Below are 63,853 nucleotides of genomic sequence, written 5' to 3' on the forward strand. Positions count from 1 at the left end.
AAGAATACAATCTGCTAACAATCTGCCCAAATGGGGTTTGTGACAGGCACTGAAGTCAAAGTTAGCCACGAGTGCTGCACATCGGGCTAGATTTGCTCTAGAGTTTGACGTAATTTTTCATAAACCTCTTCATACATCATTACCTCATTCTGTATCTTTTGAGCCACATTTCGTATCTGTTTAGCAATTTCTGTCTCGGCTCCTTTGCTAAGGTCAATGGAATTCACTGTAATAGTGTAGATATCCCACACAACAAAGAGTCCTGACAGAACGCCAGAAACCGCCTTGAATGATTGTAATGAGGTTTTGGTTACGGCTGAAACCACTGTAGCAATAACACCTGTGCTTTTTGAAAAGACCTCAGTCACACCAATGAAAGTATCCTTTACTAATTTGTCACTGTGATTTTCATAGAAATCAACTGCATTGCGGAATTTATTGAAGCAATCTGCCATTTCCTCACTGTCCTTTTTATACTCTTCCATGATTTCATTAACTCTTTTTTGTTTATTGGATTGTGAAGCAGAATCCACTGCACTAGCTGTGATGTTAGTGACACCACCAGCTACACCCACCCCAACTCCCACACCCGTGAGTATCAATGATGTACCCAAAGTGAAAGGGGCAGCAATTAGTCCCGCAATAGTTAGAGCTCCTCCAATAACACCTACAGAAGACCCTGTAATATTGGCAATGGAGGCACCTTTGTGACAGTGGTCAATGTTATTTGCGATCTCTTGGAGTAATGTCACGTATCGATTCATCCTTGCTTTCCAGTCAGGGAACTTCTTTGGAAAACATTGTAAGTCCTCGGCTATATTGTCCAATTCGTATGAGTCCCTGTTATAAATACAATTTTATCTCAGGAGCGTTCACACATCATTGGCCTGAAACATTGCCTAATCCTCATTGTGAGTATAATGCGCATCTTATGTCAATCACAATTCAAACAATTCAACCTTCAATTCAAACATAACTCCCTGAGAATTCAAGACAAGTAGCCCAGGTGGCAAACAGAGTGACACCCAGTGAGGAAAAGAGAGTGTCAAAGTGCGGGGTTAATGTAGGGGGCCCAGGGCGGGGAATGGAGGGGCACAGTTGGGGGGATGGATGTGGCACAGAGTGTCCAACGGATAGGGCACTGGGTGGGGAATGGATAGGCCACAGGGCATGGAATGGAAGAGGGCATGAAGGGGATGGAATGGAGGAGCACATGGCCAGGAATGGAGGTGGCACTGGGCAGGAAATGGAGGGTGACACAGCGCAGGGAATGGAGGGGGGCACAGGGCAGGGAATGGAGGGGGACATAGGGTAGAGATGGCGGGGGGCACAGGGTAGGGAAGGGAGGGGGGCACATGGCAGGGAATAGAGTGGGGGCACGGGGCAAGCAATGGAAGGGGCACAGGTTGGGGAAAGGAAAGCGGCATAGGGCAAGGAATCGAAGAGGGCACAGGAGTGGTGGTGGTGGGGTGCACAGGGCTAAGAAGTTGAATAGTATTTTGGAATTGCAGATCAGTCACTGGGTACAGGGAATCGTCGCGCTCAGCCATTTAAGTGAAAGGCCTAACAGGTAGAGTGATCTTTGCTGGGCAAGCAGCAAGAAAGCTTGCCAGACAGTACTGTACTTGTTAAACTCCAGCACACTTTAGGGTCCCCAAGTCTCTTGCCAACTAGCACCTAATACTTCCCAGAATTAGGCAAACAGGATGCATCCCTCCAAGAAGAGATTGTGCATTTCCATTCCAACAACCTTTCTCTGGCATTTCCATATGTAGGTGGCTGCATGGAAATCTCAACTTGGTTTTGTTGCTCTTAAGCATGGTGATGGGTATCTCCATGTGTCACACATGTGACTAAACCAAAAACAAAGTGGCTGAGGAGATGGAAGCAAGTGTGGCTTCCTGAACTCTGAATGTTACGAGATCACAAGGTGGGTTTGGAAGAAGAAAGCACTTTGGTGCATCTGATTTCATTCCTCCAGAACACCTACCCTATCCCTCCATTACAGCATCAAGCTGCTTTTTAAATTAGTCCATTATCCGGGCATCAACCACCCTTTCTGGCCATTCTATTTCAGTCATTAATTACCCTCTGGGTAAAGAAAAATTCCTGGTGTCTATCCTGAAATTGCCCTTTACACCTGTGTCCTCTTGTTCTTCTGTATTGGTAATCTGGGTTTTCTGTTTTAATTCTATTTAAAATGTTAGACTCCTCTTTGTCTTTTTCAAGACTGAAGAACTCGAGCTTGTCTAATCGTTGCTCATGGCTCTTTTCTCTAACACTAGGGATCAGCCTCATTGCTCTCTACACTGTGTCTCGGGTCTGGGGAGCCCCTTATGTCACAGTGACTAGAACTGTCTGTAAATTCAAAGTGGAGATGATTGGAAAAATTTAAGAATGAAACAAAGTAAGTTCAGAATCATGAAGATAGAGAAGAATAGAGAGAATAAGTGGTGGAGAAGAATAGAATAGTCAATAGTGTCAAAGGTGTCAGAGAAATCAAGAAGGATGAGAAGGCAAAGAGAGCCCTGGTCACAGATGGATACAATGTCAATTGTAACATTGATCAGGCAGTCTTGGTACCATGATAGTGCCTTGGGACATCCTCCCGATGTGAAAGACGCAAGTGTAATTTTGGTTGTTGAGCAGCACAGAAACCAGATTAGTGGGGTTCGTGCAGGGAGTGCCATGAGAGGAAAGAGCAAAGCTGGGAAGCAGTGACTCATTCTAGGCCCTTGCAAAGGAAATGGAGATTGGAAACGGGATGGTAGTAGGGAACAGAGATGGGTCAAGTGACGTTTTTTCGCGATGGGGGTAATGATGGCTGTTTTTAAGGGGTTGGGAATTGTGCCGGGAGACAGAAAGAGGTTGACAATCTGCTAGTCAGAAGATAAGCCAGAAAAGGCAGCAGTAGAAAGGGCGGAGGCAGCCAAGTAGATTCCCTCAATTTTGGACTTGAGTAAGTCTCTCATCTCCTAACATTTGAAGAAGGAGGAGAGGAATGGATGAGGATTGGGAAGGTGGGCAGAAAAGCTAGTTTATAATAATAATAATCCTTGCATTTGATATAGCGCTTTTCACGTCAGGAGGACGTCCCAAAGCGCTTCACAGAACACACTGTAAAGTGAATTGACTGTATATTTGTGGGCGAACGCGGCAGCCACTTGCGCACAGCAATGTCCCACAAACAGTCGTAGATTGAAAATGACCAATTTATTATTGTTTTTGGTTTTGGAGGGATTAATATTAGGCTCTGTGTGGAGTAAGGAAACTTGCCCAAGTTTTCGCCCTCTGCCTGGAATTGAACTCAGGTCTCTCACTTGCAAAGTGAGTGCTCTAACCACTGAGCTACAGGACTCCACACTGAGCTACAGGACTCCACGTTTGTGGGGAAGAAGGAGTCCAGGGGTTGCCTTTGGCCTCCTGGATGATTCATGGAGTAGGTGGACAATTTGGCTGACAAAAGGCAGAGCAATAGGTTTAATGCAAGTTGTAGAGGACAGAGGTAACTTCAGGACAGCCACCAGGAAGTTATTCTTGATGCAGAGGGGAATGAATGACAGGAACAGGTTACCAGAAATGGAGTTTGTGGCCAGGGCCCTGGACCCATTTAAAAAGCAGCTCAATTCTATAACGATGGATGTTTTTGCGAGACGAGATCGGATGGACCAAAAGATATTCTTCAGCCAGACAAAATTTTGTGAACTTGTGATAGTGGGTTGGTCTGTGAATGCACACAGCCCTGACCGACTCTTCCTCTTTCCCGCACTGAAACAAAGCCGACTTACAATCATAGAATTATACAGCACACAAGGAGGCTATCAGGCCCATCATGTTCATGCCGGCTCTTTGGAAGACCTGACCAAATTAATCCCACTCCCCCCACGCTCCCAATAACCCTGCAAATTGTCCTCCCCAAATATCTATCTACTTCTCTCTGGAAAGTTGTTATCAAATTGATTTCCACCACCCTTACAGGCAGTGCATTCCAGGTCCAAACAACTTGCTGTGTTCTTTTGGCAACTATTTTAGATCAGTGTCTTCTGGTCACCAACACACCCACCAATGCGAAACAGTATCTCCCTGTTCACTCTATCGCATTTCCTCATAAATTTGAACACCTCTAATTAATGTGGGGTAGAAAGGACAGTTAAGAGTCAAACAAGATGTCAAGGTTCCAAACTGGATCAGTAAGGTGGATGGTACATGTTTGGATGGTGAACAAGCATGGGTCCAGGGAAGGTGTTTTTGAGAATAGGGGTGATGATGGCTGTTTTCCAGAGAGTGGGAACAGTGCCAGTGGACAGAGAGAGGTTGATGATATTTATGAATAGAGGGGCAAGGAGGTGGAACTCGGACATAAAGAGAGGGGCAGGGATGGGGTTGAGGGACAGGTGGTGGACTTCATTTTAGTCATGATGGAGCTGAGAAAAAAGGGGCTACCAGGGTTGATAGTGTGGCAAGAAGGATGGGTAGGGGCCAAAGTGTGAGGAGGAGGTGGAGGGACGGTGGCAGTAGAGAGGGAAGAGGCAGCCGAGTGGATCCCAAAGGTGGTTTGGGACGCAAGGCTTTTGCATCTTCTCACATTTGGAGTTGGAATAATGAACTAATCAGATTGAGCCAGACAATTCATTCACAATATCAGACAGTTTATTCAGCTGTTGTCTCACATCTGTACATACCTGTCCATGACATCGCTGACTGTACCTGTTAAACCAGGGAGAAACAGGAGGCATTATTAGTATCTGGTACTACCTGAATGAACAGACACAATCTTGGCTGATACAATGACCACACAGGAAGGAATGTCTTAACAAATTACATTTACACAGCGCCTTTCATGTCGGAAGGACGTCCCAAGGAGCTGGACAGTCAGGGATATGGACCCAAGCTGGGGAGGGTGGGATAGGAGGGTGACTGAAGATTCAGTTGAAGCAGAGGGTGGAGACATGCCAGTTGCGAGTCAGTGAACGGTTGGGCCTCCGGAAATTGGGAGACGATAAACCTGAGCGGGAGTCGATCGCAAGGGTGGCAGGCGGGCGAGCGGATCAGCAGAGAAACGAACCAGGAAGCAGGCCAGCATTAAGAGCAGGATCTGAGCAGGAGAACTGAGGTTGAAAATCACCTGGCAGGTGAGATAATCTACCCAGTGAATCCCAGTGCGAGAGTCGAGATCGGTGGGTGAACGGAACCAGCGCAAGACTCAAGTCTGTTGGCTGGACTGCTGTCTAACCAACAAATAACGTTACAAGAGTCACCCACTCTCTATTCCCTCTGTGCTGTCTCTAGCCAGTGGAGGGCAGGGAGGTTTGGGGTAGGAGTGTGACCAAAGACATTGTCGAAGAGGAGAGTCTTGAGATATACCTTGAGGGAGACAAGGGAGGGGGCAAGGCTAAGGACTGTCAGATGAAGTTCCAGAGGGTGGGGGCAGAGAGGCTGAAAGCCTGACCGCCGATGGTGGGGTGGGCCATGGGAGAACATGTAGCAGGTCGGAGCCTGCTGAGCAGAGGAAGCGGACAGGTCTATTTGGATTCATCAGATCACAGTGGTAGGGAGGAGCGAGGCCATGGAGGGCTTTGAAGGTGAGGATGAGAATTTAGAGCCCTCCTCTGGCGATTGGGAGCTAGTGGTGCCAAGTGAGGAAGAGGCGATAGGGTCACAGAGCCTGGTGCAGGAGAAGACATGAGCTGCAGAATTTTGATTGATCTGCTGGATAGTGGAGGGAAGAGTTGGAAAGCCGGCAAGACAGGCATATAAAAAAAAGAGGCTTGAGATTTGGGGATAAGGCAGGACAGTGGGATTGATTGAATAGCTTGCTCTGAGAGCCAGTATATGGCCTCCTTCTGTGCTGTAAATTCTATGATTCTGTGATTCCTAAACACACTGACTGTATATAAATGTAAGTAGTTGTTCTCTCTGGGATGGAGGAACTGAAGGGAGAGTTTGAGAGTGTTAATGAAAGTTACAATGAAGAGACAGGATTTTAAGCGAGTGTGAAGGTGGGGAAAGAAGCTCAAGGTGATGGGTTTCAGACAGTGGGGTTGTGTTTGACAGCTCCAGGCTGTCCCTGATTCAGAGGGATTGCGGGAGGTTGTTATCTTACTTGGTGCAGTAAGAACAGAATTGGAATAGAAAGTTAATATTTCCATCAATTCTAATAGATAAATTACCTGGTTTGTAAATCCCTGCCATTGTGTGACCTCTTTCCTGTTGTCAATGATGTTTCTGAACAATCTTTGGAAATGAAGAAACCAATGTGAATCCAATCTCACCTGATCATCAGTGACACTAACCACAGTCATTCTGATCATGATATCATTCACATCCTATACTTAGTTTTTAAAACAATTTGTAATGTTTAATGTGTATGTATCTGAGCTGTGTTGCCTACCAAGAAGTTTGCAAGACGTTCCTGGTTCCTATCACCCACTCAAAGAGCTCAAACCCACATTTGTCAAAAATTAAAATTAAATGGAGTCCTGTAGCTCAGTGGTTAGAGCACTCGCTTTGCAAGCGAGAGACCTGAGTTCAATTCCAGGCGAAACTTTGGGCAAGTTTCCTTACTCCACACAGAGCCTAATAATAATCCCTCCAAAACCAAAAACAATAATAAATTGGTCATTTTCAATCTATGACTGTTTGTGGGACATTGCTGTGCGCAATTGGCTGCCACGTTCGCCCACAAATATACAGTCAATTCACTTTACAGTGTGTTCTGTGAAGTGCTTTGGGACGTCCTCCCGACGTGAAAAGCGCTGGACCACTGCTGTCAAATGAAATGATTATTATTATTATAAAATGATTAAATGTTAAATGTTACACTATCTACACTATCAAAAACCCCTTATAAATTTGAACACTACTATTAAATCTCCTCTTATTATTCTCTGCTCTAAGGAGAACAATCCCAGCTTCGCTTGTCTCTCCACATAATTAAAGTCCCTCATCCCTGGTACCATTCTGGTAAATCTCCCCTGTACCCCTTCCAAGGCCCTGATATCCTAATGCCAAATCTTCTACTTTATCCAGAATGTCTATTCCAGCTCCAACATTCAAGTCAGGTTTGACAGTGGACTTGCAGAACCCATCCCTCTGGAAAGGGTTTAAGGCAAGGCTGCCCATTGTCACCCATCCTGTTCGATGTTGTTCATCAACGATGTGTTGGATGGCATCGAGGAGGAAGGATTTGATGTATCTGCTCCAGGCCTCTCTGACAGGATTTTGGGCTTCTGTTTGCGATGATATTGTGCTGCTGTCGGACTCACCTGGGGACATTTTGTGCTGCACCTGCATGACCAATCTTGCAGCAAATAAGATCTGTGTGTGAACAATTCCTCTTTATATATCTGAGCTCCTGCGGATACAGTGGAGATGTTTCCTCTGGTCCAATTGTGAAGTCCAGGTCAAGCAGTGAGGTGGATTTGTGCAAACATGAAATTTGTGGCAAACATTGTGGTCGACACTGACCTGTCACTAATCAGCCTGGAGGTGGAGGCAGCTTTACAACAAGGCATGTCTATTTGCCAAGGCCCCTCAACTGAGGAACTGGATTAAGCATCTAGTGTTTGGACATCTAATACATAGCATTGGACTTGGATCTCGAGAACATGAAGGTGGCTAGCAATTCAACCAGTTGTCCTGTAAAGGTTCTCCCACCACACTGAAGGCAGATGCCTGCCAGATAGCTGATGAGGAAACTGTGAGGCTTGGAGTGACAGCTGCTGAAAGGCGTTATCTGGAATCCAATTTCCTGACATACACGTTTGTAAATCCAGTACCTGGAATCCATTTTGACTGGCCTGCAGAGAGGTAAACAGCTGCTGCTTAAACTCCACAACTCCAACTGGTGGAACTATCACTCAATGGGAAGGGACGTGGCCTGAACTGTGGGCAGGAAGATGGTGGCAATGCTCTCACACATTTCATGCTGAGCTATGTTGCCCTCCAGGAAGCTTGCAGGGAGATCCTGGTACCTGCCACCCCCCTAGTGAGGCTCAAACCCATGCTTGTCGGGTGTCAAAAGGCCAACTATCCTCGTGGAAGGATGACTATCCTCTTGGAGGAGTAGGTGGGTGGCCTTGGTCTACTTGAATCTGAACGGTCTCCGAGGTTAGATGTTTGGTAACAGAATGCAGAATCGAGTCAGTGTAACGGTCTCTGGTCCAGTTCCTGAGCGAGGCAGGTCTGCAGTTCTCCAGAGCACTGGTGATGACAGCACAGCACAGCCTGGCTCATCGGCAGGACCTGGAATGGCCGATTAGACACTGGGGGCAGGTAGTCATTCCACTCAACACCTGTTATCCTTGCAAGCCAAAGCCTGAATGGGTAAGGAGGTCCTAGATGGACAAGCAGAAGGAAAGCTTACCAGGCAGTGCTGTCAATGGCTCCAGCAACTACTCCACTCTGGAGTCCCCAAGCCTACGCCTTGCTCCCTGTCCCTAATACTTTCCAGAATTAAATAAGCAGAATATGTCCCTCCAGGGACAGAGTACGTATTCCATTCCAATTCATGGGAATTTTCAAGTGTAGGTGGTATGCATGGAACTCTCAGTTGGTTTGAGGGTACATGTATTCAAGTATCCAAGAGAATCCAAGAGTATTGGATTCTTCTAATGCTCTTTTTGCTGGTCTTCATCACTCCAATACCCATAACTTTCAATTCATCCAAAACTGTACTCGTTGTCTGGTCCGGGTTTTCTATCGTCTGGGTGGAGCAGTCTGGTTGACCACCACAGGAAGTCAGCACATCCTGCACAGCTGAAGAGCAGTCATTTTAGAGACAGCTGGAGGGAGTTCTTTGTTTAAAATGTAAAATGGTTTCTGAGAGACTTTGATAATCTGTAACCAAACCCTAAATCCATGACAGTAACAAAACACAAGCCTCAACCCCACAACACATTTGTCGCTGTGCACTGACCAGCAATAATCTGCCACTGTTTAACCTCACAACCTGTTTCAGAATGTTAAATCCTCTATTTTATCTCTTCTCTTTCAGCAAAATCAAACCCGATTTGTTGAGCGTCTCTTGAAACCACGGCTCCTCATAGAATTACATAGAGTATTGCAGCACAGACACTGGCCATTCAGCCCATAGTCTGGTGTTTATACTCCACACAAGCCTCCACTCCACTGGTATTCATTCCAGTTGAGAATCAATGTCGTCCATAGCCTCTCTGGATATGATCTAACGACAGCTTAACTAAAGTTAGCACTTCCTACTTTATAGTCAGAAAACGTTACTCCTGGTTACAGCACCAGTTGCCAGGGACAGTACAAATTGTTAACATTGATAGTTGCAACAAACAACCCATTTACCTATTAGACTGGGTGACCTGTGTGACTGATCGCCTGAATACATTGGAGGAATTCTTCATGAGCTGCAATAAGTTCTGGGCAAATTTACAACACAACTTTCTTTTACTTTGAGTGTTTTGTAACCAATTAGCATATGAAATGATCTCATTTTAATCTAACAATACCGCTCAGGTGTTGATTAAGGAACAGACTAATTCATGGCCTCTATAACCATTCCCTCTCACCGAGGCAACACCAACATTCCCACCCCACCCACATCCCCCCATCCCCAACCAGCAGTGATGGTCGCATGGGACTTGTATCCACATCCCAAATTAATCCATCCCTTAATTATCTTTTTGCTTTGTAACATGCTTCTAATCTCTCTCCCAAAATCCTTATTATTATCCACTGCTCTACCCCCCCACCACTCAGCTCAGCACATTTCCCCTGGATGTTTCCCCTCCCCTCCCATCATCTGCTGCTCAGAATGCCTCTGTATGTCAGCTACGCCCTCGCTTCATACTCTAGCACCTCCCGACCTCTTTGACCTGCTCACCCCCATTCTCCAATCCAGTTTCTGAGACTGCCCTGGTAAAGGTTAACAACAACATTCTCTCCATTTGCAACCAGAGATGTCTTTGCCTCCTTGTTTTCCTTGTCCTCTCTGCCGCCTTAACACTCATGTTCTCCTTCATCATGTCCAGGCTGATTATTCCATTGCCATGCTTGTTAGACTCCCCATCTTTCCTACCTACAGTATAGGTACCAGTCTCCAAGATCCTTGTTCTTATTTTTCAATCCCTTTACGGTCTCACACCAGCTACCTTGAAGGCTTCCTTCAAGCCTCCTGACCCAGCTGCTCCCTTCGCTCAGCGGGTACTGGCCTCAAGGTCAACACAACCCAAAAGTACTTTTCTCCACGACCCACTCCCTCCTCCACATTCCTCTGAAGCTACTCCAATCCTTACCTCAGATGCCAAGTGCAAAGAGGTCCTGGACATTTTTGTTCACCAAAACTTGCAACATCCAACTGGTTGCCTTCTCCTCCTCACCACCCTCTCCTCCTACCATGGCACACACACTACTCTCATTTACCTCATCTCTCCTGCCTCCCTTTCCCCTACCATCATCAAAATGAAACCCACCACCTGCTGCCTTGACCTTCCACGCCCAGCTTCTGATCAAACAATATCCCCTCCTCTGCCCCACTGCTGGCTGACACAATCAACCAGTCCTCTCCTTAGGCTCTGTCTCACTGCCCCTCAAAACTGCTGGGGTTACTCCTCACCCTCGATCCTTCCAACCTCAGACCCGTCTCAAACCTGCCCTTCCTGGCCAATTTTTGGAGTGCATGGTTGCCAATCAACTCCAATCACACATCTCCCTCCACTCCCTACTCGAAACCCTCCAGTCTGGTTTTCGCCCAGCCCACAGCACAGAGAAAAAATAACCCCAATTTGTTGAGCCTCTCCTGAAAGCACGGCTCCTCATAGAATTACATGGGGGTGTTACAGCACAGGCACTGGCCATTCAGCCCATAGCCTCGTGTTTATACTCCACACAAGGCTCCACTCTAATATTCATTTCCTTTGAGAATCGATGCCGTCCAAAGCCTCTCTGTGGCTGTGATAAAACACACACTATTCTAACTGATATCAATATCCATAGTTATAAACCTCAGAACTTCATTTGTTTTTTTATTCTCTTTTAGAACTTTAATCTACATATCTATTCCTTACGATCTCTCTGTTCCTCAACATCAGTAACCGTTACTCCTGGTTACAGCATTAGGTGCCTGAGACAGTACAAATTGTTAACATTGATAGTTAAGCAAAACCCATTTACCTGGTAGCCTGGGTGACCTGTGTAGCTGACCAGCTGAATACACTGGAGGAATTCAACCTAAGCTGCAATACGTTATAGGCAAATTTGCAACGCAACTTTCTTTCAATTTCACTTTTGAGTATTTTTGCAACCATTTCCTCTCATCGAGGCTACACCAACATTTCCTCCCACTGCCCCATCCCGACCAGCAGTGATGGTCATGTAGGACTTGTGTCCACGTCCCAAATAAGTCCATCCCTTAATTTTCTTTCTGCCGTGAGCACCTCACTTTCTAACATCCTTCCAATCTCTCTCTCAAAACCCTTATTATTATTCACTGACTTTCAGCTCTCCAAGGTGTTGGATTGAATTGTTCCCTCACAGCTTCACTCCTTCCTTTCCAATCCCTCCTTCCTTCAGCCCCTCCAATCCAGATGGGTCTGCCCTGGTTAAGGTTACCAACAACATTCTCTCCATTTGCAACCAGATATGTCTTTCCTTGTCCTTTCTACCGCTTTGACACTGTCATGTCCTCCTTCATCATGTCCAGGCTGATTATTCTATTGCCGTGCTGGATAGACTCCCCACCTCAAATCCGCTGGCATTACTGCTCTCCCTCGATCCCTCCAACCTCAGACCCATCTCAAACCTGGCATGAGTCCTCTCCTTAAAAAAACCCTTCCTTGATCCCTCCAACCTGACAAATTTCAGACCTGTCTCAAACCTGCCCTTGCTGGCCAAAATTTTGGAACACGCGGTTAGCAATCAACTTCACTCACACCTCTCCCTCCACTCCCTACTTGAACCCCTCCAGTCCAGTTTTCACTCAGCCCACAGCTCATCTCTGCCGCAATCGCCACATTCGACCACACCATCCTCCTCCCATCAGCTCTCCTCCCTCATCTACCTTAGTGGGACCACACTCGCATGGTTCGAGTCCTATTTAACTAACTGCCTACATTTCATCTCAGCAAATGTTTCCTCCTCGTGCCACCACCAGTCACCTGTGGGGTACCCCAGGGCTCCATCGTTGTCCCTTTTCTTTTCCTTATCTATATGCTTCCTCTGGGCGATGTCATCCATAGACACGGGGTAAACTTCCACCTGTATGCGGATGACACACAAATCTACTTTGCCTCCTCCAGTACCAACTCCAGGTCCACTGATGTTCTATCAGCTTGTCTGGCAGACATCAAGGCCTAGATAAGTGCAAACTTCCTGCAGCTGACAAGACAGAAGTCATACTTCTTGGACAAGACAGACGTCATACTCCTTGGCTTCCATCAACGTCTTCATTCCTGTGGGTCTAAACTCCTCAAACTCCCTGGGATCTCCCTCAGATTCACCGAAACAGTACATAATTTAGGGATCGTCCAGTTCAATCCCCAGCTGCCTTTCCATCCCGAAATCCGGTCCCTGACCAGGACCGCCTTCTTCCACCTCTGCCACATTGCCCTCCTCTGACCATACCTTACACCAAATGCATCCGAAACCCTTGTGCAAGCGTTTGTCACCTCCCACTTGGATTACTCAAAACAATCACATACTGACCCGGACCAAACTCCGTACCCACATCTCACCATTTCTGGCCCAGGCTCCACTGGCTCCTCATCACCGAATGGATCGACTTCAAGATCTTCCCTCTCGTGTTCAAATCCCTTCATTCCCTGGCACTTTCCTCCCTCTCCAACCTTCTCACTGCCCAATCCATCACCATCAGAGGTCATGCTTTCAGCCATTTTGCCCTAAAACTCTGGAACACACTCTCTCGATCCGTCCACCTTGCCCCATCTCCCCTCTTTCAAGTCCTGCCTGGAATCTTTCCTTTTAAACCATGCTTACGGTCACCTCCCCTCTCAGGGCTCTGAGACGCTCCCTGCGTGGAGGGCGCTATACACGCAAGTTGTTGTTGTTGCTGGCCAAAATTTTGGAACGTGTGGTTGCCAATTAACTTTGCTCACACCTCTCCCTCCATTCCCTTCTCCAACGGCTCCAGTCCAGTTTTCACCCAACCCAAAGCACAGAGTCAGCGCTTGTCAAAGTGAAAAATGACATCCTCTCTCTCTGTGACAAGGGCTCCCTCTGCCGCCTTATTCTCCTTGAACTTTTCGCCCCGTTTGACACAGACGATCATGCTATCCTCTTCCACCTCCACTCCTCCCTCATCCACCTTGGTGGGACCACACTAGCATGGCACTTGACTAACCGCCAACAATTTATCTCAGGAAATGGGTTTTCCTGCCCCCGCTCGATCACCTGTTGGTACCCCAAGGCTCCATCCTTGGCCCCCTTCTTTTCATTATTTACATGCTCCCTCTCAGCAATGTCAGCTGCAGACATGGGGTCAACTTCCACGTGTATCCAAACCTACTTCCCCTCCAGCTGCGTCTCCCAGTCTGCTGGTGTCCTGTCAGCTTGACTGAGGGACATCTAGGCCTGGATGAGCGCAAATTTCCTGCAGCTGAACATCAGCAAGACTGAAGCCATACCAGTTGGCTCCCATCAACATCTTTGCTGCGGTTCAGAACTCAGATAATAATAATAATAATAATCCTTGCATTTGATATAGCGCTTTTCACGTCAGGAGGACGTCCCAAAGCGCTTCACAGAACACACTGTAAAGTGAATTGACTGTATATTTGTGGGCGAACGCGGCAGCCAATTGCACACAGCAATGTCCCACAAACAGTCGTAGATTGAAAATGACCAATTTTATTATTGTTTTTGGTTTTGGAGGGATTATTATCAGACGTGTGGAGTAAGGAAACTTGCCCAAGGTTTTGCCCTCTGCCTGGAATTGAGCTCAGGTCTCAGATAAGAGCGTTAGAACATCCTCCCATAGTGAAAGATGCTGTATAAATGTAAAATGATATTGTATTGCACTTGTGACAGTGAGTGTCAGCCTAACCCTGTTATTATTATATTATTATTGTATTTATATTATATTGTTATCAGTAATGTCAGCTTTCTGCAGCAGGAAGCCTGGCTGGTTTAATCTCCTTGTCCCACAGACACTCATGCAAATTAGTAGCCAGACTGCTGCACATTGATTGATTTATTGAAATCATTCATATCAAATCAAGGATTATTATATTGATTTATTTTTTCTTTTGAAAACATTTATAAACCTCTTCACATGCTCGTATCTCATCCTCCATCGTATCAGCTGTTTCTCATATCTGCTTAGCAATTCCTGACTTGTTAAGGCAGTTAAAGGGCGGGAAATTGTCTGCTCCAGAATAGACATTACAGAGTCTTGACAGGACTCGATAAACCTTCTCTTAATATTTCATCATTAAAGAACAGGTTCACACTGTGGAGCTTCATCAATAGACCTGACATTTCTCTGCTGACCTTTTTATATCGTTCTATGATTCTATGAACTCTTTTCAGTTTGTCTGTCTGTGTAACACCCACGTGTCTAGTCACACCATCCCCAGCTACACCCTTCCTGCCTCCCAGGGCCACAAGCACCAACCTCGTGCTCAGTGAGAAAGGGGCAATGATTATTGCTGTAATGGAGAGTTGCACTCTACCACACACAGTAATATTCACTGTGGGGTCTTGTTTAGGATAATTGACGATGTCATCTGCGATCTCTCGCAATCCTCTCACGTGTCCTCTCATCCATTCTCTCCAGACCGGGAAATAGTTTTCAAAAGTTTCAATTATCTTTTCCAGAACAACTTTGTTCCCTTTCCTGTTAATGAGATAAAAAGCCAATCAGACAGAGCCATGTGACAACAAGTGATTCATTCACAATATCCGGCAGTGTATTCAGCAGCTGCCTCACATCTGTACGTACCTGTCCCGGTGTCACTGACTGTGTCTGTTGAATAAGGGAGAAACAGGAGCCATTATCACTGGTTATTATCTGGTACCAACAGAGTGAACAGACACAATCCTGACTGATACAGTGACCACACAGGAGGGAATGTCCTCACCACTCGCGGGAAAACAAAGCGTTCTCCCCTCAGCAGCAACAGGAGCAGAGCAGCAATGTGACAGCTCCACCGCTGTCAAGGTTTGGGTTCTTTCCTGACAAACACAGTGGGTCACACAGGAGCCGCGAGTGGGGAACACTCAGCATTGATGATATTGTGCAGGAGTTTCACCCGAATTTGCTTTACAAGTTTCCTTATTCCGCACACCTATGTTTACCCATCATTAATTAGGATCCCGGTTGTAATGTGATTGGCAGATCACTTTCCGGGGGTAATAATCCCTCTCCCCAAAAAATAATTTGGTCACTCAATCCACAACTGTTTGTGGGACACTGCTGTGCACAATTGACTGCTGTTTTTCGCCCACAAATACACAGTCAATCCACTTTATATATCCTGTGATACACTTTGAGATGTCTCAAAAATGTGATAAGGCGCTATTTCAAATGCAAGGATTATTATTATTCTTTCAGAGTGCAGAATTTGGCAAATTATTCAATTTAGTTGCAACTTTGAAGCCCGTTTTCTTTCGTTTTTAAAATAACTTATAGCAACAACAAGAACAAATTACATTTGTCAAGTGCCTTTCACGTCAGGAGGATGTCCCAAACCGCTGGAAACCCAGCTTCAAAATTAAAGCCCGGGATTGAGAATTTGACAAATTGTGAGCACTCAGAATTTCTGTGTTACAAGAGCAAATTTAGCCCCAAGGCAGGAATTTCTACCCAATCACTTCTCTCCTCTTAATGTTAGTGTTACACATCTCTCCCCACACACACACACACATACACTTCTCCTCCACACAGCATTGGACTTGGACCTTGAGAACATGAAGGTGGCTGGCGCTTCACAAACTGTCCTGTAAAGGTCCTCCGACCACAGACAGCTGAGGAGGAAACTCTGAGGCTTGGGGCGACAGCTGCTGGAAGGTGTTACCTGGATCCCAGTTTGTGAGACACATTCATATGCCCAGCGCCTGGAACCCACCTGATTGGCTGCAGAGAGACCGGCAGCTGCTGCTAAACTCCTCATCTCCAACTGGTGGGACCATCTCTCAATGGGAAGGGACATGGCCCGAGCTGAGGGCAGGAAGATGGTGGCGATGCTCTCACATATTTCATGCCAAGCTGTGTTGCCCTGGGAAGCTCACAGGGCATTCCTGGTACCTACTGTCTACCTCGTGAAGCTGAAAACCACCCTTGTCAGATGACGAACGAGTACCCTCCTTCGGGTAAACTGAACTGGCTCCAAAGTGACATGCCTGGCAATGGAATGTCGGAATCGAGCCAGGCCTCTGAGGTGGTATCTAGTCCAGTTCCTGAGGCCAGGCGGATCCTCAGTATTCCAGGGCATTGCTGATGGCAGCACAGCTGGCTCATCAGCAGGTCCTGGAATGGCAAACCAGTCACTGGGGACAGGGAGTCATCCCACTCAGTTCCCAGTAACCCTGCGTGCCAAAGCTCTAATGAGTATAGTCCGAGCTGGACAAGCAGCAAGAAAGCTTGCTGGACAGCAATATCAATGTGCAGTTTTAGCTGTTAGACTTCCAGCTAATATTTTCCAGAATTAGGTAAGCAGGATGTGTCCCTCCAGGGAGAGAGTGTTCACTCTATTCCAACCATCTAGCTCTGGGATTTCCATGTGTAGATGGGATGCATGGAAATCTCAGTTTGGTTTCTTAAACCTGGTGATGGGTTTCCGCATGTGTCAGATACCCGGCTGAGGAAAAAAAAGGTTGAGTCTTCCTCTTCAGCAGGAGCTGCAGATTTCTGGTGCTAATTCTGGGCTTCCTGTTCTTCAAGACAAACCAGATACAAACCAGACCCTGTTCTTCAAGACAAACCAATGACAGTGGGGCAATAATAATCTTTGAATCTGATATAGCACCTGAAATTGAAAGATTTCGAAGAGTTGAATGACCAATTTTACTGGATATTCGATGGCCAGGATACCAGAAGATGCACTTTACTCTGTCCATACAGTGGCTTCGATTCTCAACATCTACCTGATCAGGTAGCAAGTCCAAATCTCTATAATTTCTGATTTCAACAGCAAACAACTTGTATTTATGTAGCACCCTTCACTTAGGATAAGGTCTCAAGAATACTGTACAGAGATGGGGAGTGGACGAGGGACAAGGGGAAGTGATTGTTGGCGTGGTCGGAGTGAGGCTTTCAGGTGTGATTTAAAAATGAATTAAAAACGGGGGTGAGTAAGAGGGATTAAGGATATGAGTTCCAAAGATTAGAGCCATAATTAGATGAAGGCTCGGCTATCAATGCTGTGAAGGGATCAAGGGACTGTGTTACCTGAACAATGGGAGTACTTCTTTAAATTAAGCAAAATTCATTAAAAAAAACAAGACCAGTATTACAGTTACAATTTATATGGGTATAATTGTTCCCTGTTTCACCCAAATCAATGCAGAAATGTTTGAAGCAATAAAAATTCAATCAATGGAAGATTCCTACTGTATTATTTACTGCATTGGAAGTATGTGATCAATCCGTTAGGAAGACAAATTGAATCAGGAGAGGTTTACAATAACTATCAAAAACTGCTATAGTTTATTACAGTGTTTATTACAACAACTTTGGACAGCTTTCTCAACAATCCGATGATGTGCAATAAAGTGCAAAACATACCTCCACTATGCAAAAACATTCCTGGCTATATATTAAGCCCAGATGTGTTTTTACAACTCGTTCCTTAAATGGGAGGGGGAAAAAATCAGTTTCTCCATCGCACAAAAAAGAACAGAGATTTGCAATGAGCTTTGCTTTTTAAAAAATGTTGCTTATGAAAACATGACCAACAGGTAATTAGTAAAAGCAGAATCAGAACAGGGGTTACAAGCTCAATCATCAGTTTAGCACCAGCTGGGCGATGAGTTCCTTAGCATCTTGGACACTCGTTGGTATTGGTGACCCATCCTCGGCCACGTGGGTTCCAATGAGGAAAAGCTTCCTCTCATCACCGAGCTCAGACAAGGAAAGCTGCTCATGGATTTCTAAAATGCTGTACGCCCCTTCGAGGTCCTGAAAGATAGTACAATAACCAATGTTAGCAACTTAAAGATAAGCAATTTATCCTTTCAGGTTGGTCCGACGGGTGCCCCTGGGGCCAATTTCATCCGCCCCCCCACCCACCTCACTCTATTTCATCTGGCCCACCCGCTCCATCCATAACCCCTCAATGCTATGTTCCTGAAAGGGAAACACAGAAAAATTGCTGGTGAGGGAACGGATGTGGGGTAGAGAGGAAAGCTGGGGATCGAACCTGACGCTTAAGTTGCGCACGGGTTCAGAGAGTCTGAGGTAGAACCCAGGGAGGTTGAGGAGTTCAGACCTGCAGGAGAGAAGATGTTGATCGGAGCCAAAGAGTATGGCTTCCGTCTTGCCGACATTCAGCTGCAGGAAATTTGCGCTCATCCAGGCCTTGATGGCCGTCAAACAAGCTGACAAGACATCAGCGGATTGTGAGTCGCAACTGGAGGAGGAGAAATAGACTTGGGAGGCATCTGGATACATGTGTAAGTTGACCCCATGTCTGCCGATAACATCGCCGAGAGGGAGCATGTAAATAAGGAAAAGAAGGGGGTGAGGGTGGAGTCTTGGGGTGCACCGCAAGTGACCGGGGGGGGGGGGTGGAAAAATTGTTACACAATATAAGCATGGCATACTAGCTCATTTATCAGTTTAATCCCACTGTTTTTTTTGCTGGTGATGTGAAAGAGTTCTTGTTTTATTAATTCTCTCCCTTCATGAAGGCACTGACCTTTTGGACCATTGTGTTCCATGGGCAACAACAACAACAACTTGCACCCCTCATGCAGGGTAGCACATCCAAATGTAATTTTGTTGTAATTCAATATTCTCTTTAATAACGAACACAGTTTCCTGCCAGTATCACTGGATAGTCATCAGTTGAGGGGACTCCTCCTCTATCCCCCAAACCACCCCCACACCTCAGGGCAACATTCCAAAATACCCTATGAGGTAACTCTCAGCTCATATAACAACAAGCACATCAGCCCATTGATGTGCACATTTACACCAGATATATTCTCAGGCAGTAAGCAACCATGCAGCAGTTAATACAACACTGATGAGTTTGGTTTACTAAGCACTCAGTAATAATTTCATCCATTTCCACTGCAGGATCACGATATAACAGTGGAATTAAAATATCAGCTAAGATCAGGTTTATCAAACTGACCACTGAGAGCATTAATCATACAATCCTCAAACCCTTCAGTTTTTATCAAACTCAAGGGTTCAAAACTGCAGTATGTGATACAGACATCACCGACAGGTGGTTAGAACATCAGTGGGTAGAAACAGCAATAGATTTGAGTGTCATTTGTATACATGTGGGAATCATGGGGAGCGTGTAGAGGATTGTAAAGGAGGGGACTGAGGATAGAGCCCTGAGATACATCACAGGTGACTGTTCGAATGTGAGAGTCCAGTGAAAAAACAAAGTAGAGGTGATGGGACCAAGTAGGATTGGAATGTGATGGGGAATGTCCCATGGTGGTGGATGAGAAGAGGAGAACAGAGTGATTCCAGTGTTGATTAAGGAGACAGAGGCTGCTCTTGCTACATAATGCGAGTATGTTATTTTTAACTTGAACAAAGGTTGGATTCTTGCTATAATCCTTGCATTTGATATAGCGCTTGTCACGTCTTCTTGACGTCTCAAAGCGCTTCACAGAATATACTGTAAAGTGAATTGACTGTATATTTGTGGGCAAAAATGGACAGAACAACAACAACAAAATTATACTTATAGAGCATCTTTCACATCGGGAAGACGTCCCAAAGCGCTGAACAGTCAGGTGTCGGGGCCCGAGCATGGGGGAGGGGTGGGGTGAGGGAAGGCAGAGGGGTGGGAGAGAGACCAAAGGCACGGTTGAAGAGAAGGGTTTTGAGACCGGCCTTGAAGGAGGCAAGGGAGGAAGCGAGGCGAAGGGACCATTGGATGGAGTTCCAGAGTGTGGGGGCAGAGAGGCTGAATGCCCGGACACCGATGGTAGGACGGGTCGGGCGGGAGACATGGAGCAGACCGGAGCCCGCTGAACGGAACAAGAAACAAACTGGAGGGGCTCAATATGGAGTGAAATCCAGGGCAAGGTTAAGCAGCGATAATAATATTGATCCAGTGCCCCTCATTTCAGGACTTTGCACAGGAATGGTAGGATGGAGGTGAGACAGATGCTGGAGAGTGTTGAAGGGAAGAGATTTTTTTTGAGAGGGACTGATAACGGTAGTTCAGGGAAGGTTGACTGTGTCCACAAGTAAGGCAGCGTAATTGGATAGTCAGCAGCTGGATGCAAAAGGAGGGGAGGTCATGGGAGTAGGTGGTGGGTTTCATATGGGAGATTAATGTGGACAGCGATTAACAGAAAATGAGGTGGAAGTCCCAGTCAATATTTATCACTGACCTCGGTGAAGGGTGATTCATTGACTGCTGTTGACCACAGTTTTGGTCAATGTGATAATTATCACTGGTGATATCACTTGCTGCAGTTTTGACACCTAATTGTTGACAAAACAACAATTATGTATCCGAATTTAAAACATTAGGATTTTTTTCTTAAAAAAGTCAATTTAAAGAAATGGATAGGAGAAAGTATAAGTGCAATGAATACCTGATGGCTGAAATCACTGTCCAGTGTACAACAACTACAATAACTTGCAGTTATATAGCATCCTTCAGGCGGGGTAGGGTCCCAGAGCACTTCACAGTGGTGGAGTCTGACAACGAGCCAGGGGGAGAGGGAGGGGGTAGGTAACCTCAATGTAAAGCTGAAATGTCAGAGCCACCAGTAACACCCTGATACAATCCAATTTGTGCTGATTTAGTTGATCTCATCCAGTTGTGATGCTACATTTGTGATCAGCATTCCTGGCCTATTGAGAGGACGAAAAATATACCGGCCATAGAAACTCAAACTGACATCCTTTCGTGGAGTGATGGGGTGTCTCCCTGGAGCTGAGCTGGGACATGAAAGGCACTTTATAAATGTAAATTTATAATGTAAAGGTGACATGCTTGGCAACGGACAGTGAGAATCAAGTCAGAAGTCTGCCAGACACAGCTCTCAATAATAACTTATTTGTTGTTTTAGCTGGTTAAATTCCAGCAATACCCCAATACACACTCTGTGATCCTCAAACTTTGGCTCTCACCAACCTGCGGTTAATAATATAATACTAATTTTGCATTTGATATTGCACCTTATCACATCTTCTAGAAGTCTCAAAGCGCTTCACAGAATATGCTGTAAAGTGAATTGACTGTATATTTTGTGAGCCTCAAACAGTCGTGGAATGAGTGACCAACTTTTTTTTGATGGAATTATTACCCCCAGAAAAACAATCCGCCAATCGACTAATGACCAGATTCTTACTTATTGCTTGGTAGACAGAGGCGTGTGGAGTAAGGAAACTTGCTCAACATTTCACCCTGCCGAGAATCAAACCCAGGTCTCTTGCTTGCCAGGCGAGTGCTCTAACCACTGAGCTACAGGACTCCAAAATATGCTCCAGAATTAGGTAAATAGGGTACATCCCTCTGCGAAGCGAATATCCATTCCATTCCACAAACAGGGAAATTTCCATATGTGAGTGGCATACATATTTGTATGCCTCTCACATATTTGTATGCCTGATTTGGAAAAAAAACAATAAATTGGTCATTTTCAATCTTCGACTGTTTGTGGGACACTGCTGTGCACAATTGGCTGCCGAGTTCGCCCACAAATATACAGTCAATTCACTTTACAGTATATTCTGTGAAGCGCTTTGGGTTGGCGAGAAGACGTGAAAAGCGCTATATCAATGCAAGGATTATTATTATTTTTAAGCATGATGCTAGTTTCTACTTGTGTCAGACACCCAGCTAACCAAAAAAAACAGAATCAATAGCACTCTGGGATGTTCTTCTGATGTGAAAGGCACAATATAAGGATATATTGTACTGTAATATAATTGCAAGTGTATCCCACAAACCACAGCAAGTGATTCTGGAATTTAGCTCATAAATGATATAAATACTACCAAAGTGTTTACCTGCTTATTGGCCAAAACAACAACAGGAAGTGTAGCGTCTGCTTGGATCAGTTGGTGAAGCTCCTGTTTAGCGAGAGGCATGCGTTCGTGGTCGGCTGAATCCACAACATAAATCAATGCCTGTGAATCTGACAGATAGCTGTGCCAACTCTTGCGCAAAGGCTCACCACCACCAACTTCAAGACAAAAACAGAGACATCAAGTGTGGTATGTGCAAAACAAACTCCCAATTCCAAACTCTAGCTACTCATCTGTGTAAGCAACGTCCTGTAAATCACAATGAGATCCCAAACAAGAGGACATAAATATTAAATAGTAGATCTAATATGGAGTTTAGGAGGAACTCTTTCACCCAGAGGGTGGTGAGAATGTGGAACTCACTGCTGGAAGCTATGGGTGGAGCAATGTATTTAAGAGGAAACTTGAAGAATACATGAGAGAATAGAAAATAGGGGGGGGGGTTACAAGAGATAGGGGCTCATGTGGTGTATAAAGGACAGCAAAGACTGGATAGGCCAAATGGCATGTTTCGCAGTATCATTCTATGTCATTTTGTATTCTATATTACAGTTCTATAGCTCCCAATTAATTTGAATTTTTAATTAGTTTTGGATGAGGAAGAAATATAAACCAGGATAACCTCTATTTTGAGCACTGATCCAAAGTGCATCAGTCAATAAAGGGAAAATGATCTGGAAATAATTAATTATCATCAAATGTATTTAACAAAGAAAATCTTAAATGTGTTTAATGTATGAATTTTGTCATGTGAGCAAAGGCAACCATCAATCTGTGAACAGTGAAGTCCCACAGACAGCAAGAGAAGCAATCAGATTAATAGGATACCATTACAGATATTGCATTAAATTGCTAATGATAAAAAATCGTTGCATTTGGTATACCTCCTGTAACATCTCCAAGCGCTTCACAACATTTCTATAAAGTGTGGCGACGGTATTCACAGGCCACCCAATATTCTACCAACTTTGAAATAAAGCTGCACACAGCATTGTATCACAAAGAACTATATGAAGAAATGATCAATTGTATTTGGGGGATTGTTGGCCAGGACTCCAGGAGAAATTCACTTCTCTTTCCAAATAGTTCCATGACATCTTTAACATCAACCTGGACAGGAAGACAGGACCTCGGTTTAATATCTGATCTGAAGGTTAGCTCCTCTAGCAATTCAGCGCTCCCTCAATCCTGTCTTGGGAGTGTCAGCCTAGACAATTAGTCCTGACCTGCTGCTTGAACTCACAATCCTCCTAACCAGAAGTGCGAGTGCTATCAACTGAGCCAGGCTGACATCTTATATAATTGTCTAATCAATTATACATCATGTTGTTTAAAATATGGTAAACCCACACTTCATTTTGCACATAGGTTTGTTTACTTGTCAGCCTGGCTCAGCTGGTAGCACTCTCACCTCTGCGTCTGGAGGTTGTCAGGACATTGAACCCCTTGTCTTGGCTGCCACTCCAACACAGTGTTTGGGTAGCGCTGCATTATCAGAGGTGCCGTCCTTCAGATGAAATGCGAAACTGCCTGTCCGGGTGGATGTTAAAGATCCCATGGCATAACACAAAAGAAAAGGAAGTTTCTCCCATTGTCCTGGCCAACAATCCCCGAGATAAAATTATTCATTAATTTCACGACTGTTTTTGAGACATTGCTGTGTGTAAATTAGATATTGTGCTTGCCTACAAACATACAGTCACTGCACTTCAAAGTAAAAGCGTGTAAAGGATTTTGAGGCATCTCAACAATGCGATAAGCGGTCATATCAAATGCAAGGATTATTATTATTGTTATAATAGCCCCTAGCAAAAGTCAAATGCACATCACAAATAAGAGTGGTATTGACTCAATAAGTTATATTCATTGAATACTACTCCACTCACAAGAGGACCCTGGTAACTGACTGGTTACCTCTTTATGTGCCACACTATCTTCTTCAGTTAATCCTCATGTTACTGAGTATTTATAAAGGCAGTAACTTGCTGACTTACTCTCTAGGAATTCTATTTCAGCTTCTTCAATCTTAACACAGACACTGTTAAACTTTTTAGTGGGTCCATCACTCCTTTTGGCTGTGTTATTGGATAAACTGTGCAATACGCTGGTCTTCCCTGAGCCATCCAGCCCCAGAACCAGAATCTGTTTAACATTGTCCTTGGGATCGGGATCCGGATCCTCCTTTTAAGAGAAAGGAAAATGTAAATCATTTGAGATCAACAAAAAAAACTAATTTGATACTTTGTAAAATATTTCGAGAATCATAGCAGAATTAAGAATCTGTTTTACAACCACAACAACTAATTACATTTACACAGCGCCTTTCACGTGGGGAGGATGTCCAGGACTCCAGCAGATTGACTTCAAGATCCTTATCCTGACCTTCACGGACTCACACCTCTCTGGCTCCCTATCCAATCTTTTCCAGTTCTGTTCTCTTGCTCACAGCCTCCAGGCTACTGATTCTGCTCCAGGCTTCTGATGCTACTCATTCCCACTGACTCTTTGGATGTCTGAGTATTGGGTCTCACCCAATGTCCACCTTGGGTGGCTAAGCCTTCAGCCACTATGGTCCTGTCTTCTGAAACATTCTCCTAAAATCTCTTAGCCTTCTGCCTCCCTATCTTCAAAGTCTTATAAATGTATCTCTTCTGGTCAATAGCCTTAATGTTCTCTTCTTTCTCCCTGCTTGAAGCACCCTACCTTGTCTGTTAAGCAATTTCATCCTATGAGAAAAGCCTAGGATGAAAGTGAATATAATATAATGGATAAAACAGATATGAACAGGCTGTTGTTGACATTTTTGCCTAAAACCTGCGAGCTGCACATTGGCCCCTATTCTCAGTCAGAAAATAAACTACATTCCTCATACTATGGACCAACATAGAACTTGTGGAGACAGCATGTGCAATGTTCCTCAGCAGGTAGATCAAATAGAAATCCTAATTCCTAACCAAACTCCGCAGGCAGAAACCTGCACTGCAGTCTGCAATCTGTTCAGAGGTGAAAACGTTTTTTAAAAAAAGTTGCAGAATCGTGTGCTCATCAAAAACAGGAGCTTTATCAAGAGCTTTAATGAACTGTAGTTGCACACACTTTGTCAGTCCTTCTCTCTCTTTTATTCCCAGGTCTCCTGACACAATGAAGAGATAGCAAAAGCATGAGGGAGAGAGAGAGAGAGAGAGTGTAAGGGGGGAGGACGAGGAGTCCTATGGAGTATACTGTATAGAGGGGAGACGGGGAGTGTAAGCAATGGAAAACAAGAGAAAAAGTGTGAAAAATTCTTTAGAGGCGAGATTTTAGTTTAAAGTTGCAGAGTACAATGTTTGGCGATAACCAGACATTGTTATATGTTTGCATGTAGTAATAGAATGAGTAAGATAGTTTCAGTCCAGTAGTATTCCTTAGGATTCCTCTTTCTCCCCTCTCTCTCTCTCTCTCTCTCTCTGTTTTGCTATCTCTTCCCCTCAGACTCTCCCATTCTGATTTGTTCTCTCACAAGATCAAGAGAGGTGAGGATGTAAAAGGCCTTCAGCCTATATGATCTCATTGGTTTTACACTTCCATCTTCTTATTGCACATTAAACTTTGTTTTGGTATGAGATCATCATCCTAGTCTCAACCACTCTTGGTAACGAGTTCCAGTCATTAATTACCCTCATACAAGACATACAAAGAGATTCCTGGTATTTAATCTAAGAGCACCCTTCACAACACTCAACAGGTGATTTCTTCTGCTGCATTGGAATATTTGCAAGTATTGTTCTGGGTTTATTTTTCAATTTGATTTAGAAAACCGATCTCTTCACAGACCATTCCTCTAATACTGGGGCTCTTGCATGCAGCCCGTTTGGCTTTTGCACTTTGGGAATAATCCCCATTATTACAATAGGACTCAATTGATAGAGTAACATAGACCAGCATTCTCTTTGTCTTGTTCCATGAGGCTTCCCCTGTTTGAACATGCTGAGGGATGTGTCACTCAACTTCACGAGGTCTCTTCCAGCTTTCTACTCGGTAGGTTCATCTGACTCTCTCTTTCTCTCTATAACTGTGTGTTTGTTCATGTCTCTCTCTATTTATGTACTTACTGCATCATTGCCTATTAATGTACTGACCTAATAGAAAGCTTAAGTTATTAATAATCCTTGCATCTGATATAGCAACTTTTATGTTGGGTGGATGTCTCAAAGCTCTTCACAGGATTTATTGTAAAGTTCAGTGACTGTGCATCCGGTAGGCAATTGCGGCAGCCAGTTTGCAATGCAGCAATGTCCCACAAATAGCCATGAAGTGACTGACCAATTTTATCTGGGAAATTGTGACCATGACACCAGGACACCTTCTCTTTTCATATAGTACTATGGGATCTGTAACGTCCACCCGAACAAGAGATGGGACCTTGTTTTAACAAGTCACCCAAAGGACAACACCTCTTGACAATGAGCGGCTCCTCCAGTACTATATTGGAATGTCAGCTTAGACTACAATGAGTTTCAAGTCCAGATGTGGGCCTTGAACCCACAACCGTGACTCAAGATGTGAGAGTGCTACTAAATTAGCCCGGCTCATAGTATAAACTTTTTTTCCAAATAAAAAGATCAGCTTCTGACAAAACTAATAGTAATATTAATAATCCTTGCATTTTGATATAGCGCTTTTCACGTCTTCTAGATGTCTCAAAACGCTTCAGAGAATAGACTGTAAAATGAATTGACTGTATATTTGTGGGCGAAATGCGGCAGATCGAAATGACCAATTAATTATTGTTTTTTTTCTTGAAGGATTATTATCAGTCGTGTGGAGTAAGGAAACTTGCCCAAGGTTTCACCCTGTGCTGGGAATTGAACCCAGGTCTCTCGCTTGCAAAGCGAGTGCTCTAACCACTGAGCTACAGGACTCGCACAGCAGTGAGCAAATCTTTCAACATTTTTGTCTCTGTTCAAAACAAGTTAACTAACCCATAAGGGATGAAACGGGGTGCAATGCATGAAGTTAGGGGGAAAAATGATAGCAATTATAAATGGACAACTTCACAAGTATAGCATGAGTGGTGTCTCTGATTCCCCTGACGATGCCACAGAGTTCTGGAAGTGAGCACAATAATCTCTCTGTAGAGAAAGCTGGTAAATTAGTTTGCCTGGGCACGAAAAAAAATCCACACAACAGCGATTTCCTGATTTTCTTTGGGCTGCAAACAACTGTGCGAAACGTGCAGACCCTCAGCCTAACTGAAGATGAACAGTGCCCCCAGGGTATTGTGAGAAATGGTATGTGGGTGTGGTGCTCGTGTCAGGTCTGGCTGTTTTGTCTTATCCAAATCACAAGATTGCTTCGGGTGAAGGAAGCTTTTTGGCCCATTTGATCCCATCTTCAGTCCATCCTGCTGTTCTCCCAGCGCAGCATCAGGCAGTTTTTTTAAAATTATTCTCGTATCCTGCCTTCAACTGCCTTTCTTGGCAATTTCGGGACAGGTTAATTAACAGGGTCAATGGTTAAGTACCTTGTAAATTAATCTGTCCTGAAATTGCCCTTTGCTACCCTAAATCTAGGTCCTCTTGTTCCACTGTCTTATAATAATAATAATAATCCTTGCATTTGATATCGCGCCTTATCATGTTGAGACGTCTCAAAGCGCTTCGCAGAATACACTGTAAAGTGGATTGACGGTGTATTTTGTGGGCGAAACACGGCAGCCAATTGTGTACAGCAGTGTCACACACATTCAATTTTTTTTGAAGGGGTTATTACCCGCTGCAAAAAGCGAGGCGTGTGGAATAAGGAAACTTCCCCAACGTTTCGCCCTGCCCGGGAATCAAACCCAAGTCTCTCTCTTGTGAGACGAGCGCACTAACTCTGCTACGGGTCTTGGTGCGTCCGAAAGTATTGTTCTGTGTTTACTTTCCCAATCCTATTTAAAATCATACACTGCGATAAGAGCCCTCTGAGATGTTTCCTTTCAAGAGCCCTAACTTGTCTCATCGTTCCTCGAGGCTCATTCCTCTAACACTGGGGATCAGCGTGAGACGGATTCAGAGTTTTAAAGCATTGAACTTTGTTCGCACATTGCTGAAAGCTACACAGAGAAATAACCAGATGGTCCTTTACACACATGTACAGATAATAGAAGAGACTATGTGAAGTCTATAAAAACTCTTCTTTCTGCAGACTACTACTCTATGTACAATCGGCCCTGTTACAGAAACCACCTGTTTACTTAATATCCCCAAAATGTTCCCCTGAACATATTCCTAATGGGATATTTGAGAACACAAAGCAACACAAAGCATACAAGCGGTGCCGGGAGGAAACACAGGTTAAAGTAGATTCTGACGGCTCCTACAAAGATGATAATTTAGCATTTATGGAAACATGAAATTCTTAGGAAATAGCATTTTTAAGTGTTTCTTCAACACTCACAGAGAGCTCCTGCACAGCAGTGAGAAGATTTGAATATTTTAAAAAATCACTTGACATATATATATATTTAAAGTTAAACTGGTGGAAATTTTAAGTTGATTTTCAATGTCAGTGTCATGAGAAACTTGCATTTTCCATAGAGTGAGTGGCACTAGCAGGGCAGGGAGTGAGTGGCACTAGCTGGGCAGGGAGTGAGTGGCACTAGCTGGGCAGGGAGTGAGTGGCACTAGCTGGGCAGGGAGTGAGTGGCACTAGCTGGGCAGGGAGTGAGTGGCACTAGCAGGGCAGGGAGTGAGTGTCACTAGCTGGGCAGGGAGTGAGTGGCACTAGCTGGGCAGGGAGTGAGTGGCACTAGCTGGGCAGGGAGTGAGTGGCACTAGCTGGGCAGGGAGTGAGTGGCACTAGCTGGGCAGGGAGTGAGTGGCACTAGCTGGGCAGGGAGTGAGTGGCACTAGCTGGGCAGGGAGTGAGTGGCACTAGCTGGGCAGGGAGTGAGTGGCACTAGCTGGGCAGGGAGTGAGTGGCACTAGCTGGGCAGGGAGTGAGTGGCACTAGCTGGGCAGGGAGTGAGTGGCACTAGCTGGGCAGGGAGTGAGTGGCACTAGCTGGGCAGGGAGTGAGTGGCACTAGCTGGGCAGGGAGTGAGTGGCACTAGCTGGGCAGGGAGTGAGTGGCACTAGCTGGGCAGGGAGTGAGTGGCACTAGCTGGGCAGGGAGTGAGTGGCACTAGCTGGGCAGGGAGTGAGTGGCACTAGCTGGGCAGGGAGTGAGTGGCACTAGCTGGGCAGGGAGTGAGTGGCACTTAGCTGGGGCAGGGAGTGAGTGGCAACTAGCAGGGCAGGGAGTGAGTGGCACTAGCTGGGCAGGGAGTGAGTGGCACTAGCTGGGCAGGGAGTGAGTGGCACTAGCAGGGCAGGGAGTGAGTGGCAGTGGCTGTGAGTGGCAGTGAGTGGCAGTGGCTGTGAGTGGCAGTGGCAGTGAGTGGCAGTGAGGGGCAGTGACAGGGAGTGAGGGGCAGTGAGGGGCAGTGAGTGGCAGTGACTGTGAGTGGCAGTGGCAGTGAGGGGCAGTGAGGGGCAGTGAGTGGCAGGGAGTGAGGGGCAGTGAGGGCAGTGACAGGGAGTGAGGGGCAGTGAGTGGCAGTGAGGGGCAGTGAGGGCAGTGACAGGGAGTGAGTGGCAGTGAGGGCAGTGAGGGGCAGTGAGTGGCAGTGGCTGTGAGTGGCAGTGGCAGTGAGGGGCAGTGAGTGGCAGTGAGGGCAGTGAGGGGCAGTGAGTGGCAGTGGCTGTGAGTGGCAGTGGCAGTGAGTGGCAGTGAGGGGCAGTGACAGGGAGTGAGGGGCAGTGAGGGGCAGTGAGTGGCAGTGGCTGTGAGTGGCAGTGGCAGTGAGGGGCAGTGAGTGGCAGTGAGTGGCAGGGAGTGAGGGGCAGTGAGTGGCAGTGAGGGGCAGTGAGTGGCAGTGAGGGGCAGTGAGTGGCAGTGAGGGCAGTACCTGCTGCCCGATGGCCCGCGGCTCCTCCACACACTCTCCGCCTCTGCACAGTGCGGTCCACGCGGTGTAGATCAGACCCCCGACCACCGCCGCCGACACCCCGAGCAGCGCGGCCCGAGTCACGGCCCGAGACACGGCCTCCATCCCCGGCCCCGCGGGCCCCGCCCGCCCCGCCCGGCCCCGCCCGCTACTGCCGCTCAGCGCCGCCCATGTGCCCCCACACCCCCACACACCCCACACCACACCCCCACACACCTACACCCCCCACTACCCCCCACACACCCCCCAACACCACACCCCACACCCCCCCGCACTACCCCCCCACTACCCCCCACAACACACACACACACACACACCCAATACCCCCCACACCCCCACCCCCGAGCACCGCTCTCACTCTCTCTCTGTGTCTGTGACTCACTCACAGCCTCAGTTCAGTCACTGTGAGAGCAGCGCTATTGTGATGAGCAAAGCCGTCACACAGAGCCCCTCCTCCCTCCCCCCTCACTCACTCCCGTACGGACTCCCCCTCACTCCTCCTCACTCACTCACTCCCGCACTCCCCCCCCCCCTCCCTCACTCCCTCTCCTCTCCTCTCCTCTCCCTCTCCTCTCCACTCCCTCCCTCCCTCACTCACTCCGTCTCCCGCTCGCTCCGTCCCTCCCTCCCTCCGTTACTCCCCCTCTCCCTCCCTCAATGCGCCAAGCCTCGGCTCTGGCCAAACTGCGTCTAATATTTTCTGGAATTGGATAATCGGGACGTGTTATAATCGGGACCGTCGATAACCGGGAGAGAGCGCGGTTCCCCTCCGGCAATCTATCCCTGGGAGTTCCGTGTGTGGGTGGGACGCACGGAAATCTCAGCTCGGTTTGGATACTCTGAAGCCCGGTGAGGGGTTCCTGCGTGTGTCAGATGCCCGGTTGACCAAAACAAGTTGTATGCGTGACCCTCTGCCTTGATGTCGCTCGCCTTCACTGGTGAGAGGGTGAATCGGAAATCCTGACTCATAGAGTAAACTCTGTCCCGGCATCACACCAGTCCTCGCCAGGACCCACTGGCTCCGGATCACTGAATGGATGGATTTCAAGACCCTCTCGCTCCTCCACAAACCTCTTCATGCCTTGGCACCTCCCTACCTCTCCGACCTGCTTACACCCCAACCCACTACCCGCTGCCTCCACTTGGCTGACCGGCCTCCTGCTCGTCCCTCACTCCCTCACTTCCCTTTCATCGGCGGCTGTGCTTTCAGTCACTACCTCTCGAAGCTTATGAACTCTCTCGCCCAATGCATCCACCTCGCCCCCTCCTTCCCCCTTTTTAGATCATGACTGAAGACCTCCCCTTTTGACCATGTTACCGTCACTTCCCGCTGGCTCAGCACTAGGCTCCGGCACTATTACGTGCTCTGAGAAGCTACCCAACATGTAGGGCGGTGTGTAAATGCAAGTTGTTGTTTTTAATTATTAATGATGTTCTTTTTAAGAAATTTATACATAGTGCAGAGCTATTACAGATGTCTTTCATCACATTCGTGAAAGTTTTTGTCACCAAGTTGATACACGTAGATGTCTACATGGCAATGCAGCTTGAACACCTCATATTGACCTGAGTAAGGCCTCTCGATTAATAATAATAATCCTTGCATTTGATATACTGCTTTTCATGTCTTCGAGACGTCTCAAAGCACTTCACAGAATATATTGTAAAATGAATTGACTGTATATTTGTGGGCAAAACACGGCAGCCAATTGCGCCCCAATTTTTTTTTGAGGGAATTATCAGGCATTTGGAGTAAAGAAACTTGCCCAAGGTTTTTCCCTGCCAAGGATTGAAACCCAAGTCTCTCGCTTGCGAGGTGAGTGTTCTAACCACTGAGCTACAGGACTCCCATATCTATTCTGTATATATTTGTTCCCCTCAAAATATACAACAATAAATTTTATTTGCATACTGGGAGGACGTCCAAAGGCACTGGACAATGAATGGTTTGTACACGAGTTACGGATTGGGATCAGAGAGGGTTGGGAGGCAAGGGGGATAGAGAAGGAAAGATGACCAAAGTCACAGTCGAAAAGGATTGTCTTGAGGCTGGTCTCAAAGCATTTAATAGCTTAGTGGTTAGAGCAACCACCTCGCAAGCAAGTGGACCTGGGTTCAATTCCTAGCAGTTTGAAGCACTTTGAAACGTCTCAGATACGTGATAAAGCGCTATATCAATGCAAGGATTATTATTATACTGTAAAACTTTACCCTGTGAAGTGTTTCTAGATATCTCAATGTTATAAGGCGCTATACCGAATGCAAGGATGTTATTATATTTTGAGAATAGTAATGCATCGTTCAGCCTGGCTCAGTTAGTAGCACTCTAACCTCTGAGGCAAAGATTTGGTGGCTTCACAGTATATTTTGTGAAGCGCTTTGAGACTTATCAACAACATAATAATGTGAAATGTGAAATGTGAAATGCAATTTTTTTTAAATGCGATAGAACGGTCTAATAAATGAGAATTCATTGTAAAGCCAATGTACCTTGCAAACTAAAACTAGTTCTGATAAACTATGCAATTTCGAGGATTCTACATAAGAACATAAGAAAGGCTAGACAGAAAAAGAACATCTGGTTCACCTTCCATCATCCTGGCGGTCACATGTACATATGTCCCAAACTACCCATGTACTATATCCCATAATGTTATTTCCTAAAAGAAATCTATTCTGTGTTTGAAGGAATCAATAGTTCCTGTTTCAACCGTCTTGTCGCAACTTCCCCATAGATTCCTATCGGAACAAAGTACAAAATACCAGCATTAAACCACAAACTAATTTATGTCACTGCACAGTATTGCACAAGTCATGAGGTTACATATTTACCGCAGCTCTCACTAACTAACCATGTAAAAGATGGCCTCATGGGTCCTCTGAACTCAGGTAAGATTCTCAGGATGAACCTCTAGATCAGTCCTGGCAGGGGCTCCGACACTGTTGGGGAAGCTCGTACTAGTGACAAAGATGAAACCCTATCAAAGCTGTGTTTTGCCCCTCCCCACAAAGCAATACGAAGAGAGACTCTAGCCCGGGCTCCCCTAGTTAATCCAGTCGATCGCAATCAACTTCTTGGAACATCAAGCAGTGGCCGCTGAACACCTGCACTAGTCCAGGTATCTCCACACTGAGCCACGATACCCAGTGTGGCCATAAATGAGGAAAAATGCAACTTGTGTTTATATCGTGCCCTTCACGCTGTACGGCATCTAGGAGCGCTTAACAATGGCAGAGCCCGATACCGAGCCAGGGGGATAAGTGACTATAGACACAGTCGAAGAGCAAGGTGTTCAAGTGGACCTGAAAATGGGGAGAGAGGGGGCAGGCGAACGGATTGAGGGAGAGTTCCACAGCTTCGGGGTGTAGTGGTTGAAACGACGATGACTGCTCCAGACGCACCAGGACAGTGCGCGCATATGGTATAAATTAAAGAATCAAAAGATGGCAGTTACATTGAGCAGTTTATTCACAGGAATACATTGTCTGATACAAGAGCTCACAGACTGAATATTCGATGTGGTCTCAATGCATATCCATCAGATGCATTCCATAATCATCTGCCATCACCATCCACCTTTCCCACCCTTTTTCTTTTTCTGTTGCTGTTTTTTCTTGGAGGCCGCTGAAGGTTTCTGCTGCCGCGGTGGCACAATGTTGCTGGAAGTTCCAGAGGCTGTGGTTCCAGGCCGGGGAGAGGTGGGTGGACTGCTTGCCATCTTACTGGCATCACTGTAATAGAGGCAGATAATAATAATAATCCTTGCATTTGATACAGCGCCTTTTCAAGACATCTTCTAGACGTCTCAAAGCGCTTCACAGAATATACTGTAAAGTGAATTGACTATATTTGTGGGCGAAACGTGGCAGCCAGCAGTGTCCCACAGTCGTGGAGCGAGTGACCAAATTATTATTACCAACGGAAAAGTGATCCCCCAATCAACTAACCACCGGGTTCCTATTTACTGCTAGGTAAACAGAGGAGTGTGGAGTAAGGAAACTTGCCCAACGTTTCACCCTGCCGGGAATCAAACCCAGGTCCTCTCGCTTGTGAGGCGAGTGCTCTAACCACTGAGCTACAGGACTCCAGTTCACACTTAATAGAAACTACGAATTAGAACAATTAAAATAGAGGAAATTCCAATCCGTAAGGACAATTTTAATGCCACTAATCATTTTGCTTCCCTCCTGAAAATGTTTCACTACATTTTACCTACTTGGGGTTTGGAGAGGTTACAACATCACACTGAAAGCTGTCGAGCTTTCAGCCTCTATGCCCCCACTCTCTAGAATACCAGCGGGGAGTCCTTCCAACTTGCTCCCTCCCTCACCCTGTTCAAGGTCCATCTCATGACCTACCTCTTTGATTGCTCTTTGGGTTATTTTTCCCCTCCCCCACCCCTTTGGCTCCTACTTCCAGCTGGGGCACCAAACCACTTTGCAGCACCAAAGTGTGAAAGACGTCATATAAATATAGATTTGTATTGTATCAGTTGCCCTTAAGTGTGAATATAGACAGTGTTGGTAAGCTATTCATGGGTGGGGGGAATACATCAGTGCAGCACAACTATATATAATTATGACCTATAGAATGTCACTTGTCAGGAGATCCTGCAATACACACCATTAAATTGTACAAGGCCTTCTGCAGCAGAAGGAAATGTTATGAGCAGCCTGATCTCACCAAACTGAGCTACCTCACTCAGGATACAGATTGCCGCTTTTATCACGAAGTTATGGTTAAGCCACTTCTTCTGTGAAAATACTATTCACACAGTCTGACTCAACTCCGCACATCGGCCAAGAAACTGCTCAATGACTGCATCAGGAAACTTCTCTGAGGCTTCAGCCAGTTCCTCTCCACTCATACAAAACACTGCCTGCTTTAGCCCATCAGAGTTGGTTTTCTCGCAACTTCCTGTGCGATGAGGCAGATGAATCTGTCCCCTTGAGAGACCGTCTGCGATTCCTATGCCACAGTGGGTGATGCACACGTCTCAACCTTTCCTCCATGCAGTACTTTCAGTAATTTCTGTATATACAGGTATGGTTGGAGTGTGTATAAATATATATGTCTGTCTATATATCTTAACTGTAAATAAAAATATAAAAACTTACCTCTGCTAAAGTGAAAGACTTGTGTGGATGTGAGAAGGTACAGATCTCACGAGGTTACTAAGAGGCACAAATTACAAACCTGGTGTGCATGTGCTCAACTTCCCACATGCACATAATACACACATACACACACGCATATACACATACACGCACACCCACACACACAAACATACATACCCACACATGCATACACACATACAGCAGAGCAGTAGATATCTGCCAATTGTCCACTCGTCCACTGATGAAGAAGCTGGACGACACTGCAGAAAAAATCCCATTACTTGCTTGTGGGAAGTTAAGCACCTGCGCACCAGGTTGCTAAGGACATAATTTGTGCCTCTTGTCTTGTGATCTACACATCCACACAGCCCTTCTTCAGCTGTAAAAAATGTTTTATATTTACAGTTGAGATGTACAGACAGACAGAAAGCGAGAGAGAGAGCAGATAAAATATATACATATAGTAAAACTGGGGGAAAGAGAGAGAGAAAAATGCAGAAAAAGTAAAGAATCCTTTCCTTTTCATCAACATTTTAACTTACTGTTTCAGCATTTGGCAGCATTATAAATAAGTTAAAACTGGGAAAAAATGGCATTGATTTTTGCAAACACTTACAGCTCGGCTGATCCCCCTGCCATTGCCCCCTGTGTTCCTTTCCCGATCTGCTCCTTCTTCTTTCCCTTCTTTCTTCCACGATAATACGAGCGCTCCCGAATAGGAAGCCACCGTTCCGGGTCCGGAGTCGCTTTGGGGTCATAATTCTTGGGTAGTTTCCCTGTATAATAAAAGATAAGGAGACGAATTACACAGGCAGGTTTAGGATTGAGAAACATTGAGTGCATTGTTCTGCCTCTTCTGCCAAATTAGTCTATTCCACAGAAATGGTAGGACTCCTTTGAGTGTAGATAATTCTAAACAAACTTCTGCTTCCCTGTGTTGAGTATTTCTATATGTCTTGTGATGATATAGTCACCTGGTCACTCACTTGTTGGCAAATTGGCTGCCACATTTGCCTTCAAAATAATAAATTGTCAAAGAACTACACTTTACAGTATATTCTGTGAAGCACTTTGAGGCATCCGGCAGACATGAAAGGCTATTATTAAATACAAGGATTATTATTCATTATTTAAGATAAAACCTGTACTAATATAACAGTAGTATAGCCACTTACTTATCCCTCCAACACAAGTTGTTGTTTCTCTTTGCCTCTAGAGCTGGAGCATTTTTATGTTTGCAGTATTTCAAGTGTGACCCAAATAGCTTGTGTTTGACTTCCGGGTTATTCATGCCCATGAAATGCCCAGCAGCCCATTGAATATACTGTGAAGTGTAGTGACTGTATATTTTGTGGGCGAATCACGGCAGCTAATTGCAGACAGCAGTGTCCCCACAAACAGTCATGGATTAAGGTGACCAAATTATTTTTTTAACCTTATTTTGGGGGGGAGGGATTATTACCCCCGGAAAAGTGATCCACCCATCAACTGACAACCGGGTTCCTATTTACTGCCAGGAAAACAGGCATGTGGAGTAAAGAAACTTACCTAAGGTCTCGCCCTGCCCGGGAATCGAACCAAAGTCCTCTCGCTTGCGAGGGAGTGTTCTAACTATTCTAACAGGCGTCCACATTGAAGTGATTTTTACCACATCATAATTTAATTACCACTTAACCCCCATTGCCTCTAGTTCTACCATTTTATTGCAATTGCTGCTGGCAGATTTTAAAATGTATATTGTATGCACGAAAGAAAAAACACAGTACAACCCATTTTAGTCTTTCCTTTTCACATTTCTGCCTGGTCTTGACCTCTGGTGCTTTCTGAGATCCTATCCTTGCATTTGGTAGAGCCTTTCATGTCAGGAGGCCACATCAAAGCACTTCACAGGATATACTGGAAAGTGTAGTAACTGTGTATTTGCAGTGAACTAGGCAGCCAATTTGTGCACAGCAATGTCCCACAAACAGCCATGAAAGGAATGACCAATTTTATTTGGGGGATTCCTGGTCAGGACACCCCGAGAAAGATAATTTGAGAGAATGTTTTGTCAATGTACAGAATTACAACAATGACTTACTCCACGTATCAAAGTAGTACAATCTCAATTAAGAAAGAAAACTAAATAAAACATAGTAGTTGTCACCATCTCTGAGAGGGGAGGTGGATGTTCAAAAAATACCTTTCTTTTTCTTCTTCTTTTTCTTCACATCTCCTTGTCTTTAAAAGAAAAAGGGAAACATGAACACTTGAAGCAGATTCCAGATAAAAGTCACAGGAGAAAACTTGTACACGTATATCAAGAAAAACTGGAATATTATGGACAATTCGGGGATGTCTAGGTTTCCACAGAAATACCAAATTGTATTTTTCGGACTGTGGAATCAATATAGTCTCAGTTGCAACAGAAACTTCAATCAATGCATCACACTGTTTGATTTTCCTTTGGTCAGGTATCTGACACATACGGAAATCCACCACCATGCTTAAGGGTATCTAAACCCAACAGAGTTCCATGCATCCCACCCACACATGGCAATTCCTGTTTGTTGGAATGGAATGCTCTCTCGCTGGAGGAACACACCCTGCTTACATAACACCAGAGAGTATTAGGCGCAGGTTGGAACGAACCAAGGCTTGGGGACCCCAGAGTGTGCAAAGGGGAACGGATGGAGTTTAACCAGCTACAAACCGCACAGCCTGCTATTGAAAGCAGTCTGACAAGCTTTGCTGTTCATCTGGGCAACACAAAGCAGTTTTAACAATATGTGTGGTTCTAATGTAAGAGCAATTACTGGACAGAGGATTAGATTTAAACATTGGGCAAAGATATTCTGCCCATATTAAATGCAAAAGTTAAGCTATCTACATACCCCTGTTCTTTCACTTGGATTTCACCTGCTACCTTTGCAGCCTTTTTCCTTATGTACGTTGCCCCATGTGAACTCTCTAAGGCATCAACATCCACTTTGAAAGACATAGCCTCAGGTGAAGGTAGATGCTTGCTAAGTCTGTGCAGGAAATGTTCAGGAAATTAAAGTGCCAAAAGATTGAGAGCAATAATCTTCTGAATTACACAAATGTAGATTTGCCAAAACATCCTCTCACCTTTAACAGCAAATCATGTGCTTTTAACAATAAAAATTCCACCTAAAAAGGCTAAACTTTTTTTGTAAAATAATTCTCTACAGTACGAAAAAGATACGTCTTGGCCTTTTCTGGGTCCACCAATGAATATGCTGAGATGAGCTGTGCCAAAGTCCATATGTCTTTAGGATTCTGTCTGGAATGACACGACTGGTATTAGTTGTCAAAAAGAAGCAAGATTGATGTATGAACGATTTTATTTATCTCCTTTCCTTCCTGTCCTCTCTCACTTCTCTCCTCTGTCTCTCATAATCCTCTGAATTATTTACCAGGTTGGGCAAATGGTAACAAACACTATGAGTGCCCTGCCCACTCTCCTCATCCCCCCACCCCCACACACCACCTGCACTGTCTCCTCCAGCCCCCTCCATGCCCCAGGGCTGACACTGATCGCTCTGCTCCCAGTCTCGGCGTGCGCGTTTGGCTGCCACCCTGAACCCGAGCCACCCCCCCCAAAATGCCCCCACTCCTACTCCCCACCCTTCGTTACTCCGACTCAGTACTTCTCTCCTACTGTCCTCCCCACTCGCTGCTTCTGCTTGGCTGGCTCCGGCCTCTCTTTGTCCCTCGCCCCTCTGCTCCTCCAACGGCAGCCGTGCCTCTCTCCCTAAATCCCTCCGTCTTGATCCCTCCTACCCCACCTTCAAATCTGGCCTGATGATCTTCCTTTTTGATCGTGCTTAAGGTCACCTCCCCCCTCCCTCTCCCCCTGGCTTGGGGGTCAGACTCCGCCACCATGAAGCACTCCAGGACGCTACCCCACAAGATGGGCGCTATATAAATGCAGGTTGTTGTTGAAAGTCTTGAAAAGTTTATCAGGAAGCAACTACTGTACCAAGAACAGTCATAAAGTGTGGGAGGAGAGAGACCCACCAGTAAACAATCAAATAAATCACATATGAACAATTATCCCTTTTAGCAGGAAGATTAAATGATCTTCCAATCACCTGGTTTGAAAACCACTGTTATGCCCACTCGGTGATTCATTTACACTCTGAAAATCTTACTGTAATCTGAAATACTGAGGTAATCTGAACTGTTCAAAAGTAACAAAATAAAATCTCAACAAGACTCACCTCCAGAGCTGCTCTAAATCACTGATTGCTTCTTTCTGTCGCCCATATTTCAGCTTAAAGTTAGCTGCTTCCCTTACCAATAACAAATGACTTGGAGAATTAGCCTGTGTTTAAAGAAAAATTAATGTAAAGTGTAGGAAACAACAACAACAAATTACATTTGTATAGCACCTTTCACGTCGGGAGGATGTCCAAAGGTTTGGACCCGAGCAGGGGGTTGGGATAAGGAGGGATGGAGGGTAGGTGTAGGAGGCTGACCAAATGAGCGGACAATGAGGAGGGTCTTGAGATATTCCTTGAAGGAACCTGCTGAGCGGAAGGACCTATTACCAACTCGTTCCAGGTAGCCAAATTGGCATTTATTCCACAAGAATTCTAACATGGGGTAGGTGAAGAAAAGCAGTTTGGGTTAGATACCAGGTGTGAGACAAAAGACGATCTGAGGAGTGAACCCCATTCACTGATGGCTGTTTTAGGATCTTCCTGGTGTAAATGGTTGCCGTGTTTTCCTACAAAAGCAGTCTGTACATTTGAGAATAGTTACTTGTGAAGAACTTCCAGGCATTTCAACATAAGAAAGTTCTTTAGACAGAGATCGATTGACACTGATTTATAAACGTTAGGTGCAATGCGTGGCCATTGTAGTAGAAGTCCGTCTTATTAGGGGGATTGTTGGCCTGGTCATCGAGAGAAACTCCCTTCTTTTTTCGAATAGTGCCGTGGGGTCTTTAACATCCATCTGAACAGGCAGACCTCAGTTTAACATTTCATCCAAAGGAGAGCACTTCTAACAATGCAGCGCCACCCAGAACTATACTAAAGTGTTGTCTTAGATGATGAGCTCAAAGTAGTGACACAGATCTTGAACCCACAGCCTTCCGACTCAGAGAGAGTGCTACCAACTGAGCCAGGCTAACGCTCGTTTGAAATATCACTGTACACAAAGATACTCACCTCGTGTTTTTCGTACCACTGGATGGCCTGGGAGAAGATGTCGATGGCACTATCAATATCTTCCTCATGGCTATACATAGTCACCAGTGCCGATACCTATTGAAACAAAAATAATTTACTGAGCAGAATTTTAAGGCACCACTGCAGTAAATCCAACCCCAAAAATTAAAAACATAGAAAAATGGCACACTTGGAATCATTCCATCAAATACAAAAATGTGAGGATTATATTCCAATACAGATTTAAATGATGAATTTGACAACTTCAAAACAATTGATTATTTCAATCAAAGCATTAGTGATCAAAGGTATCTCGTGCGGAATTCCACAGGACTCCTCCCCCTTCCAAACGTTTAGCCAGAATCCGCACAATTTACTGTCTGTCTCTTCTGATTTCCCCAGCGTACTGGGTGACCTCACCCACGTACATTTACCAACTTTGCTGGAATTTCAATACCTCAGCATTTTCTGTGAACTGTAGCAAATCTATCACTTTACTCATGTGAAAGGTTACAGGACTGAACGTGAATATTCTGAAGCATTTTATGTTCCATTGATAAGGACATTTGCTTCTGAATAAGATCACTCGGATCAGGTACTCTGTTCGTGCATTTAGAAACAAGAGATCGTAACATTCTTCTGCCTCAGTACCCATCAGTATCCAGTGCCTTGGGACGTCTTCCCAACGTGAAAGGCGCTATACAAATGTAGTTTTGTATTGTATCCTTACAGTACTTAGGTACTTGTCACTGAGTAGTGAACCAACCTTATTTTTTGATGTTTAAAGCACTCCGAGATGCCGTGCAGAGTGAAGGGCGCTATATAAATGCAAGTTGTTGTTGCTGTTCATCAGCAGAAACAGCTGCAAAAAATACTTACTTCCTTTGACGGCAAATACATAAGATGGGGAGGGAAAGAAATAGTAGGAAATAAACAGCTCAATGTGAAGCTAGAAAATGGCATACCCTCTCAAAGCTGTGGCCAAACAAGCTGTTGAAACAATTCATTACAGCACTTAACCTAAAGTAATCCAGCTCACAGAAGCTTAGACTGTACGTTCGTAGGATTGCTGTACAATACACAAGGTCTGATAACTCACCATCCCTGGTTTGTTCTGCTTTTCCTCAATAGATCGTAAGATGTCACATGCTTTGGTAACATGACCTTTTTAGGGGCAGAAAATCAAAGATTCAATTCACTTTCATTTCTGATAGAAGATATTGGAAGAAACTTGCGCAAGAATCCCTATAATTGGTTCTTATCTTCGAAACACAAGCTGCCCGGAGTAATTTGTTCTGTGACCGGCTGCTGAACACCAATTTTACCACATTCACAAACTAAATGAAGAAACATTATATCTCAGCATTCCACTTTTGGAAACACAAGAAAATTAGACTCCTAATTTGAAGGACAGTCCCCAAATTCATATCTGGATTAGATACAAGATAAAATAATGCACAAAATATAGAACTCTATTTTTCAAATACTTGAAAATAAACCTTTTTATTGCTTTTAGATATGTCAACAACCATAATGCAGTTACAGTGCCTTTTATATTGATTGCCTTTTGTAAACAAAAACTATCGGGGCAGTTAGCTCACTTCATACACTGACGTTTTACGTTGATAATAATAATAATAATAATAATCCTTGCATTTGATATAGCGCTTTTCACGTCGGGAGGACGTCCCAAAGCACTTCACAGAATACACTGTAAAGTGAATTGACTGTATATTTGTGGGCAAATGTGCACAGCAATGTCCCACAAACAGTCGTAGATTGAAAATGACCAATTTATTATTGTTTATGGTTTTGGAGGGATTATTATTAGGCTCTGTATGGAGTAAGGAAACTTGCCCAAGGTTTCGCCCTCTGCCTGGAATTGAACTCAGGTCTCTCACTTGCAAAGCGAGTGCTCTAACCACTGAGCTACAGGACTCCAAGCTACAGGACTTGATGCATGGAGACTAAAGACACAACACTATATAAGGAGATGGCATTCTGCAGAATAGTAAACAGCTTTCTCTCCTCTGTTTCTGGAGGAGAGAGACAGTGGAGTCTCTCTCCAGAGCGCACGTCTCGCAAGCGAGAGACCCAGGTTCGATTCCTGGGCAGGGGGAAATATTGGGTAAGTTTCTTTACTCCACACACATGCCTCCATTTACCTCGCAGTAAGTAGGAATCCGGTTGTTAATCGATTGGTGGATTGCTTTTCCGGGGATAATAATCCGTTACAAAAAATTCAATAATAATAATTATAATAATCGCTGTGAAGCGATTTGCAATGACTTGAAGACGTGATAAGGCGCTATATCAAATGCAACGATTATTATTATATATAGATAGTGTGCAGCAGAACATATAATCCATATCAAATGCTGAGAGAAATGACCTTCTGCATATATTACCAGCATTGTAACTGCACTCAGTAAATGCGTTCGTTCCTACCTTGGACCAAATAAAGCTGTGCTACCGTCATCTTGATTTCAACTGTGTTCTCTGGATGCTGTTGCAAGAACTCCTTCAAGCCAAACACAGTTAGGAGCGTAAGAAATAACAGGAACTGGAAAAAAAGCTATGCAGCAGCGTCTCCCAACGTGAAAAGCACTATACAAATGTGATTTTGTTGTTGTTGTTGTCTCGGTAATATAGGTCAACGAGTTTGCATAGTCGAGCCTGGATGTTACGAATGCGTACAAGAAGGTCTCGGCAACCTGCGGTGTGAGACAGTAGTGGAGCCGGGCAATGTTGCGGAGGTGAGGGGAGGCAGAGTGGGTCATTGAACAGATGTGGGGTATGAAGGACAGTTGAACAACACTACACTGACCCACCTTCACTCTGACCCCCACTGACCCAGTTCCACTCAGACCCCCACTGACCCAGCTCCACTCCCAGACCAAACTCACCATTGCTCAAGCTTCTCTCTCAGACACCCCAGCTGCTTCTAACCACTCCCTGATCATGACTTGGCTCCCAGGCAATTTGACCCACTAGTCCTGACACTGTCAATCCTGACACTGCCTTCAGTACAACTGAATCCTATTCCAATTCTCTTCTTGATCCATATATTTATTTGTATCCACATATTGACAAGAAAACCCTTTCTGTTGTGTGTGATTTACCTGCAGGAGCTGAGAAGCCTTCATGTGTTGCTTCTCGCGACACAGTTGTGCTGCTTGTATTAACACTGGCAAAGGAGTCCCTGGATTTTGTTTCTGCAAACTCAGTGTTAGCTTCCGACACTGTTCAGCCTAATTGCAAGGGGAAAAAATTACATTTAATGTTTTACTTTTCTTTAAATTGTAATCACATTAGAGGAAACAGCAATTATCACAACTTTTGATAAGTTAACAAGAAACTCAATCCATCAACGATACACTGTGACCCAGTTATAACACTCTTCTTACAGCATACAATCATAGAATATTACAGTACAGAAGAAGACCATTCGGCCCATCTTGCTTGTGCCGGCTCTTTGGAGGAGCTATCCAATCAGTCCCACTCTCCCACTACCGTAGCTGCTCTGGCTTAATTCCAGGGCCCAATTCAGCAAAGCATTGAAATTAAACAACAACAACAACAAGATTCCATTTATAAAGCGCCTTTCACGTCAGGAGGACGTCCCAAGGCGCTGCACAGTTGGGTCATGACCCGAGCAGGGGGGAAATGGTCAGGGTGAGGGGAGGGAAGGGAGGGAGCGAGGAGGGGGGAAATGGTCAGGGTGAGGGGAGGGAAGGGAGGGAGCGAGAGGGGGGAAATGGTCAGGTGAGGGGAGGGAAGGGAGGGAGCGAGGAGGGGGTAGAGAGTCGAGAGGGGAGCTGAAGGCTCGGTCAAAGAGAAAGGTTTTGAGACCGGCCTTGAAGGAGGAAAGGGAGGAGGCGGCGAAGGCACTGGGGGATGGAGTTCCAGAGCCTGGGGCTGAGAGGCTGAAGGCCCGACCACCGATGGTAGGGCGGTTGGGGCGGGGGACGTGGAGCAGACCGGAGCCAGAGGAACGGAGGGTACGGGCAGGTAGGTAGGGGGATAGTAGGTCGGAGAGGTAGGAGGGAGCAAGGCCGTGAATGGCCTTGTAGGTGAGGATGAGGATCTTGAAATCAATCCTCTGGGGGATGGGGAGCCAGTGGAGGCGAGCGAGGGTGGGAGTGATGTGGTCCCGAAGCCTGGTGCGGGACAGTACACGAGCTGCAGAGTTCTGAATGACCTGCAGCTTGTGGAGGGAGGTGGCGGGAAGGCCGGCGAGGAGAGAGTTCCCATAGTCCAGCCTTGAGGTGACAAAGGCGTGAACCAGGGTTTCAGCAGCGTGAGGGGTGAGGTAATGCCGTAGTCTGGCGATGTTCCGGAGGTGATGGAAGGCGGTGCCAGTTGTGGTGCGGATGTGAGGGAGAAAGGACAGCTCAGGGTCGAACAAAACGCCGAGGTTCCTGACTGGCTTTGAGAGGTGGAGAGTGCAGCCTTGGATGCTGATGGTGTCAGCGCCTGAGGTGCGGAGGCGCTGACGTGAGCCAATCAGGAGGGCCTCGGTTTTTCGCACGTTGAGCTGAAGAAAGTTGTCTCTCGTCCAGGACTCGATGTCGGACAGGCAGCTGTCAGGACATCGGTGGTCGTGGAGTTGAGAGTAGAGGAGGAAAGGTAGAGTTGGGTGTCATCCGCATACATGTGGAAGTTAACTCCATGTCTGCGGATGATGTCACCGAGGGGGAGCATATAGAGGGTGAAGAGGAGGGGACCGAGGACAGAGCCCTGAGGGACACCACATGAGACAGTACGGGGGGTGGAGGAGAAGCCATTCGTCGAGACAAAGTGAAGACGGTGAGAAAGGTACGACCTAAACCATTCAAGGACAGTGCCTTGAAGGTTGAGGTGGGAGGACAAGCGGTGGAGTAGGATAGCGTGGTCGACCGTATCGAATGCTGCCGATAGGTCGAGGAGGACGAGGAGACAGAGGGAGCCCTGGTCACAGATGGTCAGGATATCATTGGTGACCTTGACCAGGGCAGTTTCTGTGCTATGGGCAGCACGGAAACCTGACTGAAGGGGTTCGAAAAGAGAATGGGTGGAAAGGAAAGAGCGCAGTTGGGAGGCGACAACTCTTTCCAAGACCTTGGAGAGAAAGGGGAGGTTGGAGATGGGCCGGTAGCTTGATAGCTGCGACGCATCAAGGGAGGGTTTTTTCAGGGTGGGCGTGATGATGGCAGTTTTTAATGGAATGGGGACAGAGCCAGAGGAGAGGGACAGGTTGATGATGTCAGTGATATGTGGGGCAAGAAAGTGGAGCTGGGAGATAAGGAGTGGAGTGGGGATGGGGTCAAGGGAGCAGGTGGTTGGTTTTAGGGATAGGATGAGTTCAGTGACAGAGGGTGGGGAAACGGGTACGAAGGTGTGTAGGGGAGGATGGGTAGGAGTCGGAGTGTGGGAGGGAAGGGGTGGGTGGTGGGTGGAAGTTGGAGGGGAAGTGACCGCGGAGCGGATTCCCTTGATCTTGGATTCAAGGAAATCCAGCATCTCCTCGCAGTGAAGGTTGGAGGAGATGACCTGCGCGGGGTGGCGGGGGGGACGGAGGAGTCGGGTTGTGGCCAGAGGGAGAGGAGTTCAGAGGACTCCAAGGCATCGGTTAGGGATTGTGGGGGGTAACTTCTTCCAAGGGCGGTAGAAGATGGTGGTGGGTCTGGTGGAGGTGGGGAGGGGAGTGGAGGTGGTGAAGGAGATGAAGTAGTGGTCAGAGATGGCCTTGTCGGTAATAGTGACATCCGAGACACTGAGGCCCCGGGTGATCACCAAATCGAGTGGGTGGCCGTGACTGTGAGTGGGGGAGTTTATGTGTAAGGAGAGGTTGAGTGAAGAGAGCAGGGAAGAGAAGTCTGTGGAGATGGAGCAGGAGGGTGTGAAGTGTAGGTTAAAGTCGCCCAGGATGATGAGGCGATCAGAGCAAAGGCAAAGAGATGTGAGGAGTATTGAAATGTCAGAGATGAAGGTGGGAGAGGTTTTAGGGGGCCGGTAGAGGAGGAGGATTTTAAGGGAGAGGAATGAGGGGTGGGAGAGGGTGAGGTGCTCAAAGGAGGGGAAAGAGCCAGTGGAGTAGGGGGATAGGGCAAGTGGTGTCCTTGAGATAAGGGCAACACCACCGCCACGGCGGTTGGGGCGGGGGATGTGGTGGGAGGTGTAGCCGGGTGGTGTAGCCTCCGTGAGGGGAAGGTGTCGCCTGGGGTGAGCCAGGTTTCTGTTAAGGCCATGATATCAACGCTCTCATCAAGGATGAGATCGTTGATGACCAGGGCCTTGTTCCAGAGGGAGCGGACATTTTGCAGTCCTATGTGAAGGGAGCGGTTGACAGAAGGGTGTGTGGGAGGGGAGGGAGCTCCAGGTTGTGAGGCAGGGGTGGGGGGAATGGGGATGAGGGAGGAGAGGTTGACTCCCCGGGTCTGTGCCCGGGGTGGGTGGCGAGTGTGGTGGGGAATGGGGCAGTCGGTGTGGCTGCTGCTGGACAGCCAACGCCGAGCGCCGCGGTGCGCCCGGCGGAGGATTCCCAGGGTGGAACAGAGGGAGGTTGTGGGAGGGTCAAGTGGGGATAGAAGGCGAGAGGGACGGAGAGAGAGGAGGAGATACCCACAATTTTACATCTGTATAGGCTATTGCTTATCATGGTGATGGGTTTTGCCTCTGGGTTAGGTTTTGGGTTCAAGACCCACATCACAGTCTAGGTTGACAATCCAGTGTCCTTCAATAAGACATTAATTTATGTGAGAAAAACAGAGAGAGGATTCAAAGTGGATGTAGTTGTTATTTTACCTGATTTGTGTGCATGGCTAATAAAGCCTTGTTGATTTCCACTGTCTGCAGTTGTTTCTTGGTGAGCTTATGTTCCACCCCTTCTGTGTTGGTCAGTTTCACTTTTTTCTTTGAATCAAAAACATTTTGGTCCTGCAAGAAACCATTTCAAGAATTAAACAGAAGGGTCAAATTGCAAATGTGAAACTGGCAATCGTAATTTACAAAGATCGTTTTATTAAAAAAACAAGATGTACGGAGAGGAGAGGAAGGCCTCACCTCAGTTTAGAGTTAATCGTGGACAGCTAGACAATTTTTTATTTTAATTTGATGAATGTGAAGTCAGAATGGAAAGTAACAGTCTAATGAGATAACTTGATTTTGCACAAAAAGCCAGGTTCAAGTGAAAGTGATGACACTTGGAATATTGCTCTGTGCAACTCCTGTGTTTTCTATTAAAAGTCCTGTTTCTCTCCCAGATTTGCAGAAGCAAAAGCTCAGGAGTAACTAGGTCTCAGCTCTCAGTGGAAGATCATGACAGCAGAAATACTAAATAAAGAAATAAATGTCTCAAGGACACGTTAGCTGATGTGATTGTGGTTATTGGAAAATAAGATATTGTGTTTGGTGAAGTAAACAATGCTGGAAATAATCTAAAAATTACAATATAATAATGTGGTCACTCAATCCGCGACTGTTTATGGGACGTCGCTGTGCGCAATTGGCTGCCACGCTTCGCCCACAAAGCAGTCGCTACACTTTGCAGTATATCCTATGAAGCGCTTTGAGACACCTTGACAATGTGACAAGGCGCTATATCAAATGTAAGGATTATTATTATTACCATCTTTATTCCCAGTTTTACTGAGAAACACAACAATGATTATGATTGACAGCTAGCGCACAGAGCAAAGAGACGGGAGAAAAGACCGCACCTCATCAAGACAGAGGTGGCAAATGGGGATTGGCACAAGAACCTTCTGCCTCTTTCTCATGGTATAAATTTTTCTGAACAAAGTTGCACTCCCGAAAATGCACAGATGCAGACCCTGAGATAGCAACTGTGGAAATCTACAGACCATTTAAGCGGTCAGTTCTCTTTACAAAGTACAATTGTATAACATTGTACATTTTGTGCAAAAAAAAAACAGCAGAACCTCCAGTTTCAGAACATCAATAAATCATAAACATAAACCGTGCAATCCAAGTGTCATCACCTTCACTTGAACCTGGCTTTTTGTGCAATAAACAGCAGCACAAGTTATCTCATTAGACATTAGACTGTTACTTTCCATTCTGACTTCACATTCATCAATTTAAAATAATTGAAACCAAATGGTGGTGAATTTTTCATGGCGATTCAGAGTGATGTTTGCAGTGAAGAGCAACATACCTGTAAAAACTAGGACTTGTAACAGAAGCTTTTAATAAATATGATGCCAAACACCCCAGGCTGGCCGGAGGACCATGTGTGCAGGGTGGGGGGGTAACAGCTAGGTATGAATTCCGAATACCTGTAAACTGGTGATTTACTATAGTGCCTGTCACATGTCACATTGCTTCGGGAGGCCGTCCCAAGGGCTGGTCAGTCCAGGGTTTGCACCCTGACATCTGCACTTCCACCGCCTGCATTCTCACCCACACTAAAGACCATATCTCCATTACCCCAGTCCTTGTCAAACTCCATTGGCTCCCTGTCACAGAGTGTGAAGGGCGCTATATAAATCCAAGTTGTTGTTATCGTTGAACTTAATCAAATTCTGACCAAGGCAAATACGTGACAGCGCTCTCACTCTCCACTAAGTCCACCCTGAACACATCAGGACAATGAATTACCTTGTTTAGTGTAATAATGTTATTGGCAGTCACAGCCAGGAGTCCAACATCTGAGGGCCTGCAGAGGAAGGAATAAAATGCAGTTGACTCTCTTAGTTCACTCAGAATGACTTTACATAAGAACATAAGAAATGCTAGACAAAAAAAAAGACCAAGGTCCATCTAGTTCACCTTCCATCTTCCTGGCGGGCGCATGCACACACGACCCAAACTACCGATGTGCTACATCCCATAATGTTATTTCCTGAAAGAAAACTATCTCATCTGTGTTAGAAGGAATCAACATTTCCTGCTTTAACCGTCTCCCTCGGGAGCCTGTTCCACAGGTTTACTATTCGCTCACTGATATAGCGTTTCCGTAGAATAAGAGTCCCTGAGAGTGAGATTTCACACCATGTGTGTTGCTTACTTCAGTTTGATGACTTGATTGTAGAGCTGCAAAGCCTCATCTGTTCGCCCCTGAAGCTGCATTACATATGCCATCTGAGCGTGGATTATAGCCAACTCAGCATCAATGTCCTCATCAGTCATATCCTGCACAAGGTAGCCACCAGTCAGTTATGAGGGCAAGATTTTACAATATTTCAGGAGAGAAAAACACACTCAATTGTTTAAAGTGAGATCAAGATTTTGAAACATTTTATAAAGCATCTTGAAGCGCTCCGAGACATCATTTGGTGCAACGAGCGCTATATAATTGCGTTCTTGTTGATAACAAGATGAAACACACTGTATCCCAACGTTCCCATCAAGCTTATCACCAGAAAGTAGGTCCCAGAATCTTAGTTAAGATTAACTATTACAATAATAATAATTACATTCCAATCAATTTAATTGACCAGAAAAGATGATATAGGACAGCAAATGGGTTTAAATCAGTGACAGTGAGTTTGTACTCTTGATTCCCACATAGATTCAGAGAATCTTACAGTGCAGGAGGCCATTTGGCCCATTGTGCGTGTGTCGGCTCTTCAGAAGAGCTACCAACTACCAACTCCCCATATCCTTGCAAATTTTTCCTCTTCAACTACCTATCAAATTCCCTTTTGAAAGTTGTTATTGAATCTGTTCCCACCACCCTTTCAGGCAGTGCATTCCAGACCGTCGCAACTCTCTGAGTAAAAACTTTTTGGGGGGCAATAATCTTGATTCTATGTCCCCTGGTTACCGACCTACCTCCATTAGAAACAGTTCTCCCTATCTACTCTATGAAAACTCCACATAATTTTGAACACCTCTATTAAATCTCCCCTCAACCTTCTCTGCTCTAAGGAGAACAATTCCAGCTTCTCTAGTCTCTCCACATAACTAAAGTCGTTCATCCCTGGTACCATCCTGGTAAATCTCCTCTGCACCCTCTCCAAGGCCTTGAGTGTGGTGCCCAGAACTGGACACAATATTCCTCCTGAGGCCTAAACAGTGATATAAAAGTTTAGCAGAACTTCTTTGTTTTTGTATTCTATGCCTCTATTTATAAAGCCAAGGATTCCAGATTTTTTTTTTAACAGCTCTTATCAACCTGTTCTGCCACCTTCAGAGTGTGTGGATTATTGTCCTTCATGACGTTTCTAAGCCTAGCATCACCATTGTGAGAGGAAGCAGTCTTTTCCCTGCAAGGAATGGATATAGATGTTACCTCCAGCCACTCTCAGCACCTTCTAAGAAAGCATTAGCAGAGGTCTAAACATTACGTGGGCATAGGTCAGAAACTGATTAGGGGGAAAGGAACAGTCCAGAGTTTGCACCCTGACATCTGTAAGGGGAAGGGAGGCACATATACTGTAAACTGAGCTAGACAAGCATTCACACTTCTGTGGGGCTGAAGGAGAATAATTTAATAAACTACTATTTCTATTTCTGAATGTTGTGCAGATTTGGTCAACTCATGAAAAACCTTGTCCCATTTACAAGGTATTAATAAAAGGTGGTAAACATCAGGGATTAGGTATTACAGAGGATTTGAAAAGTCCTTTCACTCTGGGGTTAGGTTCAAATCCAGCTGGTGTGATGAAAGTCTCTCTGCATAGTTGTGGGCTACTCCCCATCGACGAACGGATCAATTTCAAGATCCTCACACTCATTTTCGAATCGCCCTGGCATCTCCCTACTTCTCTGACCTACTTACCCCCTAATCCACAACCCGCAGCCTCCGCTCGACTGGCACCGGCCTTCCCTCGTGCCCTCCGTTCCACTATTGATGGCCGCACTTTCAGCCACTACCCCCTAAAACTCTGGAACACTCTCCCCCTATTGCTCTGCCTTGCCCCCTTGCTTCCCCATGTTCAGGTTGCGCCTGAAGACCTTCCTATTTGACCTGTGCTTACGGTCACCTCCCTCTCCCCCAGCTCAGCGTCCTGCTCCACCACTGTCAAGCGCTCTGGGAAGCTACCCTGCATGAGGGGCGTTGTATAAATGCAAGTTGTTGTTGAAATTAGTTTTGGTAATTTGAATCCAGATCTGACCGGACGTTGGACCACAGGATAAAGCCGACCCTAATTCAACAAAGTCCTTGGAGAGATTGCAATAAGATTTGCTTCTCTGCGAAGTGGGAACAATCTACCACCCTGGATCATGTTAGCAAGTTCCCATGAGGATGAACAGAATAAAGAGTTTTACTCAACAGTACTCGCATTAATCCTCTTGGAAAAGGCAGTATTCAGACCCTCAAAATAAAAACAATATAGACTTGTTGATCACAAGTTGTATGTTTATGTGCCATCAAGTTTCCAGTTCTCCTTAAAACTGCCAAGAGGTACGAGTCTATTGAAAAATCCTCTAAAAGACTGCTGTTCATGTTGGTGACAAGAAGCAACTAGAACAAAATATTGTGCAATTGCACAATCAAATAGTTCAATAAAACACTGAAAATGAAATGGGCCACACAAACAAGAATGTTTAATGATCCCTAGAGCTACTAAAGTTACTGATTTTTGGAGGCATCAAGACTCCAGTCTCTCATTTGCATCTTTTATTAAACTATTCAAACACAAGAATGAGCAATATTTGTTGTAGGTAGGTTCTTGGAGTCCTTGGTCATTAGAGTACTGTAACTCAGTAGTTAAGAGTACTCGCCTCGCAAGCAAGAGTTCCTGGGTTCGATTCCCGGTAGGGTGAAACTGGGCAAGTTACTTACTCCACACGCCGTAGTTTACCTAGCAGTAAGTAGGAACCTAATTAACAAGTTCCTTGGAGAGATAGCAGTTGTTAGTCGATTGGCGGATCGCTTTTCTGGGGGGTAATAATCCCTTCAATAAATAAATAAACAATAATTCGGTCACTTAATCCATGACCGTTTGTGAGACACTGCTGTACGCAATTGGCTGCTGAGTTTTGCCCACAACATATACAGGCAATTTACTTTACAGTATATTCGTCTTGAAGACCTGATAAGGCGCTACATCAAATGCAAGGATTATTATTATTATGTACATGACTACAATATTGTGAAACTCATTAGACTACAATGTTTTGGCACTTTCTTAATCAGTTCTCCCTGGAATATTCTCCAAAGACTCTCGAAGCATATGCTACAGATCTATTTGCAGATACTTCGGATACCAATGATAATTCGAGCACCAAAACACAGAATTTTACCCCAAACAAACTTGTCTGCCTTTCACCCCCCACTCCTCCCCACCGCCTTGCTCAATCAGTTACATTGCTATTGTGCAAACAATCAGCCAGGAGCAAAGGTAAATGCAGTGAGATTGAGAAGAACCATCATAACAAATACTCACAGTATCTTCAGAAAATGACTGACGGCACAATTCTGAAATAAAAGAAGTGCGATTATAAAACACAAGAGTTCTCTAGAAACATTTAATGACCATATCTAATGTTTTTCAAAACTCTGCTGCTCGCATTCTCTCCCGCACTAAACTCCGTACCTCCATTACCCCAGGTCGTCAAACTCCATTGGCTCCGTCACAGAGCAGATCAATTCAAGATCACCCCCCGCCCCCATCTCTCCAACCTGCTCTCTTTCTACACCACTACCTGCTGCCTCTGCTCAATTGGAAACTATCTCCTCTTGTCCCCTGGACCCTCTGCCTCACCATCGGCAACCGTGCTTTCAGCCACTACACCCCGAAGCTGTAGAACTCTCTCCCTCAATCCCTCAGCCTTGCCCCCTCTCCCCATTTTCAGGTCACGCTTGCAAACCTTCCTCTTCGACCATGCCTACGGTCACTTTCCCCTCCCCCTGGCTCGTCATCGATCTCCGCCACTATTAAGTGCTCCAAGACTCCATCCGGCGTGAAGGGCGCGATATAAATCCAAGTTGTTGTTGTTATGACCCCTACAGCAGGTCCTAATATTTTACCTTCAGCTTCCTGAAGTTTCTTCATAGCTTTGGCTAGCTTGCCTTCACCAATCAAAGTACAAGCGGCATTGTAACACAGCTCATAGGAAGTCTCAGGTAAGCCCAAATCTTCCTGTGAAATAAAATAAAAGTGTGTCTCACATTATTTTTTCCCCAAAAGAACCTGATTGAATACATTAGCTCCTAAAACGTCAACTTCTCACAAAGTTCAGATATCGCAGACAACATACTCCATGTTGTATTTTCTGTCGCCTCCATTCTTACTAATCTGCGTAATTCACTAAGTAATGGTCATCTTACCCTCATGCTCACTCGGTCATTAACTTACAAAATACAGTCAATCCACTTTACAGTATATCGTGTGAAGCGCTTTGAGACGTCTCAACGACATGATAAGGAGCTAAATCAAATACAAGCATTATTATTTTAGCTTAGGAAAGCGTCAGCAGCCAACAATACAATTGGGCACACAATGGCTGATGCCTAACCGATATCATGGATGCATTTTCTAGCCAAAATCACCAGATAATAGTAAGGTGCAGGAACCCTCACGGTTAGTTTTAGCTCTGGGTAATACTAGCAGCCTGCTACTGCAACTACTGTGTCAGCCTGCCTCAGTGATAGTAATCTCACAAGGGAAGTAAATAAAACATAAAAATAGTGATATATAGAATTTCAATACCATAAAGACCTCCTTGGGGGGGTTATGGTGCTAATGATTGTCCTTCTCCTGCCAGAACACCAAAGCCGAACTTTGATTCAGGTTCATAGATAAGAAAGTCACCGGGCTTGTGTTAAAAAGCTTTTCTCTCAATGGAGACACTGGTGTCCTGTGCTGGAACTCTACACATAGATTTCAGGTGGGAAACAGAATTAATCTTGACTGTGTGCCTTCGCACATTTAAACTGCCTGCTGTGATTCAGTGAGAAGTCTCACACATGAAAAAAATAGTCACTCAAATGAGGTAATAACAATTTACACTGTGATACTTACTGGAGAGGAATTCTCCCAGGTACTTAATGCTGCCACAACAGCAGACAAGTTAGTCTTCCTTTCCTCCTCATAGTCATCTTGCGAGTTTCGAATCAAGTCTCGATAAACTGACAAACATTCCTCGTACCGTTCCAACCTGTATAACTGAAGTTACAAATACCCACGTAAAGTAACAGCTTAACAAAAGGCTACAGATAGATTTTGATCAATAATTGGCCAAAGGAAGCAAGATCATTAGAGCTAACAAAATTATAAGCACAGCTTTCCTTTTTGGTGTGTTCTGCATAAGTGTGAGGTTATTTTTGAACAGTTAATATGAAATAATTCTAGCGTTTGATACAGAGCTTTACCAAGTTGTTGAAACAGCTCAAAAACACTTCACAGGATTTTCTGAGAGGTGTAGGTCGACTGTTCTAGTAGGTGACCACAGCAACCAATGTGCACAGCAATGTCCCAAAAATGGAGCGAGCGACCAATTTTATTTGGGGGATTGTCGGTCAGGACACCGGAGAGAGAAACTCCCTTCTCTTTTCGAATAGTGCCATGGGATCTTTAACATCCACCTGAACAGGCAGACACGATCTCAGCTTACCATCCCATCCAAAGGACAGCAATCATAAAAATAATAATCCTTGCATGTTGTTAGTTGATTGGCGGATTGCTCTAACTTCAAAAAATATATTAAATAAAAAAAATTCAGTTTGTGGGACACTACTGCGCGCAATTGGCTGCCGTGTTTCGCCCACAAAATATACAGTCAATTCCCTTTACAGTATATTGTCTAATAATAATAATAAATAATAATCCTTGCATTTGATATAGCGCTTTTCACATCTTCTCGACGTCTCAAAGCGTTTCACAGAATAGACTGTAAAGTGAATTGACCGTATATTTGTGGGCAAAACGCGGCAGCCAATTGCACACAGCAGTTTTTTTTGGAGGGATTATCATTCTTTGTAATATAGAGAGAGTATAAGGGGGGAAAGAGAGTGATTGAGAGAGGGGGAGAGTGTGTGTGTGAGAGAGCGAGAGATGATAGTGGAAGAGAGAGGGTGAGATTGAGAGAGAGAGGGAGAAGAGGAGAAAAGCATAAAGAATGAGAGAGCACAGAGAGAGACGTGAGGACAGTTTCATAGTCACTGTCAGGACAGACGATTGGAGCCTCCCTCAGCCGCAGCGGGGGGGGGGGGGGGGGGGAAACAGACGAGGACAGACACTGGGTGATTAGCCGTAGTTTCCTCACAGATAACTCCCTTTCCCCAGTGACAAACTCCTCCACGTCCTTCATCCCCTTCTCCCTATCCTACCTCTGCGATCTCCCGACCAAGCTGTTCCTTTGCCCAGTAAAGGTCGGCTTGCTCCATGTCTCCCCACCCATCTGCCCCCGCTCTCTGGACCTCCATTCCTGGAGTCCCTCTGATTTCCTCCCTCCCTCCTCTTTCAAGGCACGTCAAGACCTAACTCTTTGACCACATCTTTTCCTCTCCCCAAACCCACCTCTCGGCACCCACCCCCAACTCAGGTGCTCAACCGACAGTGTTAAGATGTCCTTCTGCATGAAAAATGTGCTGGGTAAATGTTACAATTCTGGAAGGGAAAGATAAAATATTGTTTCTGGGGCCCACAGACCGTTCTCAAATAGGGAATGCGGCCTGCAGCAGCCAAACGGTTGGAGTTAAATAATTGTAAAAGAATGTTTACGTACCACTTGTCCATATAGTTCCTTTAATTTATCACTGTGCTTCTCAACGCTTTCAATAGTCTTCAATGCGTTTTCAACTCTGTTCAGTCTGTATTCACAGTACGCCTTCTCGAAAGCTATTAGATCACTGTGATCAGGCAACAGGAGAGAGAAGATATGAGATATTATCTCAACTATTAGATTTTTTTTTGAATCGAGATGACAAAACCAGGATTTAAACAGAGGCAAAATAGAGCCACAATATATATTTATACAAAATACAGCCACAATATTATATATCTCTTTGCTTCCGCTTTATCTGATTTGCACTAACAAACTTTTTAACTTTTTTAACTTTTAACTTTTAACTTTTTTTTTAATGAGCTTCTCAGTGTTTCATCAGCAACAGGAACGAGCTCCTGCAACTTCTGGCGTCACAAGATTTTGTTCTACACAAACATTTCAGCTGAACTTGTTAGATGGCATCTGATGTGGGCTGCTCCATCTTCCCTATCCATTCCCAAAACTTCAGAATAGTAAGCGCTCCGGGACACTTCCCCACATGAAAGGCGCTATATAAATGCAAGTTGTTGTTGTTGAACAGAAAAAATAACTATTGTATAAGTTAAATAAAATCAGAATAAAACCAATACAACCAAAACGGAGACCTATTATTTTCCTGACTTTGCTGTTAAGAAAGTTGTTCCATTCTCGACCATCACAAGGAAGCTATAACGTTTCTCCCCCAAAAGGGGGAAAACAAAGAACTCCCCTTATAGAAAACACTGCCGTCTATAGTAACGTGATGATACAGTACTCTGTGACCACTCAATCCCCTGAGCTTTAAGCGCTCTGAGACACTACCCTGAAGGGCGCTATATAAGTCCAAGTTGTTGTTTCAGACTAATGAGTAAAGCAGCCAGCATTGCCGTTCCTTGTTGCCAGTCACTGGGTGAGAGTACAGGATATGTTAGCCTTCCCATTGCCCACAATAGCAGTGAGATAATCCTAATCTGTGATATCCTTTTCCCACCACAGCAAACGGCATAAACCTGAACTGTGCTCCCCTTTCCTCCGCCTATCAAACAGCACAAGTCTGGGCTGCGACACCCTCCTCACATTGCTCATGCCAACACGTTTTCTACCAGTGCCCCTCAATAACTCCAGGTTGCCCCTACTACCCACTTTCAAATCCCACCTAAAGGCCTTCCTTATTGATCGTGCTTATCACGGTCACCTCCCCCCTCCCCCTGGCTCGTTGTGAGGGCGCTATATAAATGCAAGATGTTGTTGTTGCCTGAACTCATATAGACCATGAATGATCAGAGTACTAAAAACATATTCTTGAGCCGAAAGAAAGATGATTGCTTTCTACACGCAGAACAAAAGTCCCCAACCTTCAATCTTTTCCACACGAGATTAACATCAGAAAACAATAATGAACTTTTTTTTTTAAACACTGAATTAATTTGCAGAGCATATGGTTTAATCACGAAAAATTTCACTTTCTGATATCAGCGTTACCATATCATACCATTTCGAACAGCGTTAACAGTGTTAAACCCACTGTTCTTCCACAAAATAAAGCAAATCAAAGGTGAGCAGTTCAATAATGGCTGATAATTTTGCAGTAAATATTAAGGCTTTCTATTTCACTTTCTATTTAATGAAGGCTATTTGCCGACTAGTTTTGAACATTTGTGCCTCACCTGGTAAGGACTTTGGTGTGCGTATGGATTACATTAAGAGCTTCCTTAAAATTTCCATTCTGGACCAGGCAGACCACCTTACAATGCAGAGCGGTCGCATCATCCTTGTTGTCTTGCAATACTGCGGAGAGAAAAAAATCTGCACGTGTTGAACTCTGCACAAACCACAAGATACAAGTGGCGACTTTGTCACGATCACAAAATGTAGTGACTGCACCTGTAGGTGAACACGGCGGCCAATTCACACAGAACAATGTCCCACAAACAGTTGCGAAGCCAATGACCAATTTTATTTTGGGGATTATCGGTCAGAAAACTGACAGCAATTTCCTTCTCCTTTTGAATAGTGTAACGGGATCTTTAACATCCGCCGCAATCTACACCTCCCGGAGGGCGGTCCCGACCCCGACCACGGCACAGCCCCGACCCCCGGCCTCGGCCCCGACCCCCGGCCACAGCCCCGACCCCCGGCCACAGCAACGACCCCCGGCCACAGCCCCGGCCACAGCCCCGGCCCCGGCCACAGCGCAGCACAACCACCATCACCATTCATGGCCATCAGAGCGAATACCGATCATCGTTAATGATCAGAGGGAATATTGATCACCATTGATGATCAGAGGGAATATTGATCACCATTGATGATCAGAGGGAATATTGATCAGCATTGATGATCAGAGGGAATATTGATCACCATTGATGATCAGAGGGAATGTGATCACTGATAAGTGAAAATTTTCATTGTTTTCAGTCCACGTCACCATCTCCACACTCACCCCTCCTCCTCCTCCCCCCACCTGCCCCCCCCCCCACCTGCCCCCCCCCCGCCCCCCAACCTGCCCCCCGCCCCCCAACCTGCCCCCCCCCCCCACCTGCCCCCCTCACCCCCCCACCCCCCAACCTGCCCCCCCCACCCCCCCACCCCCAACCTGCCCCCCCACCCCCCAAACCTGCCCCCCCACCCCCCCACCCCCCCACCTGCCCCCCCCCGGGAGCCCCCTCCTGCCTCCCCCGGGAGCCCCCTCCTGCCCCCCCCCGGGAGCCCCCTCCTGCCCCCCCCCTCCTGCCCCCCCCCCCCGGGAGCCCCCCTCCTGCCCCCCCCCCGGGAGCCCCCTACTCCTGCCCCCCCCCGGGAGCCCCCCTCCTGCCCCCCCCCGGGAGCCCCCTCCTGCCCCCCCCCCCCCGGGAGCCCCCCTCCTGCCCCCCCCCCCCGGGAGCCCCCTCCTGCCCCCCCCCCCGGGAGCCCCCTCCTGCCCCCCCCCCCCCCGGGAGCCCCCCTCCTGCCCCCCCCCGGGAGCCCCCCTCCCCCGGGAGCCCCCCTCCTGCCCCCCCCCGGGAGCCCCCGGCGCTGCCCTTACTCTTGCTCAGTGATCTCAGGGCTCGGCTGTAATCCCCGCTTTGGCCGCAGCGGTTCACCTCAGTCCACAGCGCCGTCACAGTCCCCCCACCGCTCGCCATCCCCGGCCTCCACCTGAGCCCGAGACAAGGCCTGAGCCCCAGCGCCGCCCACAGCGCCCCCTACAGCCCAGCGCCGCCCACAGCCCAGCGCCGCCCACAGCGCCGCCCACAGCCCAGCGCCGCCCACAGCGCCCCCTACAGCCCAGCGCCGCCCACAGCGCCCCCTACAGCCCAGCGCCGCCCACAGCGCCCCCTACAGCCCAGCGCCGCCCACAGCCCAGCGCCGCCCACAGCGCCGCCCACAGCCCAGCGCCCCCTACAGCCCAGCGCCGCCCACAGCGCCCCCTACAGCCCAGCGCCGCCCACAGCGCCCCCTACAGCCCAGCGCCACCTGTCTGTCGGTGTCTGTCGGTGTGTGTCTGGGTGTCTGTCAGTGTGTGTCTGGGTGTGTGTCGGTGTGTGTCTGGGTGTCTGTCGGTGTCTGTCCGTGTGTGTCTGTCGGTGTGTGTCTGGGTGTCTGTCGGTGTGTGTCTGGGTGTCTGTCGGTGTGTGTCTGGGTGTGTGTCGGTGTGTGTCTGGGTGTCTGTCGGTGTCTGTCCGTGTGTGTCTGTCGGTGTGTGTCTGGGTGTCTGTCGGTGTGTGTCTGGGTGTGTGTCGGTGTGTGTCTGGGTGTCTGTCGGTGTCTGTCGGTGTGTGTCTGGGTGTCTGTCGGTGTGTGTCTGGGTGTGTGTCGGTGTGTGTCTGGGTGTCTGTCGGTGTGTGTCGGTGTGTGTCGGTGTGTGTCTGGGTGTGTGTCTGGGTGTCTGTCGGTGTGCGTCTGTCGGTGTGTGTCTGGGTGTCTGTCGGTGTGCGTCTGTCGGTGTGTGTCTGGGTGTCTGTCGGTGTGTGTCTGGCTGGGTGTCTGGGTGTCTGTCGGTGTGTGTCTGGGTGTCTGTCGGTGTGCGTCTGGGTGTCTGTCGGTGTGTGTCTGGCTGGGTGTCTGGGCGTCTGTCGGTGTGTGTCTGGGTGTCTTTCGGTGTGTGTCTGGGTGTCTGTCGGTGTGTGTCTGGGTGTCTGTCGGTGTGTGTCTGGGTGTCTTTCGGTGTGTGTCTGGGTGTCTGTCGGTGTGTGTCTGGGTGTCTGTCGGTGTGTGTCTGGGTGTCTGTCGGTGTGTGTCTGGCTGGGTGTCTGGGTGTGTGTCGGTGTGTGTCTGGCTGGGTGTCTGGGTGTGTGTCGGTGTGTGTCTGGCTGGGTGTCTGGGTGTGTGTCGGTGTGTGTCTGGCTGGGTGTCTGGGTGTGTGTCGGTGTGTGTCTGGCTGGGTGTCTGGGTGTGTGTCGGTGTGTGTCTGGCTGGGTGTCTGGGTGTCTGTCGGTGTGTGTCTGGGTGTGAATTTACATTTAGACCCGGTGACCCTCCAGGTTAAAGGTGATCCAATCCTTCCTCCGGGAGAGAATGGTGACGGTTGTATGTTGTTATCTGCCCTCCTCCTCTGCCGCGGTGTCTCTGAGTCTATAATAATAATAATCTTTGCATTTGACATAGTGTTTTTCACATCTTCTCGACATCTCAAAGCGCTTCACTGAATAGACTATAAAGTGAATCGACTGTATATTTGTGGGCGAAACGCAGCGGCCAATTGCGCACAGTCGTGGATTAAAAATGACCAACTTTATTATTATTGAGTTTTTTTGAGGGATTATTATCAGGAGTGTGGAGTAAGGAAACTTGCCCAATGTTTCGCCCTGACCTGCCGGGAATCGAACCCAGGTCTCTCGCTCACGAGGCGAGTGCTGTCACCACTGAGTCAACATGCTATCGATATCTTGGCCACATTTATTCAGGTATTCATTGAAACCCCTCGAAGTAGTCACCGAGCGACTTTTCCAGGGAATGACCAGGAATCAGGAGTTCGCTGTGTATAAATTATGCATAATTATGAATTATAATAATTATGACTAAGTGAATAATCTTACTTAAAAGACCGTGTCTCTTACACAGACACAGTCTCGGAGGAGTTTTTCTCTCTCTGTCCCGGTATAAAATGGCAGCTGTCTCTCTCCTTCACGTGACACAAATTTTTCCTGTCGTGCGGCCACCCTGACTCCCTCCTACTGCGGCGGCGCCAACCCCTCATCGGGTGGCACCAGTGGTTTTACTGACCAGTTGATACTGGTCGTTTCTTTGCAACAAATTCTCTTACACAGCAACCAGCCCACCCGAGATGAGAAGGGTGGGCTGTCTCAGCCGCTCTCTTTCATCAGCTTACATTCCCCGGAAATGAGCTCCGCCAATCGACTGACAACCGGGTTCCTACTTACTGCCGAGTAAACAGGCGTGTGGATCAGGAAACTTGCCCAATGTTTTGTCCTGCCCAGGAATCAAACCCAGGTCCTCTCGCTTGCGAGGTGGGCGCTCTAACCACTGAGCTACAGCCCTCCACATATATATTACTAGTTGGACCTGTTGCAGCTTCACCAGACATTTCATCTTTATCTCATCTGGGAAGACTCAGCGCTTTAAAAATGTTATTTTATTGTTGCCGCGGCTTAGTTTCATCTAATTTCTTTCCCTCAAAATTCTCCTCATTTCCTGCCCCCCCCAACCTCCCTCAGCTTCATCTCTGACATCTCCATCCTCCTAGCTTCCCTCTGCCTCTGTTCTGAACGCCTCCTCATCCTCGGTGACTTGAACCTTCACTTCACCCCCTCCGGCTCTTTCTCCTCTGACTCTTCCTCCTCTACTCTCACAATCTCTCCCTCCACATCCATTCTGACACCCATGTTCATGGTCACCCACTCGACTTCGTGATTACCCGTGATTATTTCGAGATAACTCCTCAATCCCTCTCCCACCGCCACCCAATCTACCTCCATCTCCCACTTCCATCACCCCTGGAAAAAATCTCCCCGGAATCCCTCACCACTGCACTGGAGTCATATGAACTCCTCCCCCACTGGTCTACCTCCTGCACTGATTTATCCTCCTCGTTCACTCTCCTCCACAAATCCCTCTCCATTACTCTTGATGCCCTTGCCCCACTCACCTCCCAAACCGCTTCCTACTCACAAACCTCACCCTGGTACACCAGCCACCTCCACTCCCTCAAGGGTCAGGTGTGGGCCACTGAACGCACCTGGCTCAAATCTGACCTAACGGTCCACCGGCAGACCTGGCTGGACCCCATCAAAATGTACCACTCCGCCCTCGCCTCCACCAAATCATCCTTCTACTCCAAGATAATCTTGGAGGTGAAGGACAACCCAGGCTCCTATTCTCCACCACCAACCGGCTCCTTCATTCAACCTCCCACGCCTCGCCCGTTCTCTCCTCAAACTCCGACTGTGAGGAGATGCTGGATTTCCTTGAGTCCAAAATCGAGTGGGATCCATTCGGCTGCCTCCGCCCTCCCAACCACCACTTCCTTCCCTTTTCCCCACCACACTCTAACCCTACCCATCCCTTCCTCCACATCTTCGAACCTGTATCCTCCTCTCACCACCACGATATCCAGTATGAAATACACCACCTGTTCCCTTAGTCCCATCCCCTCCCCTCTCCTCACCTCCTAGCTCCACCTCCTCACCCCTCTACTCTCCGACCCCATCAATCTCTCCCTATCATCTGGTACCGTGCCCATCCCCCTAAAAAACAGCGAAAAACAACCCCATCCTGAAAAACCTTCTCTAGACCCATTCCTGCTTTCTAACTACCAGCCCCTGTCCAACCTCCCTCTTCTTTCCAAGGTCCTTGAAAGAGTCATTGCTTCCCAGCTTCACTTCTTCCTCTTCTACCACTCCCTTCACAAGCCCCTCCGTGCTCACAGCACGGAAACTGCTCTGGTCAAGGACACAAATGACATTCTGTCCATCTGTGACCAGGGCTCCCTCTGCCTCCTCATCCTCCTTGAACTCTCTACCACCTTCGATACCGTGGACCACTCCATCCTCCTCCACCACTTCTCCTCTCACCTCAACCTTCAAGGTTCTGAATGGGAGAGAGTGGGGAGGACATTTTTCAGATTTAAATTAAAAACTTAAAAATTAGATACGTCCCCAAGACTTTTTTTTCCACTCACAGTAGCAACAAAACCCACCCAATCGGACTGCCTTGTCTATCTGTCAGCAGATACACAAGATAGCCAGCAACTCGTCCTCAAACTACATCATTGAACCTTAACCTTGTGACCAAACTTTAGCAATCGTCTAAACCCAATTATTATTTTTAAAGTTTCTAATTATTTCCAGCAACTTGGGACATGCTCCCGACATGAAAGGGGCTGCATAAGTCCAATTTGTTGTTGTATTAAACCAAGCACTAACCTTAACTATAAACCATAACCATAAGCCAAAGTTTCACTGTCCATTTTAATTTGAACAGATCTTACAATGTCCGTCTCAAAGTACATGAGTCTCTCAACATTGGACTTGGTCACTACTGAGGTTCAAGATGGGTGGAACATCAAGAGGTAGATGACCCGGACTGATGAACTATTGCCAGGTTATCTAGACAAGGCAGGAGACATGAGGGAGAAGGGATTCACCTAGATCCTAGATACATGGTCACTCTAGAGTATATTGTTAGTGCTTTGAGATGTCTTCTCAACATGAGGGGCACTATATCAAATGTGAGGATTATTTAAGAGAACAGAAGGGTGTGGAAGAGGGTATAAAGAGGAGACTTGTGGAGGATGAACACCAGCCTGATTCAATGGATCGAATGGCCTGTTTCAGTCTGAGTAATTCTGTGTAGAACTGGCAGAAATGA

General features: G+C 46.2%; 3 protein-coding genes across 5 annotated transcripts in view; all 3 read right to left on the reverse strand.

Moving 5' to 3' along the window:
• Positions 1-11,188, reverse strand: part of LOC103187863 (apolipoprotein L3-like) — an 11,538-nt gene extending 350 nt beyond the window's left edge. Inside the window, exons 1-4 of one of the 3 annotated variants that reach the window (XM_007907549.2) lie at positions 11,143-11,188; positions 6,171-6,234; positions 4,683-4,707; positions 1-840 (exon numbers count right to left, since the gene is read on the reverse strand). The exon at positions 1-840 is cut by the window's left edge and continues 350 nt beyond it. In XM_007907549.2, coding sequence (XP_007905740.2) covers positions 87-840; positions 4,683-4,707; positions 6,171-6,192 — 801 coding nt within the window. In that variant the 5' untranslated portion in view covers positions 6,193-6,234; positions 11,143-11,188 and the 3' untranslated portion in view covers positions 1-86. Of the gene's footprint in view, positions 841-4,682; positions 4,708-6,170; positions 6,275-7,265; positions 7,293-11,142 lie in introns of those variants that run through there. The other 2 variants (XM_042338640.1, XM_042338634.1) reach the window with 2 other exon arrangements.
• A 6,247-nt stretch (positions 11,189-17,435) lies between these two features.
• On the reverse strand, positions 17,436-30,236 carry LOC103187862 (ADP-ribosylation factor-like protein 9). Its single transcript, XM_042342520.1, has 4 exons — positions 30,072-30,236; positions 24,154-24,340; positions 22,142-22,317; positions 17,436-18,103 (listed from the first exon to the last, which is right to left on the reverse strand). Exons 1-4 carry the CDS (start codon positions 30,213-30,215, stop codon positions 17,930-17,932), a joined length of 681 nt encoding a protein of 226 aa, XP_042198454.1. The 5' UTR covers positions 30,216-30,236; the 3' UTR covers positions 17,436-17,929.
• A 3,325-nt stretch (positions 30,237-33,561) lies between these two features.
• Positions 33,562-59,238, reverse strand: srp72 (signal recognition particle 72). Its single transcript, XM_042336866.1, has 19 exons — positions 59,070-59,238; positions 57,712-57,832; positions 56,027-56,150; positions 54,322-54,465; positions 53,328-53,439; positions 52,744-52,775; positions 49,416-49,540; positions 49,007-49,064; positions 47,192-47,323; positions 43,528-43,656; positions 42,854-42,926; positions 41,505-41,569; positions 40,406-40,501; positions 39,452-39,555; positions 38,434-38,511; positions 38,102-38,239; positions 37,411-37,448; positions 35,845-36,004; positions 33,562-33,842 (listed from the first exon to the last, which is right to left on the reverse strand). Exons 1-19 carry the CDS (start codon positions 59,167-59,169, stop codon positions 33,677-33,679), a joined length of 1,995 nt encoding a protein of 664 aa, XP_042192800.1. The 5' UTR covers positions 59,170-59,238; the 3' UTR covers positions 33,562-33,676.
• Between the last annotated feature and the right edge of the window lie 4,615 nt (positions 59,239-63,853).

Source organism: Callorhinchus milii, unplaced genomic scaffold (assembly GCF_018977255.1).
Source record: "Callorhinchus milii isolate IMCB2004 unplaced genomic scaffold, IMCB_Cmil_1.0 Scaffold1, whole genome shotgun sequence".
Classification (NCBI taxonomy): Eukaryota; Metazoa; Chordata; class Chondrichthyes; order Chimaeriformes; family Callorhinchidae; genus Callorhinchus; species Callorhinchus milii.

Excerpts from the sequence above, each read along its gene's own strand:
- LOC103187862 (XM_042342520.1), bottom strand. The coding sequence starts at position 30,215 with ATGGAGGCCGTGTCTCGGGCCGTGACTCGGGCCGCGCTGCTCGGGGTG. Across the intron at positions 24,341-30,071 it reads CGCGGGCCATCGGGCAGCAG|GAGGATCCGGATCCCGATCC; the intron begins GTACTGCCCTCA and ends TTCTCTTAAAAG. Across the intron at positions 22,318-24,153 it reads TGAAATAGAATTCCTAGAGA|TTGGTGGTGGTGAGCCTTTG; the intron begins GTAAGTCAGCAA and ends TTTGTCTTGAAG.
- srp72 (XM_042336866.1), bottom strand. The coding sequence starts at position 59,169 with ATGGCGAGCGGTGGGGGGACTGTGACGGCGCTGTGGACTGAGGTGAAC. Across the intron at positions 54,466-56,026 it reads AGGAACTATATGGACAAGTG|TTATACAGGTTGGAACGGTA; the intron begins GTACGTAAACAT and ends TTGTAACTTCAG. Across the intron at positions 38,240-38,433 it reads GACCCAGAAAAGGCCAAGAC|ACTTAGCAAGCATCTACCTT; the intron begins GTATCTTTTTCG and ends TTTCCTGCACAG.